General features: G+C 40.3%; 3 protein-coding genes across 5 annotated transcripts; 2 read left to right on the plus strand and 1 right to left on the minus strand.

Moving 5' to 3' along the window:
- Nucleotides 1-1,532: 1,532 nt before the first annotated feature.
- Nucleotides 1,533-9,340, minus strand: RAD51AP1 (RAD51 associated protein 1). The gene is made up of 8 exons (XM_057425987.1): nucleotides 9,216-9,340; nucleotides 8,413-8,462; nucleotides 7,409-7,547; nucleotides 6,476-6,582; nucleotides 5,295-5,447; nucleotides 4,005-4,160; nucleotides 2,974-3,117; nucleotides 1,533-2,140 (listed from the first exon to the last, which is right to left on the minus strand). Exons 1-8 carry the CDS (start codon nucleotides 9,233-9,235, stop codon nucleotides 2,013-2,015), a joined length of 897 nt encoding a protein of 298 aa, XP_057281970.1. The 5' UTR covers nucleotides 9,236-9,340; the 3' UTR covers nucleotides 1,533-2,012.
- CUNH12orf4 (chromosome unknown C12orf4 homolog) lies at nucleotides 9,159-29,917 on the plus strand. 3 transcript variants are annotated; one of them, XM_057425966.1, is made up of 14 exons: nucleotides 9,159-9,275; nucleotides 11,109-11,303; nucleotides 11,575-11,720; nucleotides 13,128-13,309; nucleotides 15,520-15,619; nucleotides 15,717-15,838; nucleotides 16,538-16,644; nucleotides 17,349-17,546; nucleotides 19,552-19,680; nucleotides 20,800-20,868; nucleotides 22,275-22,477; nucleotides 27,374-27,431; nucleotides 28,625-28,692; nucleotides 29,663-29,917. In XM_057425966.1, the coding sequence occupies exons 2-14, from the start codon at nucleotides 11,126-11,128 to the stop codon at nucleotides 29,753-29,755; spliced, it is 1,653 nt and encodes a 550-aa protein (XP_057281949.1). In that variant the 5' UTR covers nucleotides 9,159-9,275; nucleotides 11,109-11,125; the 3' UTR covers nucleotides 29,756-29,917. The 3 variants fall into 3 exon arrangements, with proteins under 3 accessions (XP_057281949.1, XP_057281957.1, XP_057281941.1); XM_057425974.1 differs by lacking the exon at nucleotides 9,159-9,275 and adding an exon at nucleotides 9,719-9,899 and having other exon boundaries at nucleotides 19,552-19,659; XM_057425958.1 differs by lacking the exon at nucleotides 9,159-9,275 and adding an exon at nucleotides 9,721-9,899.
- A 22,290-nt stretch (nucleotides 29,918-52,207) lies between these two features.
- FGF6 (fibroblast growth factor 6) lies at nucleotides 52,208-56,443 on the plus strand. The gene is made up of 3 exons (XM_057424379.1): nucleotides 52,208-53,050; nucleotides 53,928-54,031; nucleotides 56,218-56,443. The coding sequence occupies exons 1-3, from the start codon at nucleotides 52,702-52,704 to the stop codon at nucleotides 56,392-56,394; spliced, it is 630 nt and encodes a 209-aa protein (XP_057280362.1). The 5' UTR covers nucleotides 52,208-52,701; the 3' UTR covers nucleotides 56,395-56,443.
- The last annotated feature ends 15,038 nt before the right edge of the window (nucleotides 56,444-71,481 follow it).

Genomic DNA, 71,481 nt, shown 5'->3' on the forward strand with positions numbered 1-71,481 from the left:
CTGGAAAATCCTCATGAATGGGAAATATACACAACTTAAGGAGGGGCTTAAGGACAGGTGGCAGGCTGAAAATTATGTCAGTTTTGAAAGGGGCCAAGCTGAAAACCAGAGGAACACAAATCTCAAGTGTATTTTTTGTGGAGAGAAAAAAGAAAAAAGGATGAAAGTAGAGTGGGGGGAAAAAACGGTTACTAAAACTTCCAGCTGTAGAAATATTTTCCTGAAGTTGAGAAAATACTTTGCACCATTACATATATTTCCCTGTAGCAAGAAAACATGCAACCACATGAAAACTATCTTTATCCCTGAAAAAAAAACATAAAAGCAAAACAATTCATGACCATTTACTTTCAACAGAATGAGACCTGATGCAGTGAGAGAACTGTTCTTTTGCATGACAACTCCTGTGGAAAGAAAAGGACTGACACATGAATGGGGGCCATGGATGGGGTGCTGCAAAAAACCACCCTGGGCCTGAGGCTCCCATTTTGTAGCAGCCACTTATCCACTGTACACTGCAGAAGAGGGCTGTGCATGTAAGCACAAAGAAAAGGGAGAGGAATAAAGTAACATACATACAACATACTGGTTGTCACAAGCATTGGTTTTGGATACCTACCTTTCCTCCTGTGGGTACTCCTGCATCACCCTTGTTTGGAATCAGTTTCAAGCTCATCTGATGGCAACCTGCTGTCAACTTCTAGTCTACCAATGTGTCACTTTAGCAAGCCAAGGTGACTTGTGACAGAGTCAGACAAGCGCTAGAGACACCAGGGCACTGCCTCCCCTCCTTAACTCACTTAGCCCAGCTCATGGGATCACACTTCACAGGGCTATGTGATTCCATGCCAGGAATCCAAAATGTGGAGATTTTATGTCACAATGCCTACGTTTCCTTTTTTTCTGAGAAACAGATTATCATCCACTGATTTCTTCTCATTCCTTCTATAAGGCAATCCGTACATTGTTCTTAATAAATATAAAAAATATGCATGTATCTTATTTTAATAATGTAAGTACTATACTGTTAAATTTTTTTTTGTTATACCATAATTTTACTGTAGGCAACACCACACTTTTGTCTGTGTAATTACTCTGAATATGGCTATATATTCCTTTGTTAATGCAATTCACTAAGTCATAACCAGATACCTTTAGCAATACAAGGGAAATGCATCTGCTCTGTCATCTGACACAATCATTATGCTTAGGTGGGAAATCATTTACATTGTGAATAACAAGTTTGAAAGCTCAGTTTCATTATTCAGTGCTTTACAAAATCTAACTATGCACAGTATCACGGTCTTCAATGAAAACCAAAGAGGTCAAAGCAAAAGTCTCACTGTCCAAGCCTGGCTAATGCTGTTGACTTCCAGTAACAGTATGCACAGGCAAAAATATCTGCCAGACCGCAGCAAAAATTTAGAAGTCATAAGTGATTTTCAAAATTAATAAAGTCAATTAATATTACTAATTTGGTTATATAAAGAATTTTATTTTATTAAAAAATACAACATTCTAAGAAACCTCCCATTTATAATACATTCAAAATAATTAACATCCACATACAAGATATGCAAACATTAACAGATTTTGAGAGTGGCGACATACTTCCCAAGAAGGGGGTGGAAAGCGGTAACTCTTCCAAGAAATATTTTTTAAACTGTGACTTTCACTGTGTTAAGATATCGCATTCTATAACTGACATAGTGCTGTGTAGACTATTTTAATGCCAAGAGTTTAGATATCAGAGAATTAAAATTACCACAAACCCACATATCAGAATATAATACATGAAAAAGCTGGTGACCCAGATGTCACCTTGATTAAATAGTATTATTATTTAGTAGCGCTTAAGGATACCTAGCATTTTGCAGAATAAAAAATCATTATAAGATACATACATAAACAACAGCCCTCCAATACCGATGATGCCATGAGGCTTTTGCTTATTCATAAGCAAAACACTTTCCAAAGTCTTTTCTGTCACATGTCACCTTGTCACTGACCACTTAACTGCTGGCAGCACTGGGATGCAGTGGTTTGACTCTTGCTAGTCTGGAGAGGCCGAGTCTAAGACACTGAGTAGGTGATTTAAGAGAAACACATCTCATAGAGTTATTACTGCTTCCTGAGGCAGCTGAAAAAAAAACCAACAAAACAAAACAAACCAGAAAGAAAGCTTAAGAGACTTGGGGAGAGGAGGGATATTATACGACTGCTGTCTTTTTATAGTTGTCACAGTAGAACAAAAACAGTATTCTAAAGGTACTGCAAAAAGGTCTGGGAATCAATCTATTTGTGAGCCAATGCAGAAGGTATTGTGTACAATTTAATTAACCAGCACAACACACTGGAGCAGCACTGGACAAGCATATACTGTTTCCAGAATACTATGCGTTTTCAGGTGCTCCACAGAGAATCACACAACTGAACACAAGTCCAAGTGTGAAAAAAAGACTTGAGAGAAAGGAGCCAAACAGAAATAAACATGTACAGGAAAGAAGAGCAAATATGAAGGAAAATCAAAGCAAGAGGCAGGAGTCAGCAGAAGCATGCTCAAAAACCTTAAAAAAATAAAGCATTCGCTTTACTACAGCAGTTAAAACACTCCAGCATTTTGGTAGTATTATTTGTTCAGAACAGGTAAGAATGCAGCACATACCAGAGATAAAGAAAGCTGTTATTAAGAGAGAAATGGCCACAAAACAATCCTGGATTAAGATCTGATCCACACTCTGTATAACATTTAATTAACCACCCCACATGAAGCATTTAAGAATTATGCTGTAAGAGGAAAAAGAAGCAGAGATAGTCTTTTTTTCTTTTCTTTTAAATATAAGTTCAAAAGAATAACTTTCATTGTAAGAGGTCAGTCATTGTTTTGAAATATTGTTTGTTTGCTTTTAGGAGAGACTGCTAAAAACTTAAGTCAACTAACCTATCTGTTTATAATTGCAATCTTAAAGGTACCTGGTGGTATCCATTTAGGCTTATCTGATACAGGACTTGATGTATGTAGAGGCCTTCCAACTGGGCCTGAAGAACTGGACATCATCTTTTGTGTTTGCGCAGATTTTTGTTCTGTTCTCCCAAAAGGAGAAACTACAGACGATACTTCGTTGGAAATAAAAAAAACAACCTTAGAAGAATACTCTTCAGCAGAGAAATTACCACACCGCATAAGATGATTGATCATTGTGCAGCATGAGCTCTCTGTATTGAGTGAAATAATGTTACTACATTGTCACATCTTTATCAGTATATATTTATAAAGTCAGTCTTGTTATACTCTAGAATTTCAAACCTAGTTTGACAATAAGCAGTACAACAACTTCTTCTTCAGGACCTGCCAAATGTTGGATTTCTAAGACAGAAGATTCTTCTGTCAACTACACAAAGCAAACCATTCTTTGTTACACCTAAAAGTAATTTTAAACTAAATTACATGTTTTAAATTTAGGCCTGAAACTAAAACACATTACCAAGTCAGACACAAAATTAACACCATGATTAAGTATTTTCTTAAACTATTTAAAATAAATTGCACTAGTGACACAGTGACCAATTAACTCTGAAGAGCATGACTATTTACTAGTTTTCGCCAAGTGGATAGTAGGACTAGCTTTCTTTAGCTATCCTTGAATTAAACATTCATAAATGCAAATGCAAGAGGAAGATCTGAGATTATAATTTAAAAAAAATAACAATCCTCAGATCACTCACGCCTTTTCTTAAAAGCTAGGTATAGTTACAAAAATAGAAATTAATTGCCTATTCACTTTTGCCTGCTTTTCTTTGTAAGAAGCATTAGTTTACTACAGAATGTTCTTTCTTTCAGGATTTTTTTCTGCTTTCCTCCTTTTATTCTGCATATAGTACTTCATTTTCATCATAACCCTGCACAGTCAGGCTGTCAGCCAAATCTATCTATTTCTTCAGTGAAAAATAAAAGGGACGTTCATTATAAAAAAGTCTATTTCAAATTCATCATGCAAACTTACCTGTAGTATTAATCCTGGATTTGGAAGTTTTCTTCTCTCTTTCCACTGGCATCTTTTGTCTGGTTTCCTTTTTATTTCCTTTGGCTTTTTTCTTTTCCATAGCAAAGTCTTCATCATCATCTTCACTGTAATCTGAATCTTCTTCTGACTCCTCACCTACAGCAAGAAAAAGGGATGTCATCTCTCTACATGAAATACAATCTACTATTATATTACTCCAGGGCCTTCTAATCACACTCTGGACATAAAAACCCAGGTTACCTTAAAGATACAATAAACCAAATTTGAACATATTTATATGCCGAACTGAGAAAGAAATAACCTCCATAAAACATTATGTATTTACAGAATTCTTGCTCTGAACTTTAATAATGGAACACCCTGGTATAAACTGCATACAGTAATAATTTAACAGCAGAATTACCAATATTCCATGTGTGCAAGATGAAAATGTTAAAGTCATTTGGCAGGGATTCTGATTTTTACATATTCTTAGTCATGACTGAAGTGGAAAAACACTATGTCTAATTTCAGCTGCAAGAAAGATTTCACAGATTCACTATTAAAAAAAAAAGGACATTAGCAAATTCTAAAAATAGTTCTCTATCAACAGGAGTATGTGGATGATTTCCCTGATCTATCTTTTGCACTGGCAATTCTGGAAACACATTGCAATAATCCTTAAAGTAATGAATAAAAGAATGGATAGACACGTTAACCACTGGGGAATGAGGTGACTGTCATACTCTGCAGGCATTCAATACTAGACTTCTACCAGAAGCAGAGCATGAGGCTACCCTGACCTCCAGTCAGATGCAGCATTGTCTTCTGAGAGTTGAGGACTGAAGAAAGGAAAGAAGGAAAGCTACTTACTTTTTTTCAATAAGCTTAAACAAAGCAAATACTAGGAGCACTAATACCACATTGTACTCCAGAGTCAATGTTTTGATCCAAACCCCAGACAACAACAGGAAAAATTAACAGAGGCTCTCTAAAGACATGAAACCTTCCTGGACAAAGATGGTAGAAATTTGTTCTGACATACTTCTGCAAATGCAGAGAAGTAGGATAACTTCTGCCAGTTCGGCAAATGTGTTAGAACAAGCTCCAATGTTTAGATTTAGTGCCAAAGGGCAACTGAGATGTCACTAATATTAAAAGATAATGCTTCAGTAAGGGGTCAAGGGGGAATATACAACAGAAGCAGAATGCATTTCACTGAAAATATTAACCGTGTTTAAGGAATCACATTCAAAACACATCTAAGGGTTTTTATAGAGGAGACCTTACTGGGTACACACTCTGGCTCAGAGTCAGTAGCATGCTTTCTGTCATCACTGTCAACAGTCAGTAGCTTCTTTTGATGTGCAGGAACGTTAGATGCTGTTGTCCTTTGTATACCATCAGCCCTAGGTACATCATCATCCATAACTTGATTGAGACCTAGAAAGCAGAGCTTGGTCTAATCCAAATTCACAGTAAAACTATTACTTCTTCTCAAAAAAAAGAAGCAGGTATTTGAGCCCTCAGAATTTATTTTTGTGATTTTGAAGTATACTATATAGAAGTGCATCATTGGCACTTGTTTTCATGTGATTCTCATTTTACTATCTTAAGTGACCAAACTGTAAATTCTGGTTGTGAAAGTTATCAATATTTATTTGTAATGCAGTTAACAAAAGAACAGGAGACCAAAAATAAAACTGGAAAAATTAAAAAGTTTCCAGCGGTATAGCTAATGTTTTAGTTATGTTTAGCTGATGCTTAGCTATTGTGGACCCATTCCAGAGCTGAAGGCAAGTGCAGCTTCTTGAAGAAGTAAATCAACTCAGCATCTAAAACCATCACATGTCTGTTTGTTTTTCCAACAAACTTTTAGTGATCTGTAACAATCTCATTCAGCAATCCACATCTTCCCATTTTAAGATTGGATGAAAAAGTTGCTGCATCTTTCAGTCTTTGTTTAAGATAAAGACTATTTTTTCCATGTAAGTGAAAACAAGACATTAAAATACTTAAATACATCTTGAAATTCTGTATCTGAAAAGACAGAGTTTGAGAATAGCTTACCTAAAAGTTCACTGTCTACACTGCAGTTGGAAAAAAGGGGTCTCCTTTGTACATTTTCCAATTCAAAATCCTTACCTGTTTTAGCATCCAGAAAACAAACAAAAAAGAATATAAAACATAAGTACACAAAAAACACATTGTAAAAGGTTAAGATATTAAGAAAACTATGTTTGGACATTCTTACAGAAAAGTTATTTTTCCACACAAAAAAAAACCCCAACCAAACCAAACCCCCAAAAAAACCCAATCCCCAAAACATAAGAAGAGAGACTACCTAGAAATTCTCATTTCCTAATCATGACATCTTGAAATAAAACATGACTTTCAAACTATTTCACTGTAAAATAGTCATGTTCAAATTCACTACATATAAATAGTGTTGCAGTCAAATGTAAAATAACCTTGTTGTGAATGTTGCACCTCGGCAATATTTGCAGACTTCTGTTTGATGGATAAGGCTAAGGCAACTTCCAAATCTCTTTGATAAAGTTTGTCATCCAAAGATATCCTGAAAAAAAACCCAAACCAAACATGCTAAATAATAAAACAATGGCATGAGTGTTAGATATCTATTTCTGATTCACTGAACTTTGTAAAATTCAAATACTTGAAAAGATATTAATATTTCAGTATGTACAGAGTATTATGAATATTACTTCCTTAAATGATTTAGACAAAGTACACACTAATATTAAAGCACACTATGTATAAAGGTTCTATGATTGCAAAACATTGTATGTACAGATATATATATAAACTAGTAACTGGTATTATTAGAGAAAATGTTATTTTTGCTTGAAAAAACACACTGAAATGTAGTATTTATATACAACTTTACTACCAAAATAATCAGATTTCTTTTTTCGTAGACACTGACTTTTTTATATATATCAAGCTTTAAGTATGTTCTGTTTTAAAGAGTAAATTTTTAAGTGTCTTTATATTTCTCAGTTTTAGGAGTCCTTAAGTAACTAAGAATTGTTACAATTATCATGCGCTGTAGAAATATCAAAACAAGATCAAGACATGCAAACTTGTTTCTGCACCTATACAGGCTGCTTGCTGGAGCTTTTTAGAGCTGTAACAGAACAGACACAGCTCACTACTGAACTCAGGCAACTTTTCCCAACTCTATGCATAATTACATTATCCCTGATTTGCAACTGTATCAATAAAGCTGAAAGTCTTTTATTATGCTAATATGCTATTGTGTATTTTCAGCTGCTTAAAACTCAAGGGGGTTGCTGGGCTTGGGGAGTGGGATGTAACATGACACCAAACTATTACTGAAATCCATCATTACACAGAATTAACCATATTTCAGTGTTTCTTACCTTTTACTAGGTGTCTGCTTTGGCGGTGGAGTCAATTCTTTCTGTGGCTTTTTTTGCTTCTCCTTCTTCTCCTTTGGTTCCTTGAGCTGTGTTCTGGATTTTTTGCTTGAAGGTGCAGCTATACATGCAAAGTCTTCATCTGTTTGGGAAACAGCAACAAGCTTAAATGAGTTTCCTTATATTCTTCTGTATGGCCAGAAGAAGTCATTCAACTTCATCACAGACTGAAAATATACCAAAAGTAACCTTTTTAAAATTAATTCTATTTTTCAAGGATACAACTAGAACTGCAGTATCCTTACATAAATGAATTTTAAATGAAAACTTAACAAGACCTCTTTGGCACATGCTTGTATTCAAGAGATAATGATTTCAATTTTTATTACCAATAAGGCAATAAAGCTTAAATGTCCAACGTTACCTGATTTTCAGTAACTAGAAGTTCACCTTTTGATATGCTGAAGAGTTATCAATTCTAATAGTAATCACTGTCATTAACAGTTTTGTATGTAGATCTAAGCTGCAGCTCTGTCTTGATGGGTTTAGGGTAAGGACATAGGAGTCAAGTTACATTGATAAGAAAAACAGATTGTAGATTATTTGTTTTCAACACTCCTTTGCTTATAAAGCCTAATAGGTATTACACTTGAAAAAAAAAAAAAACAAAACAGAATTTGTTTGTGTTCATTTAAACACCTTTGAACTGGTAATCAGAACATGGAGTAGCAAATTACCACTGAAAACTGAGGCAGGGAGAGAAACTGATTTTCCTGCAACACGACACAGTGTATTCACCAGTTTCCTAACATACTGTTGTTACACTCTGGCTTACAACCATCATACTCTTGTTGAATTAGAATATTCAGCAGCATTCCCAGACCACTTCCAGTGAAAACAGTCACAGCATTCTCAATGAACTAATTCATTAAAGACACTCTCATGACTTTTTGGGTGGCTACATTTTTGTTTGGTATTTTTGTTACGTACAAGAATATGTTACTTACCATCATCTTCTAAATCCCCAAACTGAGAATAATCAACAATTTTCTTGCTCCTGTGGCAAAAAACCCATACACTATTAGACCTTTCAGACTGAGCATCACGACTTGTTAACACTTTATTTTGGGGTAGATTACGTTTTATATGAAAAAAGCAACACACGTTTAAATGTATGTATAACCAATCAGTGTTAGTGTATACAACATTGTTATTGGGAATAGCTTCTAGATTTTTAACAAATCTTAAAATAAAGTGCTTCTCGTTCGTATTGTGGGAGCATTACATTTTGCTTACACCCACACCATCTCAGAGCTGCTACTGTGCAATTACTCCTCTCCCGGGTCACTTTTAGGCATTTCAAATATGTTTTCCGCGCACCTTCCAGCCCGTTTCCGGTGTGGCACTGCCGTCTCTGCAGTGAGGCGCTATTCTCTCCAGCGGGAAGCACAAACGGGGCTCCCAAGCCCACCCCTCAGCCCGGGGTCCGCTGCTCTCCGCGAGACAGATGCTCCTGCTGCCCGTCCCAGGGAGAAGCCCCGCGTTTCCCTCCATCTGGAAGGGAAAACGGCGCAGGCCTGTCCTTAAGCCCCAACGCTAGAAGGGGCCATGAAACGGCTCGGTGTGGAGGCACAGGGCCCCCGTAAGCCCGTGATGACCCGAAACGCCCCCTCATCGAGAAACGGCCGCCAACGGCGGCGCGCGCCCGCCTCACGCTTTCGAGGAAATGTCACTCAGGGCCCCGCGCACTTCGTCGCCGGTCGCACCGCGGTCGGTCCTCGGTCCTCCCCGGCTCCGCCGCAGCCCTCACCTCCTCACCGGCCGCGCCATCCCAGCTCCGGGCCGCCGGGTACACCCGCCGCTAACGGCGGTTCTATCCCGCCCCCTCCGCCTCTCCCTTGGCGCCGGCAACGCGCTCAACTGCGCGGGAGCGGGCGCTCGTCGGCACATTCGCTACAAGCGGGAGGGTGGGCGGCGAATCTGCGGCTCCGGATGCGAAGGGTTCATGGGGAGGCGGGAGCCGCCCGCCGTCGCCTTCCTCAGTGGCGGAAGCTCTTCGCTGCCATTCTCCCCCGGGCGGCGCTGGCCGCCGCGCTCCCTCACCTGCCCGCCTGGCACCCAGGTGAGCGCAGAAGGAGGAAGACATCGGTCCTGCCTTCGGCGGCGGGGGAACCGGCTGTAGTCCCCGCGGGCGCTGCCCCATCCGAGCTGTGGGGCTGTGCTTACTCTGGGGTGTCGGAGCCTTGCCGGCGGGGTAAATGTGGATGGGGTCCTGCAGGCGTTTTCTTCCCGCCGCTGGCTTTATGTTTTCAGCGGTGGGAGCTGATGTCGCCTCCTTTGGCATGAGCAGCAGATCTGGCTCATCAGAGCCCTTGGTGTGGCTGGGGGCACAAGCGCCGGGTTTGGGCCTCTCTGCTGGGGCACATCGGCTGCTGAGCTGCACTTCTCTTCCCTGCTAAGCCTTGTTTTGTCGGGAGGTTGCAGAAAAAAGTTCGTAAGTTTTGCATTCCTAAGTGGTGCCGTTTAAATCCTTCTCTTGTGGGCCAGGAGACCGTTTTGGGTTGCTTTGGGTTCAGAGATTTTGGTGTTACAGTGAAGCAATTTGTAACTCATTTGTTTAATCGCGTTTCCAATATATAGGTTTGTTCACACACGTACAAACCCCAAACAAACAAAAAACCCCAATACAAACGAAAAATGTGAACTGGCCCCATTAATCTTGCCGTCGAAAATACCATGGAAAATAGACTTTTTTCTTTTGTATTATGCTTGGAGAATAGTTTTTAGCATAGGTTTCAGCTGGAATGATGTGTCCTGCTTTGCAGGTGATGTTCTAGAACGAGGAATGTAAATGAGTAGAGGGAAGAATTAGTGACATAGTTACGTTATCCCATCCAGTATTTTCATTCTGTAAGCAGTTATCTTGCTTTTCTCCTGGCTTATTTCCAATGGTATTATTTAGAAATAATGACAATCTATCCTAAAGTAGGTGAAAAAAAAATAAGCTTTTTGTAAAAATGATTGCAAACTTCCACAGCCTCCCCCCTGCCAATTCAAACCTACCAGCTGCAGAAAGGAGGAAGTAAAATCCTAATTTACAGTGAGGGATTTCGGATTTTGAGATGTTCATGGCAGCAGTTACAGTGGTTTAGTTAGTTTGCTGTTTGTTCTGGTTCTGCCTTTAAGTCAGGATGCTTATACTGTAATTGTAACAGTGAGTACCTAAATTATAGAATCATAGAACCACAGAATGGTCAGCATTGGAAAGGACCTTAAGATCACCTAGTTCCAATGCCCTTGCCATGGGCAGGGATGCCTCACCTTGGACCATGCCCCCCAAGGTTCTCCACAGCATGGCCTTGAGCACTGCCAGGGATGGAGTATTCACCAGTTCTTTGGGCAGCCTGTTCCAGTGCCTGATCATCCTCACAGGGAAGAACTTCCTTTTATCTAACTTACATCTTCTTTATATCTAATTCATAAAATGATACACTCAGTTACAGTTTAGAAGCATTCAATGTTTTGTAAACTGCTATTTGTGTTACAGTTCCAACCCATGTATTTGGAAGTCAAGATGAGTATGAAAACTTTGGGGGTTTATTTTTTCTTTCCAGAAGCTGTTAACAAAGCCATGGTTTTAGTTAGCATTTTTACTTACATTTTTACAAGAATTTAGGTCATGTTATTTTTGTTTCTAGCGCAGGAAATCAACTCAAGAAGATGAAGCCTAATAAAGGAAAGATGTGCAGTAGAGAGAGAGACTATATGTACAAATTCAATGCTGGAAATCAACATTTAGTGCTTACCGTGCCTCTCAAATTCCCTGTGCAAGAGAATATTAGTCATTTGCATGGACGTCTAATGCTTCTGCACAATTTGCCATGCTTTATAGAAAATGGTAAGAATTGATTTCTTAAATTAATGTCATATGTCCATGTCCACAAGTGTCTTACAACATCCTTTTAGAAACCCAAAGAAGGGTGTTTGTTAGAACAGTCTTAAAAAATTGTTTTTAAGACAACAAAATATTAAACTATTGTCAGTAGTAGCAAGTAAGGTGCCCAAGTAAAATGTTTTCAGAAAAACTTTATTTGTATGTTTCCCAGATGATTACTGATACTTCTACTGGCATGTTTTGTTGATGCGGCATTCTTTTCTTGTTGTAATAGACCTGAAGCAGTCTCTTAAGAAGTTTGTAGAAGAGGAAACTATAAAAGATTATGATAGAGAAGCTGAAATGGCTCTGGAAGCAGTGAAATCGGGAAAAGTAGACATAAACCAGCTGGCAGATACTTGGGCTAAAGCTTATAAAGAGGTAAGATTAAGGCTGAAAAGTTAATATTCAGGACTTGCTTTGTCAATGTGTGTGTGCATGTACGGACAATGACATCCGTGAAGATGCAAAATTACACTGAAATTTACTGGTCAATTCTTACAATTTTATTTTTTATCTGAAAGTGATCATTAGGTCTTCATCCTGTTAGTTATCAATTAGACTTTTCTTGAATTTAGTAGAAACAGAAAATTGACAGGTAAATAGCTAGTGATAGTCAAACAAAAATAGGCGTAATGGCTATAATGTATTAGAATCGAAGCAAGAGATAGTAAATTAGTACTCCTATCCTGGATCTTAGTAGTGGCAATCAAGTCTCCAGAGGAATAGTATATACTTGGGGGATACTCTTCAGCTCATTTTCTGTGTTCATGTAACTATTTTACATTTTAGCTGGAGTAATGCATCCAGTTTTGCATGTGATCTTCAAAACAAGAATGCAAAAGAACTGGAGGAGTTCTAGCAAAGAGGAAAAAAAAAAAACCAAAATGACAAACTGCAGCATTTGAGGAAAAGTTTATGGGAATTGAATTTGCTTCATGCAGTGTAGAAGAATGTTGTGAAAAAATCCGAAAAATTCTTCTGTTATAAAGATATTTGGAAGCAAATCATCTGCCTTAAAGAATGTCAACAAAACTAAATTAGCTTAACAAAAATCTGTATTGGGTGAGCATAGGAATGTGATAGAACATTTGAAAGAATCTACTGTCTTCTCTGCTAGTGGTCTCTACAAATAGGTCGGCCTGAGTGCAAGGGTTAGGATTAGATCATTCATTGACATTTCTAACCTACACATCAATGATATAATCTCAGTTTGTCATGGTGGAAATGATTACAAATGTAAGGAGTTTTCCAGTAAAAAGGAGCTTAAAAAACTGGAATCTTTGGGCCATTCTTTGTGCAATAAAACCCGTCTTTTCTTAAATCAGTGTTGCTGATCAAATTCTAGTGATGTCAGAGGTTAGTCAGCCTTTCTAGAAAAAACATTTTTGTTTGCACAGCTGGTGTTTTGGACCCTATCTGAAATTCATCAACTGCAAATATTGTTACAGATATTGTTCTTTCCAATTGGGGATGGCTGAAAATTGGCAATTCCTCATTGCAGTCAAAACCTTAATGTTTCCGTTGTTAGTTGCTTTGAAAGAGACTATGGGAAGGGAAAAAAAAGTGAAAACATTTTTTAAATTTGAGCTTTCTATATTCTAAAACAGACTATTAAAATAATATAATATTAAAGCAAAAATTACCTTTTTTTGATAAGATAATTTTCATACGTTTAAGATTGAGCAACAGTGTGAATGCGCAGTTGGTTTTGACCCAACATTGTGAGGGATCCTTGTATGTCCTAAAAGGTACCATATGCTTTAAAATGCCTTTTATCATTTTTAGACAACCTTAGAATATGCAAAACCTGAAGAAACCAGCTGGGATGAAGATTTTGCAGATGTTTATCATGATCTTATACATTCTCCAGCTTCTGAAATGCTGTTAAACCTGGAACACAATTATTTTGTTAGCATCTCAGAATTAATAAGTGAAAGAGATGTGGAACTGAAAAAACTTCGGGAAAGGTATTCCATTATTCTATTTTTTTTCCTCTCTTAATAAATAGGGGTGCATGCCACTGGGTTTATACAACTTGTAGGACAATGTGTGTCAACTTGTATTTGTCTGCGTAGGCCCTATTTAGTTTTAGGTTTCCCTCTTTAAAGTTGTATAATACTTAGCCTTATACCGTTAGGGTCCGCTATATTATGTTCTCCTCAGACACTGAAAATAATAAAAGCTAAGGCCATCAAAGTAATAGAAAGTTTGATGTCCATTGTTCTATCCACGTTTTAAGTGGTATAGCAACATAAAGTGCTTAGGATATCTAGAAAATCCAGGCCAGGTTGGACAGGGCCTTGGGTGACATGGTCAAGTGTGAGGTGGCCAATTGCAGGGGGGTTGATACTAGATGGTCTTAGAGTCCTTTCCAACCCTAATCACTCTATGATTTATGAAAATAAAGTATATGAAAAGACGAGCATAGACTTGAACCAACTTTAAATCAGAAAATTTTGAATTTGCAATTTAGGAAAGTCTTCTGTGGGATCCCGCGTTTCCGAATAAGCTTGCATAACTGCATGTGGCTGCTTTGTCCACAAGAGGGAACACGTACAATACTATAGATGCTAAATACTGTAGATGCTTGTGAAGTGCCAGGATATTCTAAGTAGGTCTGTTTTAGCATTCAGAGTGGCAGTCTGACTCTTGAATTGTGCGTGTTTAAGCTCACATTATACAATGCATACCTGTTTATATAGTTTATTATAGACTGAATTGTACGTATTTCTGATTTGGGTATAGAGGTTGCTGATAACATGTTAGCAGACCATTTTGACTCTTCTCAAGTAGTATATAGAAGAAAGAGCAGTTAATCCTAAGAGCAGTAATGTTGCAGAGCTCTGGTGTGATATAGCTGTGCACTGATTCTGGTGGAATTTGTCATATCCATTTGTCATAATCGAGGAGCACCATATGTTAGTGGCAGCTATCCCAGCTAAGTGTAGGTGTGTTGTTTACACAGGAGCTCTGTAAACAGCGGGAATCCCTGACCCTCAACTCAAATTTATTTTGGGGACATTCATTACTAAATCAGTGCTAGGGTAATTCAGTTCCTTGCTGAAGAAAGAGCTGAATGTGAAAGATTAAGTGAAGCCAGGGATTTAAGAAGACTAAGGAAGGATGAGGTATTGGATGAATTGATGATAGCAGGACAGCCCTTTAACTCCAGGTCCTCATGTTGAATGTAATTTGAGCTGGAAGCTCATCTGACTGTTAAAAATGGTTATGTTTAACCTACTTCCTGGTGTTTACCTGTCTGGATCAACTGTGGTATGGTTGGGCAGGAGGAAGGCAAGGGACTGAATAGGTCTATTTCAAAACCTCTTCTAATGATAAGGGTAGTGAATTAGATGCTGTATTAGAGTATCTGGAGATACTGTTGTACCTTCTTTAGAACATCTGTGAGGGCAGACTTTAAATATATGAATTCCAATTCCAAAATGAGCAGATGGACAAAGTAGCGTATGACATAGCTTTCAGCTGTGCATTCAGTTGTATCTCTGCTTGTGATGAGAATTGACCAGCCGACTGATACAACTGATCATTGTATCAGTGACTTTATGATAGCTGTTCAGCAGTAGCAGTCATTTTTTCTCCTTCTTAGTAGTTGGTGCAGTGCTGTATTTTTGACTTTCAGCCTGGGAACAGCACTGATAACACCGATGTTTTTAATTACTGCTCAAATGTTTAGTCTGACCAAGGACTTTCTGAGTCTCATGCTCTGCCAGGGAGAAGGGGAAGCTGGGAGGAAGCAGAGATGGGACACCTGACCCAAACTAGCCAAAGAGGTATTCCATACCACAGCACGTCATGCCCAGGATGTAAACTGAGAAGTACCCGGAAGGGCTAGTTCACTGCTTGGTTGGGCTGCGTATCGGTCAGTGGGTGGTATTGTATTCTCTCCCCTTGTTATTTCCTTTATCATTATTATTATTGGTGGTAGCAGTAGTGGTTTGTGTTATACCTTACTTACTGGACTGTTCTTATCTCAACCTGTGGGAGTTACATTCTTTTGATTCTCCTCTCCGTCCCTCCGGGAGAGGGGGGAGGAAAGGTAGCGGGGAGTGAGCGAGGACTGCATGGCTGATTTATGACTGAGCTTAAACCACAACAGTGTTGTTTTGCCATTTTTTTTTTTGTTTTAGTTGCAAATCTATTTTTGCTTCTATTTCAGACAAGGAGCTGAAATGGATAAGGTGATGCAGGAGCTAGGGAAATCGCTAACAGACCAAGATGTAAATTCATTAGCAGCTCAGCATTTTGAATCTCAGCAGGTAAACTGACTTCAGTGAAGTAGAATATGCATGTCAAGCAAATACTAGTTTAAAAAGACAACACAAACTACTCAAATTATCACTGTTGTCTTGTTAGGATTTGGAGAACAAGTGGACCAATGAATTAAAACAGTCTACTGCCATCCAGAAGCAGGAATATCAGGAATGGGTGATAAAACTTCATCAGGACCTAAAGAATCCCAACAACAGCACAGTCAGGTGTTTAATTCCTCTGTGATGCTTACTTCCATCTGTAATAGTTCAAAGGACTTGCTCTTACATAATCTTTATTTCAGGTTAGCCATTTAAGTAGGACAGTTGAAGCAAAAGGACTGCTAAAGGTCCAGAGGCAAGGACCTCTAAGAGAGAGTGAGGATGTTTTGGTGTCACAATCTCGGATGCCCATAATAGATGTGAAGTAATAGTGTTTTAATCATTGTACCTGGTATCTGAAATATTTCCAGCTAGTTTAAATACAATGGAGTGTTTTATTTTTATCTTTTTTTTAGCATCCTGTTTTGTATATGGGTCAAAATAGAAATGTTTTGTGTTGTAACTTAATAAATAAGGTTTTGGCTATGATAAATAAGCTGAGAAGAATGTTTTGTTGTGGTTTTTTTTCTTTCTCTGTTATTATCTTATAACTAGGTATTTTGATTAATTTTTATTTCTCAATCTCAAAATGCTTTGTAATTATTTAGGTAAATCTAACGGTGGAGTTAGCTCTTTCTGCCGGTATGCACCTAGAATATTGCATGCCAGAAAGGCAAAAGCTCAGATAAGTGGAGTTCATACCGATAGGTTTAGTCTCTTGACTTCTACAGACTAGCCAAGAAAACTTTGGATAGCTTTCACAAGATATTGTTGAATTGAACAAAAATTAGGGCAAACTTTTCAGTACATTTTTCATTATTTTAGTGATGAAATTAATATTCAGCCCAGCCAACTGAGAGAATCTGTAGAAGGAAACGGAAGAATTTATGAAGAGCAGAGGCTGTTAGAAGAAAGTTTTACTATTCACTTGGGTAAGTAAACTGACGCCAAAATGAAACATCATGACAAATGCTAATAAATAATGTATCTAAACAGTGTATTATTTACAGTATGACTTGTATTATTAACCGTGAATGTGCATAATATATACAAACTGAACTGTATTTGTTCTTTGCATAAGTAAGAGGAGGACTGTATGGTGTAAGCTGTATCAAACAGTATCTAGCTACCTGAGAGATACTTAATGGCAAACTTTCTAGAAGCAAGTTTTTATCCACCCTCGCAAGGTACACTAACAGCAAAACATATAGTGGTTAAAAATTGTATTTTAACTATTCTTATGTTTGGTAAGCAAATGTCAGTATTAGGTTCAATTCCCATGATCAATTAACAGAAAAATAGATACTTAAAGTTTTTGCTTTTTGTTTATGCAGTAGAGACTTCTTATGCTGTTTTGACTGCGTTAGTATTTCATCCATAGCCTTATAATAGCGAACAAGGCCTTGCTTTGTGACAGCATGTGAAAATACTGCATTTTTACTCTTACTTTGTAAATTGCTGGTATGTATGTAAAACAATATATGGTTGAAAACTTTCTTTGAGTATTATTGATTGTATTTCCCTTATAGATCTTTATCAGAAAACTTAGGGAAGCACTTTAATCCCTTGAATTTTAATAACAATCCCAATTTTGCTCTTTCACTGTATGTATTCAAATCGTTGATACTCCCTACAGGAGCTCAGTTGAAGACTATGCATAATTTGAGATTACTGAGAGCTGATATGCTAGATTTCTGTAAACATAAACGCAATCATCGAAGTGGAGTAAAACTTCACAGACTTCAAACTGCAATGTCTCTCTATTCAACTTCTCTCTGTGGCCTGGTTTTGTTGGTAGATAACCGTATCAGTTCATACAGTGGCATCAAAAGAGGTGAGTCCTCTAATGGGGTGTATCGTGTCAGTGAAAACAAATGTCACTCAAACTTGCTGTCACAAAAAATATTTCGTGAATATTTCCTGTAGAATTAAAATTGAATGGAGATCTGAATGTTTTGGACGTGGTATTGCAAAAGGGTGGCAAATGCAAAAAGAGATATGGGTAAGGATGGGGGACAGAATTGTGCTCTGATATGCTGATATCTCTCTTACCTCTTTCCTAGGGTTTGTGTTTGAGTAAGGAACATGTTGGAATGAACACTTCAGGGTTGATTTCCTTGCACTAGCCAGAAACAGTTCCCCTTCCTAAAAGGCTCTTTAAGAAATAAATACATTAAAGGTCTCAAAGGTTCATAAAATTGCTATATAGAAGACTTTTAAATAATGCATTAATGCTGTTGTTTAAATAGAAATGCCACGGCTTGTGCAGTCTAAATTTCTGAATTGCAAAAGCGTAGAAACAATTTTCTGCTTCTGTTTTAAAGCTGGGGAAAAATACAAACCTAATAGCCTTTATTTTATGATGGGCTAGAAGCTCTCTCAGATCTTGACGAGATTTTCAAAGGTCTGGTAAACATTTTGATTCTGCATCTTAGGTAAATCTGTTATCCAAAAATGGTTCCATTTGTATACCATCTGAGGCAAGACTGAAAACCATGACTGCAATGTTTTCTGTATGCCTTACAATGTGTAAATGGCAACTAGCAAAATATACCTTTGTACACATCTCTAGAAAACAGCCTTGAACAGAAAGTTGAACTTAGGTGTGAACTTTCAACATTCTGATTTCATTCAGATTATTTTTTGTAAGCTAGATAAATAGTTTCTTCATAGACTTCATGCATTGCCTCACTCAAGTCTCTTGTATTAGGTCTTTGTAGGGCTACTGTTGCTTGGATTTTGAGTAAGTGTAGCACACTCAGACAAACAATAAACTAAAATGAAAGTTAAATATAAGAGAGATTTCTTTGTTTCAAATAAAATGTCTTGTGACCTTGTTTTATCTCAATAAACGTAGAAGACACAATCTTTTGGAATATGAGCTTCTTTCTCCCTTGGTTTTGAACACCAGAATTTAATAAATCTGTTTTGAAAACAGATTTTTGTGGTGGAGATTTAATGTAAAAAGATAAAATACATTAAGAACTTTAAGGAGGATTAGAACAGGTACCTCAAAACCGGAAGTAGCAGTTACTTCATATAGTCTAGCTCCTTGCTAATAGCTTATTTTGGCTCCATTGACTTGCTTGGAGAGAAGGCTGGGCATTAGGGTAAGGAGCTTAGAATACTAGTTACAGAGGCAGTATTTTATGATCCTCATTATCAGTCCAGTATTTCCAAGTCTGATGTAATGCTCACTTATCAGGAAAATGAACTTGCAGTTGTTTTTGGCTGATGACACTTTTCTTCAGCTTTCAGATCAGTGTTTTGAGAACTAAAATGAAAGAACTGTAATTTCAGCTTTCCAGATACACTGTTTATGAACTTTGTTAATAGCTCTCACTTTTCAAAAAGCACTTGGAATGCTGTTGTTGCTGTTGGAAGTATCTATTATGTATCTTTTAATAAACTACCACAGATTGAAGGACTCCTAGTAATAAGGCATCATATTTACAGCACAGTTACATTTAATGCGCATAATAAGTACATATTATTGCTGGTGTTTTGGGATTGTTTTTTTTTTTTTGTTAGGGTGATTTTGTTTGAATAGCAATAACACTCATGCAACTGTTCTTGGGATTTTGGTGTGCGTATGTTTGGTGCGGAGTTGTTTTTCGTGATTGGCTTTGTTTGCTTCCCAAAGCAATTAATTTCTTTCAAAAAATGTTTTGTCTCTGACATATATATTTTTAGAATTTAAAGAGGAGTATAGCAGGGCTGCTTCTGGTTTTGGAGGGGGTTGTCTTTGTAGCTGGCCTTGCTTGAACAGGAGAGCAGGATTATGTAATGTTACTAAGCACAGCCTTATGACGTGGATTTTAATCTTACTTTTTTCCTAGATTTTGCAACTGTTTGCCAAGAATGCACAGATTTCCATTTTCCTGGAATTCAAGAACAGCTTGAAATTGTCCAGAAGGTTGTACTTAAGGCCAGAGCACAGCGTAGCAGTAAGTCGAAAAGACATCATGGTCAGTAACAACCACAATTACTTTCCTTGAAATAGAATAGCGGTCAGCTGAATGTTTATGTTCCGGGCAAGCTGATTTCCCTTTTTTTCAGTTACCTTATCTGAAAATAATGGAAATGGAATGTTCAAGTTTATTGATAAACTCTGAGAAGTCTGCATGAGATTGTCTTCACAGACACCATGTTCACATGGTGTCTTTTGCTGCCATAACAGAAATACCCTACCAAAAAAACAAGTGTAAATCCTTAGGTTCTGATCATGTGCTCTAACAGCATGGGAAGTGATAGGGACAGGACATTGTGCTGTCATCTGCCGTTTAAACTGCCTGCAGCAACAGAGACTTTATCTGACTTTACATTTAAATAGAAATAAAATTGTAGAAGAGATTTATGACTTCTTTCCCTTCGTTGAAAGTGAGTGCTGAAAACTGAATAATAATTTGACTAAATGTGTATATTTTTTTAGTGCTGACCAAATCCTTGTGAACAGGTTACTTTACAAGTAACCTGTTGCTTTTACAAATGGCTGTGAAATTTTCTGACCATGATCAGTACTTGTACATCATGAAACTTTTGTTTTTTCTTGCAGAGAACTACTTATTTGATTTAAATACATCAGTAACATGAATAGATTTGTAAGAGTACATAGAGAAAAACAAGTTTTCTTTGGAACCTTCATATTGGTGTAGTCTTGAGCAAAATACTGAAAGCTGGTTTTATATTGCTAATTTATGTAAATATCTTTAAATTTATTTCTTGTAATACTAGGAACGAATTTGCTTTAGTTATGTTATTTCAAAAGCAATAGCAAGGTACTATGCAGTTGTGGGACAATTTGGAAAGTTTAGTCTTATGTCTGAGAATACTGTGTTTTCCTTTGTCCAAATGAAGAGGTATTGTAGGATGATTAAGTAAGAAAGCTTATGGTTTGAGATAAGATACAATTCAGTGCCTACTGAAGACATCAAAACCACTTCCTGTCCTTCTCCCTGCTTTTGGGGGACTTTACGGTAACTTTATAGTAAAAATTCAAGCCAGATATTATCTTAGTACGTCAAACTTTCATGGCAGAACGTAACTAATAGATATGTTTAATATTTGTGCTATATATTTATATACAGAAAACAAAAGTAGTGGAAGTGAAGATAAATTAAAGAATATAGAACGAAACCAGTCAAACATTTTGCCGGGTGAGTTCTGTTGCATTTCCCCCCTCTTCTTAAAGCAAATCATGTTTTATAGATGCCCATTTTTAGCTCTAAAGTCAGAACATAAATTATAAACTAAACCCAAGTTGACCTCAATTAGAGGAGAAGGATGTTCTTGTGGCTAAGGCAGAGAACTGGGTGTCAGGACATCTGGTTTCTATTCCCAGCTTTGCCACTGCATCATGTGACTTTTTTAAATAATTATATATATGTCACTGTTGTGATAGAGCAAAACATTTTAGAATGTATTTTTTGAACCTTGAGAAGTATGAATCCATTCCTCGCAGACAAAGTGTCTTCTGTATATACTGTAATTTTTATTAAGGAAAGTTTCTGTGGCATTTGAAGATGAATACACAGTTGGGAGGGGGGAAGGAGTTAAATCCATACAACTCAAGATTGATTAAGAGGGCTTAAAATTGCTTTCATGATTGTTTTGGATCTTCTTGATATAAATGGATTATACATCAACTTGGGTCCTTAACAGGTAAACTAGGGTGACTATTGCTGTAGTGGCTTGTGTATTTCTACTTTTAGATGGGTCATTGCTGGGGATTACTACCTCCTTAGCTATTGTCAGAAAGGAGTACATAGCTGTCTTCAGCTGTCCCAATACAAAGGCAGTATCTTAAATGACCAGTGAGAATAGGTTTGAAGAAAGATGTTTATCTGTTGACTGAAACAGTAGGGGTATTGTATACCTACTTTTTCGATCTCTAGCAGAAGGGTAAGATAGTGACCTGCATTTCACCTCCCCTTACTCTTTCTCTGCCTGTGGTAAATGAATACCAAGTGTAAAAATACCCCAGTGAGATATCTTGGTAACTTTTTTGAAACAAGTCTAACTAATCCTCCCATTCCTATGAATTACTTTGAATTCTAATGGTCACTGATACCTTTGTCTTCTAGGACATATCTCAGATGTTATATAACCTACTATCTTTTTCTGCAGCATCCTTTATTTTAACCCATCCTTTTTTGGTGTTTCCGCCTCCCACATCTGTCTGCAATTCAGTACTTACATTATATATTTTGAGTATTACACCTCCTCTGTGTTTGTTTTTCTGTTTCATACTATATATAGATCATATCCGCCTGTACTGGCACTGTTATGTCTTATTACACCAGGTGTCTGTGATGCCAGTGAAATCTATCAAAGCAGGAAAGTGAGTGTAGGATATGTTATAGAACAATGATATTCCAGGAGATTTTTAGATCAGTGGGTTTCTAACTTTTTTAATTTCCTTATTTATGTGTTATGATCTCTGTTATGTGTTTGCATTTGCCTTTTGTCTTAACTGACCCTATCCATACATTGTCTAACAATTGTATTTCAGTATAGATCACTACCATATCATCTTGCTTTCCTGGTTTGTATTATTCTGCAGGAGAATTCTACATCACACGCCATTCAAACCTTTCTGAAATTCATGTTGCTTTTCACCTCTGTGTGGATGATAATGTAAGATCCAGTAACGTAACTGCTCGGGATCCTGCAATCATGGGACTCAGAAACATTCTCAAAGTCTGCTGCACACACGACATTACTACCATTAGTATTCCTCTCCTTTTGGTGCATGATATGTCAGAAGTAAGTAAATATAAGGATTTAACTTGGCTTTATCTTTTAGGATGCAACAAAAGTGATTTTTGAAAAGGGTATGTTTCATGCCAGTTTAAGCCACATGGGACAGTTTATGCCAGTCACATACTCCTGCCACATCATTATGTTGACACTCATTTTATATGGTGACCCAAATTAAGAACTGAACCAGTTACAAGCACTTCAGCCAGCTGAATGACTTTGGCTTTTTATTCCCACCCCTCATTTTGGACACTTTGCTTTCTTGGTCCAGCTCATTGCACACTTGTACTAGTACTATTGAAGGATGGGACTACTAGAAGTTTCCTGGCAACATCTCTTGCTTAGAAAGTGTACCTCCAGAGTCTTTGATGCAGTAGTGATACCAGCTCCCCAGTTTTAATTGTTGCTAGCTAGAATCCCTTAAAACTAAGTTTTATGAGAAACAGAACTAGCAAAGCTGGGCTTAGAGTTCTAGTATCCCTAAATAGCACTCTTTACCATCTGAGCCTTACGCAGCAGCAGTCGAATTTCACCTTTGCTCTGAACTGTGGTCTTCACTGCCTAATCACTTGCATCCTTAATTTCTGGCCCTGCTTCCTCTTTTAAGTCCCCCAAACATCAGCTGGGCAAGAAGCAGCATATTGTTAACGCTTTTTGTGGATACGAGTGTGCTTCCTTGTTGTGATGACCTTTCGTATTCACTTCTTCAGCGGACACTAATGTACAACATAAGTGTCTCTTACTTAACTGTAACTTTGAACAGTGCATATTACATTAATACCATTGACAGTCTCTGCACTGTCATGTGGCTCACAAGATACTAGCAGAGATGGGAAGGGGATGGAGAGGCAGGGTGAGAAGCAGTAGACAAACACTGCAGCCATATGCCTCACCTCCTCAGGAGGTGGAAAGTCTATGAACTTAAAAAAATGAGAAAAATAGGATAATACTGCCATTACTGTAACCTTGTATGTGTAATTATAGTCTCTTGTGGGTTTTTCTTAAGTAACCCTTTGATTTTTTCCAGTTATAAATTTCAGTACTGCCTTTCCTTCTTTGAAAGTGCCTGGCTCACAGCAAAATAAAGGATCACCATAAAGGATTACCCTTAACAGTGACTTTTTTTATAGGGGAATTTGATTCGAACGCAGTGTAAAAGTGGCCCCCTTTTGCAAGATCTTTTCAGGATCTATTAATGTGACAGTACAAGCAGTGCAAAAGTTAAAAATGTCCAATTATGAAGCTTCTGAAGGATATACTTCCATACATAAAAGTAGACTTTTAGGAACTGATGATACTATTTCTGAAATTTTCATCTCTGAAGTCATATCAAGACTCTTTGAGGGGGCAGGAATGCAAATAATCAACTTGCAGGATGGCAGCCTGGGTTACTCATGGGACCCAGTTACTGTGTTTCATAAATTTATTCACCTTTTTTCTTAATTGTGTTGCCATCTGACTATATTCTTATCTTTTTTTTCTTTTCTTTAAATCTGGTTAGTTTTAGCTTTCATTTGCATAGCTGTATTTTAATGTGCAAATAAAGCACAACACCACCTGTTCAGTGTACTTTGGGAGTGTTTTGTTACTTGGATGTGTGAAACTGAGGAATTAGCTTCATGCCTAGTGCTGGATTCTTGAAGGGTCCTGGCAAAACAGTTTACCTTTTATATTAAGTTTTAAGTCTTTACAGAGTAAGGAGAAAGTGATCTGTATTGTAAGTGTATGCTTAGCCAAAACTGTACTGTGTGAAATGTATTAGCAGCATTGCTTATTACAGTGCTTTGCAGCTGGCTGACCTAATTTGAAACACACATATGTAACATATTGTTGAGGGAAAAGTGAATAATAACAGATTTCTGAAAGTTAACCTGAACTTGATGCCTTCAGCAGCCCTGGTTTTGAATCTGTGTTTACCACCTACATGAAAACATTTTTGTAAAGTGGTTTACCAGGAGCACAGCTGCAGAGATGTTTGCATGCTTCACTGTGACAGGCATTCATCATGAGTTCTCTTTGTGCTTTTCCCAGAGGTTTTCTTCTTTTATGGATGGAACCATAGCGTTTATAACCTCACAGAAGTAATGAAGTCATTAGATTTTGTTATTTCTATGAAGAAAAAAAAAAGGAATTTGTTTTCCTTAGTTTTTCTTACAATGAGAGCAACAAAATCAAATTAATCTGTTCTGATCATTAAGTTAAATGAAAAAAAGAAACTGGGTTTGATACTTGACAAAGGCAAAAGCAGACAAGTTCAAATTCAGGCAAATGGGATGTTACTGTCTGCTCACTGTTCTGAACCCGATATAAACTGATACATAAACTGAGAATAAAATGGCTCTCATAGCATTTTTAGCAATGCCATGCTAGAGCTGGCACACTTCTTTAGTAGTTTCAACATAGGAGCTGTTGCTGTTGTCCTCACAGCAGCACTGTGAGAAACATGTCTTTATTACGATAACAAAAATGTCTGGGGGAAAAAAAGTACAAATTAAGGAAGTATAACTGTTAAATATTTATGAACATGGTTTATGTATATAAAGAAATGATTGATGGGTGTATTAACATCAAATACTTGTCCGAGTTTCCTGCCTTTAACTGTATAGCTGCTTATATAGGATTTGCATGGATGTACTTTGAATAAACATCTTGCTAATTCTTAACTTATTAAATTAAACATTGACATTTGGTTTGAAATCTTCATCCCACATGGCATTTATGGACTTCAACATTTTCATTACCTGGTTATGATGTGATCCGCAAAGGCATGAAACCCTTAGCTTAGTAAAAGTGGCAACGCCATGTAGTAAGTCTGTCATAAATTTGTTTGAATCAGAAGGTTTGCAGCACATCTTCCAGGTTGGTGAAGCTTTCCCTCTTCCTCTTCCGGCCCCTTTTTTTTGTTTGTTTTTTATTAAGTAGAAGAAATCTGATAGAAAATCATTGCATGCTAAGGAGTGATGTGGTTTCTGCTAGTGAGCAAACCCAGGAGGCCCAGGTGTTCTTGTTTTTTTTACTTGCTTGAATGTTATTAACCAAAACTCACTTTAGGAGATGGGGTGTTTGTTCCCCCCACCTTCCCCCCCATCTCCTGCATTGTATGTTGAATTGGTATGTAACTGACGCTTTATCATTTCCACAACTGTTACTTAGTTTGCGTCTAGAGAAGAATCCTGACAGTGTGGCAAAACCCTGAGAACTTAGGTTTTTAAAGATGGATTAGAATTGAATCACTACTGTGTCATTTTCAGTTCTTGTGGCTTGCATGGAGTGTCATTCTGTATTCAACCTGTTATTTCCATAAGTGCCCACAAGACTTATGTTCCTCTGAAATAGTCCAAGGGATAATGTCATATCCTGCTGTTTCAATCAGTCCTTTAAAGGCTTAGTTCCCTTTACTGATTACGGAAGGTACTTCTGAGTTGCCTTCAGAGCAGCAGGACCTTTCTTTTTAGACAGGTTTTTTTTTATCTAAGCCAAAACAGTGATCAGAACTAACAAGGAATGCCTACATTACTTACGACACATAGGCACATAAGTTATAGGAAAGACCAAGGGTCAAGTATTTCTTCAGAAAGCTTAGAAATGAAGGGAAAAAAAAATGTTGTCCAGCAACATTTGTGTGATTACTCTGTTGTATACCCTAAAAACATCAGCTACTGATGCAGTGATTTACATAATAAAAGCAAGATTTCTGGAAAGATATTTCTACTTTATGCTGGTTTTAACATAGGTAGTGCAAGAGGCTGTCCCATCTAAGTAGGAACTTTGTCTTTCAGAGTTTAGTGCAGCCACGTTCAGTGTACTGTTTGGGGGTCATCGGTTGGCATTCCTCGATAATCTTGCTTCTCAAATAACTTTTTAATCCTGAAATTAACCTCTTTGATAATGGCAGACTGCAAAATAAAGGCTGGCTCTACTGAATGGAAAATTATGTAAGGCTTAAATTTGAAAAGGTGCATAGAATGTTACTTTTGTTTCCACGTCTGTGTTCCTGTATTCAGACTAGCAAGTGCTCCTTTTCATGTTGAAGAGTACATCAGAACAAACAGAAGCATTCTTTCATTGTGAAGCATTTACACTGACTTTCTCTGCTTAGCAATATTTATCTTAATATAATTGCCTTTGTAACATTCAGATAAAGAATGTTTTAATAAACTAAAGCATTTAAATTATTACTTAAATTATTTAGACCAGTGCTTGTACTCATATCTTAAGGTATCTTAAAGCACTGTGGTTTTCATATCCCATCTTGGTATTTAACTTAGGTAAGTATTTGCTGTCTGTTTATATCTGAAACTCCACCATGTGATGAAGATGAATTCTGTTTAGTTTGAGTCTTCACATTAATGTATCTTTAGGGGTGAAGGGCTTCTTCCAGTTCTGCTATTAGAGAGGAGTTTTTTGCTGAAGTTAGCAGGTATGCCAGTAAACCTTAAACAGTCATCAAGAAGAGCTAGGAATTATCAGTTACTTCCGCTAAGGTGTGGTCAGGAATCTGTCTTTGGCTGGCTGAGGCATAAATCTGACAATTATCCATTGGATGTTACACAGTTTTCTGAAGCCCCATAGGGGAATTAAATAACCTTATTTCCAATCATGTTATTTGATTGGAAATAAGGTTATTTCAATCAGTATTATGAACAGTATTTTTCTTCAACATCTCAGCTTAAAAAAACATATAGATTGTTCTGACACTGGGCTCTCCTACCAGTAGGCAGTGGCAGTGCTTTTATGGTCACCTATAAGATATATAGGCCTCTTCATGGCTTGTAATGGTGCTTGAATACCTGCTGGGAAAATGGGGTTCTATGGCAAAAATGTGTTATTTTATTGTCTTCACTGCTACTCATGTTGGTTAGATCCATTGAGCACTGAGGCTTTTCATTTATTAATTTTTAGGAAATGACTATTCCATGGTGCTTGAAGAGGGCAGAGCTTGTGTTCAAGTGCGTAAAAGGTATGTTAGTGAATGCTTCACGCTGTTTTGGTTGGTTTTTTTTTGTCTATGCTTCATTTGGTGACATCCAGCCTTAGCTGAGGCTGAGTATTTTCATTAAAAAGTGACTTTCAATAATTACTGATTGTTAAAACAATAAATAATTTTCTCTTAAAATTATTAGCTGTCATACGAGGAAGCAGTCTCGGACACTTAAAGACTAAAAATGTGAAAATATCTGCAACTTAAACACAGACAGTAGAAGAAAAATCCTTTACTACTGCTTTGAGCAGTCTCTAAAGGAGTGCAAAAGCTGGTGATTCTCTGCAGTATAATTTCCAATGGCTTTTGTATTTTGATTGCCTCTATCAATGAGGACTCCCTGCATTTTTCCAAGACTATTCTATAGGCTAATTCATCTCAGTGTTGAAAAGTCCCTGTGACTCAACTTGGTTTCCTGCCTTTCCAAGTGATCTTAGTACTTGCTGCATTCTGTGTGCTGCACTTAAATACTTGAGTCATTTAGAGTATTTAAAATGTTAATAGTGTTAATGTTCTTTCTACACCTACTTGAGGAACCTCTTCCTATTGTGACCTTTAGTAATTCACAATGGAATATCATCCATATAACTATTTTCATTAATCAAGTATTTTTCTAAGTATACCTATTTGCCATGAGTTTGTTCCTTTGGACTTTGTAATTCATACTAGCACAAAAATGCCATATTATAATTTGATCAGTAAATGAGTGCTGAGCTTTTTCCATATAAGTAGGTCCAGATAATCTCTGTTGCTGCCAGATTGCCAGTGTACTTTTGGCAGCAAGCTTGTATTTATTAACGTGGATATGGTCACATCAGAGCTAAAGGAAGTGCTATTTCTTAGTGAAAGCAAGTCATTGTAAGAACTCATAACACACATATTTGGAGAAACCTCACACTTCTTCTGGCTAGTACTGTGCTATACATAGGACTGGTTATTCTGGTCTTCAAGGGTATATTGATTTTCTCCATAATTCCTCATTAGATTTTCCAGTTAAAGCAGATTTCAGTCAGGAGATTGGCTAAGTCTCATTTAAGTGCAATTAATGACATCCCCAGTTAAGGCAGTAAAAATCCTAATTATATGTGAATTATATGTGAAAAATCCCTCATGGCTTGATAATGGTGTAATTGATGGGAAAGACTGCACATAGTATGAATATTGTTTTATAGGTTTCATGATGGAAATGGCCTCATGGGATGGAGGAATTTCTCGGACTGTACAGTTCTTGGTACCACAGGTAGTTTAAATCAAGTTCCTAACCAACCTAGGAGATTGTTGTCAGAAGTTGTTAAATTTCAGCAGATCTAGTTTTGATTTCTTTGCTATCCCCTGCTCTTTTTCTGTGAGCTTATATTAACCACTATGGGTTTGATTCCTTGCCAGTAAAACAAGAATAAGAGGGATTCATGTTTTTTGATATCTTATAGTATCTTCTAAGGATGTTAAATTTTCAAACTGGGAAGTTCACCTTTATAAATCATGAATATATCACCTTTGAAAAAGATATCTTTTTGCTGTTATTTACTCTGAAGAGATGGCTAAACTAACTTGCATTAGGTAAGTTTAGGTGTTTGTTAGTCTTACTGCCTTGGAAAGCTGCAGTGCACCGAGTTCACTCAGGCTTCCCCGAAGTCATTGTTAACTCCAGGTTTTTGAAGGCAGTTGAAATTAAGATTCTGAATTGATTTAATTTGATGTTCTGGCTGATCTTCAGAAACAGGAAGTTTTCCGAAGGTGGCCAGCACCAACTTGTATTTGTTCTAGAAAGTAGTATTGCAGTATAAAAATCAATTATATTAGGAAAGAAATAGCATGTATTTCTTGATGAAGTAGTAAACTGTTGAGCAGGGAGGAAGCCAAGAATAAACTTAAGTACTGAAGTTGAATCTAATCCTGGAATTCAGAGAGCAGGAGTCCTGTAGATAATAAACAGCACTGTCCTGCTTATGCTGGGCAGAAATAATCAATTACTGGAACAAGAAATCTACTGGAAACAGGTATATCCCAGAAATACATAAACAGTATTTGTAGGTCAGTGTTTTCCTTTTGATTGAATTAAATAGAATTATAACACATAACACACAATTATAGTCTTCTGAAAAACAGCAAATCTCTTAAGTATCAAAAACCAAAGAGACTTAATTCTTCCAAACTACAGCAAAAATGCCAAAGCTTACTGGTGTGTTTTTTTTAATATTGTTTTCCAGACAATTTCTGAGGAAATGTTTTACCAACTGAGTAATATGCTTCCACAAATCTTCAGAGTATCCTCTACATTGACTCTGACCTCTAAGCACTGAATGTTGTGCAGCAGGCAGTAAGACGTATCATGTTGCCACAGGATGAGATTGCAGAGATTCTGGACTGGAATGTCTCTCCTTTGAGGGATGATGACCCTGAAGTGGTATTTGTTGCAACTTTAAAAATCATGACATCATAATAAAAGATAAATACTGTCTGTACTTGGGTGATAGCAGTTGATTTTTGCCTCTTGCTTTGTTGCAGCACAGTGTTAATGCTGAATTCCTCACCTTTATCTGAGAGGATTCAATGTAACTTCTTGGATGTAAACAGCAGAAATACATAGGTGATGCTCATACTTAAGCAGTAGGAACGAAGAGCTTATGGTAGGAACAGGATCTTTTGGATGGACTTCAGGTGGCTGAGTTTTGAAAACATTTTCTGAATTTGCTCAGTGACGTTTAAGAAAATATGAATGATGTCAGGTGACTCCTTAGAATAACTTTGACATAATTTGTCACCATTGTCTTTCCAGCATCAGTGACCACAAAATAGAATCTATTACAGCCTTATTTCACTGTTACAAAATGTAAGACATGAAACAAGTATTTAACCTGTAGTTTGTAAATCACAGAAGTGTTCTTTTGAAAAAATTCAAAATAATACACCTGTGACAATAATTAGATTTTTAAATTATTTCTTCCCTTTTTTAGTATGTTAACATTTTGCTTCGCATTGACAAGCTTGTTTCATCAACAACTTAATAGGAGCACTACTGCGTTCTAGACTCCTGTGCTGGGAGGCTGAAAGCAATCCTGCAGTGCAGAGGTTGGGCATCCAGAAAGCCCTGTCTGAAATTAAGTCAGGCTCACTGTTAAGCACCTAGGGTGTGAAGGTCCCAGGTAGCTTTCTGAAGTCCATAGTTCTGTTAGACAGGAAGCACAGGGATCCTCTCAGAGCTGGCTTTGAATCTGAAATCTCTTTCCATGTATTGCTGAAATTCCCTTGAAAACTGGAGATCCAGGAAGCCAACTAAAAAGCTAATTATTTTCTTGGGCCACAACACCCCCATGCAACGCTCCAGGCTTGGGGAAGAGTGGCTAGAACGTTGCTTGGTGGATAAAGGACCTGGGTGCTGATGGGCAGAGCCAGCTTGTGCCCAGGCAGCCAAGAAGGCTGATGGCATTCTGGCCTGTATCAGCGCCTGTGCGGCAGCAGGGCCAGTGCAGTGCATGCCCTGGTACTCGTCACTGGTGAGGCCACACTGAATCCTATGTTCAGTTCTGGGCCCCTCACTGCAAGAGAGACATTGAGGTGGTGGATTAGGTCCAAAGAAGGGCAATGAATCTGGTGAAGGGCCTGGAGCACAAGTGTGATGAGGAACAGCTGAGGGAACTGGGGTTGTTTTGTCTGGAGAAGAGAAGGCTCAGGGGAATCTTACCGCTCTCTACAACTGCCTGAAAGGAGGATGTAGTGAGGTGGGGGCAGTCTCTTCTACCAGGTTGCAAGTGATAGGACAAGAGGTAATGGCCTCAAGCTGTGCCAGGGAGGTTAGGTTGGATATTAGGAACAATTTCTTCACCAAAAGGGTCGTCAGGCATTGGAACAGGTTGCCCAGGGGAGTGGTGGAATCACCATCCCTGGAAGTGTTCAAGAACCATGTAGATGAGGCCCTCAGTGATATGATTTAGTGGTGGACTTGGCAGTCCTGGGGTGATGGTTGGACTTGATGGTCTTAAAGTTCTTTTCCAACCTAGCTGATTCTATGGTTCTGTGATTCTATTATATCTTCATTGCAACACCCCCCATTCCCCCCCTCCCCCCCAGTTCTCATTATAATTTAGTTTGATAAATGTGAAAATGGCAAAGGTCTGCTCTGGTGAAGCTGCATGACTTAAAATTCTCACAGAGGATCAAAGGAATATAAATCAGTTTATGGTGTTTATGAAGTCACTGTGTAATGAGCAAACTCTTAGTATTTTTATCGAGTCCTGCATGATGTACAGAAGCCATGTAAGTGACCCAGCAAACATCCATTGCTGGACTGTCACATGCTTTTTTTTTCTTCTGCCAGCAACTTCTAAAGAAGAATCATGCAAGTAATGTGGTCTAATTTGGTGTTCTAGAAAAGAAGGATGTAAATTAATCTAGAAGGAGCTTGATTAATCCCGCTAGAGCTCATTTTACATTGGTTGCCTTAAGCTAAAATCGAACTCTGGTATGAGAAAAGTAAGTTCTCTAACCACTATTCTGTTTGTGAAAGGTGTGGTAGCAGAAGTGTTCCTTTTTATAAGTTGTAAGACTTATCTGTGTTAGGGAAAAGGTCTGTGTTACATATTTGGTACTTTCAGTCCTTCAGTCAGTCCATCTACCAACAAGTAGCCTGTGGAACACCAGAAGTTCTTGAACAGATCATCTTGCTTATACAGGCTCTTTGTTGATAAATATTATGACCAGATTCTCTTAAACTTTGCCAAAACAAAGACTCCATGTCATTTAGTACCAGTTCTGTAAAACTGACACTGAGTTCTAAGAAAATAACTGAACTTTTTACTTTTCATTTTTTGAATCTGTATGTCTTCAGTGGATTACATATAAACTTTTCAGTGTAATAACCAATTGGTCTTTGATTCTAAAATGGACAAGCAAGCTCTAGTGGTGAGGTTTTGAGAAATCAGTGGTAGGAATGGTACTGGAAAACTATTAGTTCTACTTAAAATTGTACTGAAGCCTGACCCTTGTAAATGCTGAATTGGACAGCCAAAATGAATCTTTGTCTAAAGAGTTCTTGATACAACATCTTTTATTTCCATTTTTCTTATCTGTTCAGAAGGAAGTAGTGCTAAAAAACAGACTGTAGAGATGGGATGACCTAAAGTGTACTTTCTGTTTGATCTCTACCTGGCAACCATACAGAACAGTAGCATGCAGACTGCAATTTATGGGGTAAAGCCACGTGAGAAATCCTGTTTGGGTCATGAGAAGCTATTTGAGATTAAGAGGAAAATGACTCAAGAGGCATGAGGTTTTCTATTTGTATACGCAGTGTAGCATTCCTTGGAAGGATGACAATATTTAATGCCTTGAAAATGTTGCATAAAATTGTATAAATGGCTCTTGCCCCCAAGAGAGATGAGGAGCAAATAACATTGTTTAACTTCTTTAACCTTCTCATGGTGATCAGTATAAACTGCAGTTGCCCTTTACAGAGTCCAAACTGAGGTTATTACAAGAAAAAAAAACATTTTAGAGAGTCTGAATTTGTCAAGGCCATCAGTAAGTGACCTTCAATCTTCAGCTATAGGATCTGTGTCCATTTGCTTACATGGTGACTGATGACAAACAGGAGGGGAAGAATGCAGACAGCTGAAAACTAGGTTTACAGACCTTGTCCTGACCAGACTGCTTTTATCCTGTTGCAATTCCAGAAATTTCACTTTTAGTAGATGTCACTGCCTGGAGAAGAAAGAATTGCATCTGAGCTCTTTCCTTTGCAATAGCTCAGCCTGGATTCTAAGTTAATGAAGCACAGCTGAAAGATGTTATTTTATAATTTCCCACTGTATGAGATAAGTGAAGCTACGGAAGGTGATTATGAAGTGGGGATATAATTTAAAGGAGGAAATCATGAATAAGTTTGTGTTCTAACCCAGTTCTGTTATTTCTGTGAGCTTAAAAGTTTATCTTTTTTTCATCTGTACTTCATTTTCCCCTCATTAGAGCAAAGTTTTGTTTATGCTTGTGTAATATTTTGGGCATTAATCTTACATGCCACATTTACTCTTCTTTTTTGCCTGTACTATATCCAAAAGTACAGTACCATTCCCTGGTATTCACACCAGGTCAGAAGGATAGAGAGATGCTTATGCTCTATTTGTATCTTTGCCTTGTTGAGGTATCAGGTCAGTGCTGCATAAAAATAAATTTATTACTTCATACTTGTATACTGGATGTGGTAAAAGCCAGTAGTAACCACGGAATTGGGGACCACAGAATTAGAATAATGTAGTATTATGCACAAGTATAAACAACCTTATTTCTGGTTTTGTAAGTTGAAGGGCTTGACTTTATGCTATAATCACATTTAAACACTAAGTTGTAATCTTACCCCAACATTTAGAAGCGAGTGGAACAAAGCAACCAAGAGTGTTGCTACAGAGGAATAGAAGAATACAGCAGATGTGACCCACCCATCAGCTCAGACAGATATATTGGTGCACCCTGGTAAGGAAAAAGATACTGAGTGCGTTGCCTGTGTCCCACTGAATAAGTATGAGGAAGGGCTGCTCTCTGGAGGAGGAGAGAACCTCTACCAGCCTCCTGGGAGACAGTCCCTGTCACTAGGCCCATATCAAGGCTGGGAAAGTGGATAACCTGCAGAGGTAATGGCAATTTGTACAGTGACAGGCATCATACCTGAAATAGCTGGGCTGAGTGGACAAGAAATGGAGGGCACCCACAAATCCTATCTATTACTGGTATTAAGGAGAAAAGCATAAGGAAATGGAAGAGTGCAGTGTAAAACAGCCCAGAGAAACTTGTCAGTGAACAGCTAGCTCTTCTTTTGCTAAGTTTAATAATGCCTTTCAAGGAAAAACATTGTCTGCATTAACAGTCTTTAATGTGGCTGTGACAGAAGAGTTATAATACAAGGAAGTCAGCTGGAACGGCAACAGTTTAGACAAGGCCAAAGGACATGGCTAGGAAATAACTGATGTAATTTTGCAGATTGTGAAACATTCATTCGATGTTCAGTAGATTGTGGCAGAATGAACTGAGCAGGCCACAGAAAGACTTCAGAGGTGGTAGAAGATAGTGTAAAGTGAGGTGGCAAGCACAGCTTGGGGAAAATAGCTTTGGTAAGCAAAGCTTTTTGGGGGCTCTTTCTTCCCACATGAAGTTTTATTCATTGGAAAATGCACTATAGACTTAAGCATATGGTACATAGCTCTTGTCTCACTGACCAGTTTCTCTGCTTTCAGAACTGACATGGGACAGTGCTTTCAACCAGCCCTACTCAGGGCCAGGAAGAGGCAGAGACATTTTCTCAGGTGGAGTCACAGAACAAAACAATGTTGTTGTGTCATGTTTTTCACAGACATAAAAATATGAAGTATGTAGTAGCAAATATTCTATACAGCACATTAAAAAAAAAAAACAAAACAACAAAATCTAGCAGTGTTAAATCATGAAAGAATTCAGCACAAAGTGCTCTACCTGCATTTCTCAGAAGAGCCATGGTAGATACTGACATCTTTCAGGTGGCTGTTACGGTTCAGAATGTATTGTAAATTTTCAGTCACTGTGAATGCAGCAAAAGATACCCTGATAGAAAATCCACCAACCCTGTGCGGTCCAGGGCCTGCAGGGTGTGATGTTAGTTTTGATTGTCTTCCTAGTTTTAGTTGGCATTCATTTTTATTTAAGAGTCACCTTTTGATCTACATTTTGCTGGTGTAAATTCAAGTCTACTGAAGTTCACTTACTCCAAAATTACACAGATGTAACTGAGAGCATAATTTGGCCTCGAGTGCCCTTCCAAGGGTGCTAAGTTTGAAGACATATACAGCAACACTGGGTAAGTGACAACTGAAGGGGAATATGAAAACCATCTGTAAATATTTAAAGAGTGCAAAGATTGAAGAGGAGGCGGGTTTGTACTGCATGTTTTCCAAGAAGGTTTTCAACTTAACTAACATGGATAAAGGTAAGTGAAGAAAAATATGTAAGAATTAGAGAAGCAGTATTTCTAAATTTTAGAAATCCTATCATAATGTACAAAAATTTCTCTGAGAATGGAGAGATATCCACTGCGTAACTTACAAAATGACAGGAGGATACAACTATGCCTGTGTGTTATAAAGTACTCTTAAACTGCCTGGGAGATGTTAAGATAGGGCTTACCTTGGGAAGTGTCTGCCTTCCCAATTGCCCAGCTGAAACGGATTGATTTCTCTTTCCTGTTCCAGCTTTGGGAAGCACATGCATGACCATCTGGGTTCAGACAGACATGGTTTGTCCCTGGCTGACTTAATATGTTGACCGGTTTTAAATCTGCACACAGGAGCAGAGAGAAAAGCTCTCTGTTTCTTCAAGACGTACTTTCTGTGAAAGACAAAACCTTGGGGGAAGAAGTCCTTAAGTTGAATTAATTCAGGTTTGGATAAGGGGTATAAGATAGTCATATGCTACATGGCACTGCCAGTGTTTCCTAATGGGTTTTGGTTCATTGGTAACAGTGCCAAATACCAGAGCATCTTTGAGACCTAGTGGTTTCAATAAGAGTTCAAAGCCCTTGGCCCTGTGTAGTAAGAAACCCTGTCCATACAAATTTAGGAGTGTCTTGAACTGGGAAGTTACCAGAGTTGAGGCTGGTTTGATTGTGTCCCAAAAGTCTTATTTTAAGCTGCTTTAAGATGAACCATAACAGCTCCTGCCCGGCATAAATTATAATCCTCCAAACTGCTCTGTACTCACTCATGCAAGTCATTTATAGTCACTTTTCAACTTTGTTCCAAACAACCCTTTTAAATCCCAGCAGAAATAGCATCGCTCCACAAACAGGGGCCTGCTTCCTTCCGCCACTCCTTGTGTGCAGCATCCACGTTATCAGTCTTGCGTGTGCCTATTTCTGCAGCGGAAATCCAACCAGCACAAGGCAGCCAAGCCTCCTTTTTTGAGAAATGAATCTTTGCTTGCTCACCAATAAAAAGTGGAAATTGCAGTGGGCCCATGACAGGAGCTTGGCCTCAAGTTTGACCAGCTACACAAGAGGATGCGAGTGCTTCTGTTGAGTAGTTGTTTGGAAACCGCGGCCTGACCACCAGTTGTTATCTTGGATATGTTTTTAGCCATTTTGGAAAATTCTTCCTGCCCATGGAAGTGGTTCTTTCTTTCAAGCAGTACATAAATTATGGACAAGTCTTACAAGCTACATGCGAAATGGTACACACCACCCTTGTGTTGATAGCTAGTGCCTCTCAGCTCTTTTTATGGAGTCTTCCTGTTGAGAAATATGAACTCCAGATAAAAATACATCATTGGCATCTTTCTGAGATTTGCCTGATTTCTAAACCTACAGAATAATTCAGGGAACCTGCCTGACTGTGAGGGATATTGTGCTTTCCTTGGCGCAGATGTTTTTACTAGCACCAGTTCCTGCCATTTCAGTAGATGGAATTGGTTGTGCAGATTCACTGCTTCTTCAGTTCTGCCTTTGTTAATGGATGTGCTCTGCAGTCCTCAGGGAAGGCAGAGTTTTCCCATAACACGTTTTCTACTTGTGTTTCTGAATCACATGGTATCTGACAGTTCTCATGGAGCCCAACAGAGGTGACTGTAGAGGCAAAGCTAAGTGATGGATGCAGCATTCAACATCAGTAGCATAAAAACTCTGGACATCCAGTCCGTGGCACACGGAGCATGGCAAAGCTTTACATTCCGGTTATCATAGCCTTAATGGGAATTAGCTGCTTCACTGTGAAGTACCCAATACCCAGCAAAGTCAAACTCTGCATGTTTCAAACTATATAGTCCTTTTAAATTGCCTGCCATTGCATCAAACAATTTTTTCTACTAAGTTGATTTAAAACTGGAAAGACTCAAATAGTTGAATGATATATAGCTGACAGTTGCACAGAAGATGGGCAGCAAACTTGAAGAATTTTTGTTGTTAGCACTGAAAAGAGATTTTATTGCTCTCTACAGCTACCTGAAAGGAGGTTGTAACATGGCTGGTGTCAGTTTCTTCTCCCAGGTAACAAGTGATAGGGCAAGAGGAAATGGCCTCAAGCTGCGCCAGGGGAGATTTGGACTGGATATTGGGAACAATTTCCTCACCAGAAGGGCTGTCAAGCATCAGAACAGGCTGCCCCGGGAAATGGTGGAGTCACCATAGAATCATAGAATCATGGAATAGTTAAGGCTGGAAAGGACCTTCAGATCATGTAGTTCCAAACCCCTGCCATGAGCAGGGGTGCTTCACACTAGACCATGTTGCCCAAGGCTCTGTCCAGCCTGACCTTGAACACTGCCAGGGGCCCTTGAAGGTCTTTAAAAGAAATGTAGGTGTAGCAGCTAGGGACATAGTTTAGTGGTGGACTTGGCTGTGGTAGTTTAACAGTTGGACTGAATGAACTTAGAAGTCTTTTCTAACCTAAATGATTCTGATTCTCTATTCTATGATTCTCTGTTCTATGATTCTATGAAGCTACAAACTGGGCTAGATAATGGTAGGATAAAATATGAAGCAGTAAACTGTAGTTTATCAGGAAAACTTTACTGACTGGGAACATTATCACGCTATAAGAAAGTTAAAATAACTTTAAATCACCTGGGCATTAGAAATCACCTGGACGATGGACAGGATGTTCTATCACGCAGAGATGGGAGCAGCTTTCCTCTGTGAAATGCAGAGGCCACCCCTCATTCCCATAGCTTTCTCTCCAGCCTTAGGTTCATGTCAACCCTGCCACAGGCACCCTGAGTGGAAAGGAAGCTTGCTTGTTGCTTTTGTGTTTGTTGGTTAGTTGTTTTTAACATTTAATTCACTATTTGTAGGACACAAAGTTCTGTGAGATCAGAGTCCTTTACGTACTTCATGATACTGAAGTCCTAACTCAAAGGCTACTGGAATTAGTGAAAATTAAAAAAAACAGTGACTCAAGAGCACTGGAGATCTCCAGATCAAATCCAGAGAGATTTGATCACTTTATTATTAAAGTGTGGCCAGACTTTCCTCACAACCTTGGCTTTTTATGCCTCTGTAGCCAAACACTCCAGCAACCATGGCTGTTCAGAACATTGTGGTCTGTAGTGGGGTAAGTAACATGCCCAAGCTCTGATAAGGCCTCAGAGGAAAATACTAGCACCCACAGGTCAATTGAAGCTAATTACTTATAACTGCAGTCCTGTACCATTAAGAGGATCTTCCAGCCAGACCAATGTCCTTCAACAGCTACATTCTCTTGCCTTGAAAAAACAGCAGGATGAGAACTGTAATGGCTCAGTTGTTCTTCCATGACTGTTATCTCTCTGAGTTTTCAGATTAAGTACAGTTCAGTTCATGAGCCTGTCTTAATTCTCACACACATAAAATACTACCTAGGAGAGCTGAGCAGGATTTTCCACTTCAAAAATATAGAAAAACATAGTGAAAACAAGAAAATTCTCTGCTGATCAACTGAATAATGCAGGTAAAAACAAAAGACTTGTGTTCAAGAGGATGACTCCAACTGACACTAAAAGAAGGCTTTCAAGTAACTGTCAAGTATTTAATACGAGATGCGAGTGAGGAAACCAGAGGTGAATCTTTCCACACATTTCCTATAAAATCTCTGCCCATCTGTTTAAACTTCTTTGCTCTCTGAAGAGCAGCATCAAGGCTCTTTACACTGAAACTATGTAATTTGATAAGCTAAAGCCCAAAACCTTCATGTGGTGAATCTTTGCTGGATACCGTTATATTGGCTGACTTTATAGTCAGTCTTCTCCATTCAGTTGCGTGCCTAAACCAAATTCAGGGCTTTTTACAGCAAAGCAGTGTTAACTATTGGCTCTTCTGAACTTTGTGTGAGTTTTGCTACTGGCTGCAGTGGGCTCAAGATTTCACTTCCCAGTTTATTTCTAGCAGCATGTAATGGTTAAATAAGAAGATGAATGTGTTCAAAACTTCAAATCTTTGCAGCTCTTCTAAATGAAAGATAACCTGGCAGCCAGATGTAAAGGCTTAAAATCCTTACTGGGTCTCAAAGAACAAGACTCACTTCCTTGGCGTCACCAATGCTTCACAGCATCTTTAGCCCCTTTTATCCCCTTTCAGCTTCTTCATTTGAAAACCATTGGTTATGAAACTCACCCTTGCAGAACTGAGATACAGAGTACAAGAGGGCTGGATAAGTGTCATAATATGCATAAACCACCAGTGGGCAGATGGTTTTCTGGTAATAATATATACAGCTCCTCACCATTCAAATATACAAAGCCTCCTTGTTAGCAATGTATCAGTGTAGGTAGTGTGTATCTCAGGAAAAAGGAACAAATTAATAGACCCTTACATGTTTAATTCATATCAGTAATGTTACTCAGGTGCTTATGTTTTCAAAAGATCTGGTCCCTTGCAGTGAAAGAGAAAGCTCTGAACATTTAACTTGCAGTTAGAAAAAAAGAGAGAAAAAATCCATTGCAAAAGTCTATGCAATAAATGGGATTAGATACCATCCAGTGTATTCAAAAGATCACCCTAGTCAGGAAATTATTCTTAGCTCTATAGTAATCATCATGTGTGAGGTTAGATGGCTATCTCTCTGTGTCTAGAAATATGGCATGAAGGTCAGCCATGGCTTGACTTTTCTAGAGCTGGCAAGAGTCCCACTTCAAGTGGGAGGTTAGACTAGATGACTTCCAGAGGTTTCTTCCAACGCACATTTCTATGACAGCATGATCTTACACCCATATTGCAATTAAAGGGGCCATGTTCATATTTAAAAAAATCTTTGGGGTGCGCAGACCTCATCCAGGGTATTCATAAACAAAGAGTTTAAAGGAAGGGAATTCAGTCCTGTTGATTCTTTATCTGTGTGCACCACACTTCAGACAACAGTTTTTATCTTACTTTTGCTTACAGTGGCAAATAATTTGCTGAAAGCGGATAACATTTCACAGTTCTCCTTCTCTCCACATTTATTTTACAGTCAATAGAGGTATTTCTTGATGAAGACTATCAGCCCCCTTGTCTGGGTATGAGACTCACCAGGCTCTCTCCATGTCCCTTTACAGGATGAGGTGGGTTGCTGCCTATAGGGGTGTGGGACTCATTGGGGCATGCAGGGGAAACAGCATTTTGGGATAGCACCAGACATATTATGGTATGTTTAGAGAAAGGACCAGAGGTGGGGAGGGAGGAATCAAAGTAGACTAGGGAGGATCAAGCATAGAAAAACAGAGGGATAAGAGGTTTCACATAACAGGTTGCTGGTCAGCACACTTGTCTAGCCTTGCCTTGCTCCTGGTCACGACAGTCTCTTCTTACTAAGCTCTTGTTCCTAACCATTGTTCCTGGGTGAGGGGCTCTCTGTTCTGGGTGCACATGTGTGTATGGAGGTCTGAATGCCAGTCACTGGCAAGGGCCCCATGAGTCATAAAAGGTCAATGAGACTAAGAAGCCTGCAACTGGGGAGACTGGAGACCATGCCTATTGTGTCGGTGTGGGTGTCAGTGTGCGTACTTGCTAGTGAATATCACGCTGAACTACCCACAGGTAGGATAAGAGGCCTGTAAACTTGGTTTCCTGCTTCAAAGAGATTGACTGTAGTCTTATGTACTAGAAAAAAATGCATACAAATGCAGGGCATCCCTGCCATGGCAGAAAAGAGCAGGTTGACTGTCGTTCGTCTTTGGTGCCTAACCTCAAAAAAGGGTTTGGGGCTACAAATACAGACCTCAGAGAAGGACCTGAATCCAGCGGCCTTTGCAGACACCCGTTAGTATTCTCTTATAGTCACAGTAGATGGTGCTTCCATAGTCCGCTGGCTGTTGTCATTCAGGGTGACTAGTGTTCTCTGCTGCTAATTAGCCTGAGGGGGCTCTGGATTCAGCATGCAGTAAGCAAAGTGCTACAGTGCTGAGCATGTCTGTGGGAGCAAACACACCAGGACTGGGAAGGGAACTTTACCAAGGGAGGTTGGAAAACTGCTGGAGCTCTGAACCCTACTTGTTCTCTGGCTGCAGCTCTGCCCATGGAGAGGGTGACTGCCTGCAGCTGGTCACCCCAGCTGCCTTCCTCTCTGCTGAAGGGTGCCATAGGGTGAAACGCTCCCCTAGATGCTCCCTGAGCCTCTGCAGGCAAAATGAGGTGGGTCAGAAGAGCTCTTCTGCTGCCCTGTATAAACTGACCCACCATTGTTTGACTGAAAGGCAGCAGCAATGAGCAGCTGCTCATTTGATAATCTTTCAGCTGATGTCATGACACTGAGAAGAAGGTGTGATCAAGGCTAGAATATTAATTTGAGCAAGGCAGTGGAGAGATCACCCAAATTCCTATGAGAGGATTAAGAAAAAAACAAAAAAGAGAGAGTCTTTGGATCTCTCCTGACTTCCCATTCACCAGGGCTTTTCAGCTTCCACACCTAAAAAGGCACCAAGAATGTGACAGTGCAGGCTGTACACAGTACACACTAGATCGAGTCATTGTGTATTTTCTGCCTTTTTATGGGAAAAGATGCATCCATTTATGACTATTGAGAAGCATTTCCATGCACATAAAGGAAAGCTCTCTCCTGTCTGTCCAGACTCCAAGCCATGTCTTCATATTCAAGAAACCAAACTAAGGCAGCCTAAGCATGTTGGCTTTCAGATGGGGGATGCTCAGTGCTTTCTGAAACCCAGGCCCACATTTCTGAGGTTGAATGCATCTCATAAATAGGGGTACTTGGAATCACAGGCCATCTGGGAAAGCCTTGGTCTGTGCGCAATGTGATGACACTGTATAGGGGCACAGTCTGGCTGTTGCCCTGTGGTCTGCTCACACGGAGGGTGTTGCTTGCAGTCATGAATAGCTCTGTAAAGAACCATTCTACCCAGTAAGAACTGCCTGCTCGATCACCTACTTCTTGCATAAACCATCTTAATTTTTACAATGGAGTCATAATGGTCCAGACCTGCCAGACACTTAGTAAAACAAAACTAGAGCAAAGGTGGCAAACACAAAGCAACCAAAGAGAAGAAAGGATGCATCAAACTTGTGAGAGCAACAAGATTCAGCAGCAGATGAAGAGGCTTTAACTTCCTGTGTTTACGTCAAACAGACAGTAATAAAGTACAACAACCTAGGACCTATTAACATGCACTCCTGTGGCCAGTTCCTAAACTGGTTTCTTAAGGTGGATTTTATTGTGCCATGAGCACAATTAATTTTCACAACATTATTTTCATGATAGATTATTACACATTACATTACAGCATTCCCATGCCTCAGGCTTTTTGTAACACTAGGAGAAATGGTGGGCTGGAGAAGACAGCTGGGTTTGCACGTGGTATATGTCAGTTTACTTAAGCAGAACCATTTTACTACTGCTGGAGGAATGCAGCAAAAGGTCAGTGCTGAAACTCCACTAAAGTAAGTTGAGCACACATTCCAGCTGCGAACATATGCTCAATACTTGCTTGATCAAAAAGGAAATTTCAGAGCTCTGCTACATGCTTGCCTTGACCCTGCTCCATACCGCCTGTCTAGTGTGCATCAAACTATTCTTTAATCCTGCATAGAACACGCATTCTGGTTAAAGGATGCTTGGAATAGTTGCATATCATCATTAGCAGCGTAATCTTAAACTGGGCCTGTGCATATGGAAAAGTGCATGATAGTATGGAAAGGGATGTCAAGAGGAGAAGTGTCACATGAATGCATGAAATGTGTGGGTTTATTTCTTAGTCTGGTGCATCCGTCACAACCTGACCCTGTCCAAATGAGACTCATCTTTGCAGGGAAAAAATAAACTCAACATTGTTATTCTGCTCTTGCGTTTCCCTTGCCTGTGTCTTCTTCAAATGTTTAATCTTCTAGAGTCTGCCTGATCTGCTTAGTGTCAGGGGAAGAATTCCGTGCTATCAAAATGCACAGAGAAGCCACACCGACTTAATTGGGCTGTTAAAAATTGCAGGAGTGAAGCTGTTATAGCTACAAGAGCTTTCGGCTGATTTAGAACATGCCCTCATAACATCATTTGATAAAAATAAGACTCAGACTTTTTAATAGCACAAATTACTTAGGTCTCATATTTAACTACAGTCACTGTTAAAGCTATAACTGGTTTTTAGAATATTTTAGGAATCTGATCTTGATCTTCCATATGTTAAAAGCCATCACAATAAATGCCTTATACTGTGGTTCCTGACGAAGAAATAACAAGGTGGCTGCAGCCTTAAGGACAAAGTGTTTATTCTGTGCTCAGATTTGCTACTGTCACAGCAGAGTAAGTATCAAAAATTATAATTTCAAGGCAAAGAAGGAGGCAGTCATGAAACCTACATGATACCTGGAGAGAGGGCACTGATGTTCTAGTTACTTAACGCCAGCTTTTCAACAGCTCCCAGACTCCAGTGTGAAAAATGGCAGTAGTATTGAGGAGCCCATGGTGCACTGGGAACAGAGGATGTTTTGACACAGAGAGGTGGGTTCCTTTCTGAAAATGGGACTTGAAGGCTTTCAAAATATTACTCAATGGCCATTGTAATCAATGAGGTTAAAACTGATTTCACCTCGTCTTTGGGTCGTGCCTCAGGAGGAAGAAGCTTCAGTCAGTTTAACCGTATTGCACAGTCAGGGATTAGAAGCAAAACATCTAAAACAATACACAGATTAAAAGAGGGTGTTAAAAATATGAGGTTAAAGAATGAGCTCTTTTCTGGCAGAAACCCAACCACTTCTTTTCATACTGCTTTTTACTATGGGTACTCTGTGGGATAACCACATAGTACAAAATCATGTTGAATGACAATTTGGGAGTGGAAACAACATGATACATAAATGCAGTAGGCATTTCAGGAAGATTCCATCACTAGCACCAGGTTAGTTTATATTCACAGACTCATCAAGTTTGCACCTCACAGCAACAAACTGAAGGAAAAGCTGATACAGTGAGCATAGGGCTGACATCCATCTGGACCCTGAAAAGCCGGAGGAATGGGGTGATAGGACTTTTATGTAGCCTGGCATTAACAAATGCAAAGACATTACTCCCACCAATAGTACAGGCTGTGCCCTGACTGGTGTGGGAGCAGCTTTACTTTTAGACGAGGCTCGGAATCCTGGTGCAGAATGAGCCAAACCTAAACCAGTAGCTGTGGTGAGGAAGACCAAACACATACTGAGCTGCATTAGCAAGAACGCGACCAGGCAGTCAAGGGTTGACAGAAGTTATTATTTCCCGTACATCTGGTGTGCTATGTCCTGTTTAGGGCATCCCAGCACAAGAGAGGTCAACAGATTGGAGGAAGTCAGTGGAGAGCTGTAAGGATGCACAGGGAGCATGCTGAAGATGTTCAAAGAGAGGCTGAAGGTGCTCTCAGCGACTCACCAAGGTTCAAAGTGCTCCTAAGCTGTTTGTAGCATTTATTTTTTTTTTTTTTTGAAAGAAAGAATGTTTGTCTTGGAAAAATGCCTTTCAAACAAAGTCCTGAGTATCATCAGGGAAGTCATTCTGTCATCCTTCTGTGGAGAATTCACGGTATTTGAACACCACAAGTGTGTCATAAATGTATCCCTTCTTCAAGCACAGAAGATGCTAACAGGGGGCATCTCAGCTCTCTGCAAGAACTGTACAGGTCTAATAGAAAGAGCAGAGCCATATTATGGCTCAGTTCCACTTTTTAAATGCCATATTTTACCTTTTTCCATGTTTCTTTTTATAATTTCTTTATTAATCTTGTTATGCTACTGGGATACAGGCCATCTCATCTATTTCACCTCTTCTCTAATACTGATACCAAAAGAGGTTCATATCTGTTTATTTTGCACCATCTGCCCCTTAATGCTCTGATATTAAAACACTTCTACTTTGTGCCCATCTTTACTGCTGTAAGTCAGGCCAGTTCAACAATCTGCAGCAGCATGTGCCTAATTTTAAGTGTGTGAAAACTCCCAGATTCCATAGGAGCCAACAACCACATACTCCAAAAGTACGACTTGCTAAGAGTTAGGTACTGGGTGATCCCAGCCACCTGCCAAGTATCTTTGGTCCTTGATGGTGTAAGCCACAATACTTACTAGCTACCTATTCTCCATAGGTTTTTTTAGTGTTTGCTCTGTAGTTTTCTGTTTTCTCCTGTATGGCCCTCAGATCTGGTGTGCTCCTCACAATTTCCCAGGTAAATTTCCACACATGAGCCTGAATACCACATCGCCACCTTTATGTTTCAAAAAGATGTGGTTTTGATATTCTTCTTCCTTTTTCTCCATTTCCTAGACAGACTTCTCCCCTTAATCTTTCTTTGCAGAGCTAAGTCTTATCAGTTATGTTACTTAAACAGCTCACCTGTCTTGCATTCCTGGTCCCTTGCAAGGTCTATACAAATCCGGACCTCCTTGATAAGCTATGGCATAGCTTGAGCCCCTCTGCTGTATTACTTGTCCTGCTATTGAGGAGTGAAAAATTATCCTATTCTCTTTCCCCTGTTCAGAAAAGGAGCTATAGGAACAAAAGCTGAATTGCTGTATTTGGTATGAAAACTTATCCTGTTTTCTTTAGCCTGCAAATCTGACCAGAATGTAAGATCACTTCTGAAATGGCTCAATTTCTTCACTTAACCAATGAACTTTCCCTTTGGATGAATATCTGGTGGCTGAACATTTAGCCACCCATCTAGATAACTTTCTGATAATGCGTTTTGTAACTTTACTAGACCTTTGGTGATGAGAACAGGATACAGTTTTATGTGCACATTTTCAAAGAGAGAATATCTACTGTTACTCCTATAGACCCAGTTTAACCACTCACCCTTGTGTTGCTGGGAATATGCAAATGCTCCAGGACAAAACAAAGGAACATGGTCTTTGAAACACCCTGAAAACATCCAGGGTACTGCAGCCAGGATACTGAGGCACTTGCCCATTGCAAACATGTATGAAGATTTTGTGGGGCTTTGGATTATGGATTTGAGATTGTTTTTTCAGACTCTAATTGGGAAACATGTCAGTGCCATTGGGAGAGAGGTTTCCAAACTGACACTGCCACTGAAGATGCTGCTGGGTCCAACACCAGCTCACACACTTTTACCTACAGTCTGTTTGCTGCTCCGTTCCCACACAGGCTGCTGGGTGCCAGGGAAGTGATTCATCTCCAGAGTAAAAGACTTCTCTTTAGGTGTCTTCATGTGCTTTATCTCCCGTGGAACACAGACCTTGTCAGTGAAGGCAGTGTAGCCTCTGGAATGGTTCAGCTTATCCTGAAGAAGACACCTTCTGGGTGGTGAGCTGTGTGAGTTATGGGCTCCTTGACTGTATGAAGTAGATCACACTGACTGTACTGCATGCTGAGCCCCTCAGTACACACGGACCCACACACAGGGGCCTGAACACAAAGCACCCCCCCCCCCCCCCCCCCCCCCCCCCCCCCCACTCCAAGTGGCCTAAGGACTTTTTTCCTAGGACCAGGCTCTCCTCTTGTGAGACCCCTTCTTCTCACTCTCCAGTAATTCATTCAGACTTCCACTGTGGAAAGCAACACAACAACAAGGGTTACACACCTGTCTGCCTTGTGCCATTTTGGATGCTTCAGATGCTGTGAGTGCAGCAAAAACATGAAGTAGTGTTGTGTTTCCTCACCTCTATCCGTCCATCATCTTCCTATCTTCTCTTCCTTCGCCAGTACAGCAGGGGCAATTGGAAGAGGGTGAGGGCAAAGGACAGGAGGAGATGTGAAAGATAGGATCCTTTCCATGAAAGTTGAACAACAAATCACAATTGCTATTGAAGATGGATTACAAGCTATAGATCTTCAAGTGTTGCCCACCTTGTAGGAGCAAAGCTTGACAAAAGCAAGAAAGAGTTCAGATGACTGCACAAAAGGTCCAGGATTCAGAACTTTCCCCTGAAATATGAGGAGGAATCCAGACCAACAGATGAAGAATTAGCATGCAAGAGAAAGTCTTCAACTGAGGTAACTGTACACAACACAAAGAAGACAGAGTTATCTGGCAAATGGCATAAATTGCCTTCAAATTTCTATTCTGGATTACAGCATATCATCTGAATAGTTTCCGTGGTCAGGAATCATCCACCTGGGCTCTTGGACAAAATGTCATCACCACCACTACAACAAAACCAAGTTACTTTTGCTTTCCTGTTAATAATGTTACCTAAGTGGGACATTTAGCAGTCCCTGTTCATGTAATGTCCCTGTTCCTGATGTAATGAGAAAACCATACGTGTAACAAACTGAAACCAAATTAAACATGTCCCATGTCGTTCCACCCTTCTAATAAATAACACCAAGCAGATCCCTGGGGGGGCTGGCGGCTGTCACTCCTTTTCAGCTCAGCATTTTGCCCTTGGGCTGCCTGTCCTTGGGGAGCGGGAACAGCTGAGGAGGTGATGAGAGAAGCAGTGTGGGCTGGCGTGCAGAACACCAGGATGGGAACCCACACGTTCACCGGGGAGTCACCACTCTGTCTTATAACAGCCATTTCAACCTCAGTAAGATATGGAGAGGCAGATGCTGCCATCTCAGAACTGTTCAGGGCGGGATTTTCTTGTGCCCATGAATGGAGCAGGACCAGAAAGCCGGGTACCCTGAAACACACCTCCGGCTGACAGCACCTCAGAAGGCTTTTTATGCACCTCCAGAGAGCTCCAAATCTTCAAGTCTCCTTCAGCCTGCACTGGCGAGAGCTCCACAGGGGAGTCAACACAATCACCAGCAGCTTTGGCTGTTCCCCCTCCGCCTCCTCGCCAACTGCTTCTGCAGGCCGTCGGTGACTTTCACCCACACCCTAGAATAGAAGTTGAGGCAATTTCCTTTCATGGAGGGCTTCCTGCCTTTGGGTTTCTATGCCAAGCTTTACACAAGCAAAAGCCTAGGGACAGATCTTGTGCAGAAAACAGTGATGATAAAAGATGCAAGTTCTGCTCTGATGTATCATGGCACATGGAGAACAACTCTGCCGCAAGAAGGAATTTGTGGTTGTGTCATAAAGAGCAAGATTTGCCCATAAACCAGTCTGTGTGCAAGCACAGCAAAGCTACTCTGTGTACCTATGAACTAGCTTCTGCGGTTCAGATGGAATGAAAATGGTGGGTATGTTTGACTGTATCTGTGCTTGACATACCCTCTTCGCAATATGAATTTAGCAAAAATAAGCAGCAAATCAAGATTCTTTTTCCAAGTAAGCTCGCAATCTAGTCCTAAATCCTCCATGGTTTCCTTCAGGAGTGGATCCTTTTTCCCTCTTCCCCCCACAAAATAACAGGAAGCTGTTCTGTCATTTGTGCCTGCTTGTAGGAAATCAGCAAGTGAAAACTCAGGGAGAGCCCTGGCTGAGAAATGGGAGGATAACTGTTTCTACATTGTTTAACTTACTTTCTGACCCAAGTACTCACTTGCACCAAAACGCATGTGTCCCAGTGGCCTAGCCAGGATTGCTCTGTGTCTGACTTGAAGGGCAAGGTAGATCCTCTGGTAAGTCTTCACTGTGTATCTTGAGCTCCTTTTGACTGGTGATGACAGACTGGGTTTGAGCAGGTCTTTTATCTGCTTTAGGAGTCAGCACTTGTAATGAGGTGATACTTTTGTTGCAGTAGCTTTGCTTACTTCAGCCTCCAAGGGCCTCAGGCAAGGCTGCTGTCTGTTGTCTTGTTTATTCATTTTGGGTATCTGTATGGCTAACATACACATCTCTGCATACTGGCCAACAAAATCCCTTAGCTGAATGATGGTCTGATGGGACTCCATGGTCATACTTGGTCAAACAGGGTTTCACGCATGTTACCTAGAGCCTGCAATACTTCCCCTGCCCCAACAGCCAGATTTGTCACCTGGAGATCTCCCTTCTCCTCTGTTCCACCAGCAGCCTGTGTCTTCAGCACAGGCGAGGTGAATAATTTTAGTCTGTCCTTATGTGTTTGAGTGAGGGATTGCTCTTTTCAGGCCTTAGAATAGTGAGAGATTTTTAGAGATTTGAAAATGGAACTTGGGATCCTAAGTCATCATTCATTTTTGAAAGACGTGCTCTGAATCCATATCATGTTACTGCTCAGCTGCATGGCTTTTCCTAGACTATCTGAAAGTGGATCTCTACTGCTGTGTTCCAAAGGGGGGTTATTTTAATATTGTACTAAAATACTGACAATGAATACTTGTTACTTTGATTAGGCAGTAAGCACTGTCATCCTGGGTCTTGAGATTTTGAGTAAGCGGAGGTTGATTGCCAAAGTAGATTTTTACCATTTTGGAGTTCACTGGATTTATTTTACTGGCAATGCTATTGGTGTCTCCCATGACACCTTCCAAATTTTACTGGGTGCATGAAGTCAAGACAACATGCGATCTCAAAATCAAAACGTAACTGGAACCAGTTACTTCATGGGCCGAGAAGACAAGTTTAACCTCAATGAGACATCTTTTAGAAGAGACACGGCTTGCCTAATTGAATCAGAAGCTCCAGGATCTACATGGCAGTTCATCTTGAGACCACTTTGCTAATACACAGAAACTCAGCAATCTGCCAGACACAGATCAGACTACAGAATGGTTCAAGACTCATTTCAGCTCCACTGAAGAATAGCTGAGCATTACAAGACTACAGCATGCACTTCATCTCCCACCTGTACACCATTTGTTCTTAGACCAGATACCAGGACTCTTGGTCTTATGAGGGCCAGATGTCCCAATGAAATCACGATTTTTAGCTGTTTGTTTTGGTTTCTGGATCAAGCCAGATAAGTTCCGATTTTTGCAAGCAAGCTGTTTGGCCACCTTTTCCATACAAGTATGCTGTCATCTCTACTTGATCACGTGAAACCACAGGTGAGAGGCTGTCCCCAGCTACCCTGGGCCAGCTACTTTGGTCCACCACAGCTCTCAGCAGTCGCTTTCCAGATGCGCTGACAAAGCCAAAGCCAAAGCGGTGCATCCCATAGACTTGGCAGAGCTTGTCCCATGTATTTTATGCGGCCATCTAGTATTCATCCTAGGACCAAGGGTACCAGGATGCAACAGGGTGCATCCCACCAAGGGTTCCTTTGACATGGGCCACTTGTTGGGAATCTGCAGTACCAGATGTGCCAGCACAGGTTAGAGAAGCTCTTTTAGCCCATACCTTGGCTTTGCTGTGAGGAGCCTGAAAGATGAGACACAAAGATAGTGTACATAATTGGCTTTGATCAAAAGCCAGTGATAGAAAGACAGCTCTGCACTTTTGTCTCTCAACCCAAATGTTATTTTGCCTGCTGATTGGCAGCTGTATTCTAATTTCCCTCTTGGGACACTGATTATAAGCATACTCCAAAATTACACTTGAAACAACCTGGGGAAAACTAAAAATCTTTGGAAAAAAATATTAGAATGCATATTTTACAGACAGTGATGGCTGTGACATCAGGCAATAGTTTTAGGAGTCACATGCATTGGGAATGGGCAGGTCTTCAGAATGTAGCATAAGACAGCTTAGGAAATCATCCTTGTAACAGTGACCCTGGGCTTGGTTTCAACCTGACCCTGGCCTCTCACAAGGACTGCACCTACGCTGAGGCGGGGGTGTGTAGAATACTAGCATTATTCCATGCTAAAAATTATCGATGCGCTTTGCATAGCTGATAAATCATGAAATTAAATAGAAGGCAGGAGAGGAAAGGGCCTGAAGATTCTCATTGCAAGCAAAAAACAGACGATATTCCTAGTGCTGCTTCAACAAATGCAGAGAGGCTTTGAAACAACACCTGGTGCAAGCCAGGGTCTAGTCCAGTGGTTCCCGATCTCTTTATAGCTGAGCTTCTCCCAGGAGAATAATCAGTATTTCCTATGTCACTGAATCTAACTGCTCACCTGCCTCAGGGCTGCCATCTCCCCCTGTTTGCTCAGGGTGCTCCTGCTTGAGAGCCTGCGGTTTCCAAGGCCTCGTATTACACCCCTGTTAATGTGAAACTGGCTGTCATTCCGGGTGCGCTCAGTTCAATCACACTTCCAGGTACTCTCCTTATTAAGATGCAGGGTTCTCAAATGACATAGACAACGCAAGTGCTGTGCTGTGAAAAGCTTACAGGCATATTGGAAAAACTTATTTGCGTAAATCTCAGACTTTTTTCTCCCATTAAATTCTTAATGAGTCCTGTGAAAATAATGAAGTTGGAAGCCTAATCTGTCCAGCTCCGAAGAAGCCGAGACAGCAAAATGAGGGGAAACAAGAGCAAATGTAAGGAGAGTAAAATTAAGACTCTCATAAACTACTACATAAAAAGAGTATTTGGGCTTAAGGAAAAGAGACAGTGAAACAGTGGGAGGTGTGGCCCATTTCCCTTTTTCTTCTTCTTTAACACATTACCTTGACTTGGAAACACAAATACAGTTGCAGCTATGCAAGAGGCACACACCCTCCCAAAAGAAATGTGATCATTTGGAAGGCACCTCAGTGAAAAACATGAACACATCCATGTCCCCAGCTATGTGTAACTCAAATCAGTGCTCCAGCCTGTGCACCCTGCTCAGCAGAATCGCTGCTGCAAGCAGCAGAAACGTGCTTGCATTAAGAACAGTGGGAGGAAGCACCTCTTTTTAACATAACTTACCTCTCTGTTAGCCAGCCAGGAGCACTCCTTTTAGAGGTACAGACCAGATTTTAGCACGTGGGCCACTACAGTGAAAAGGGCCTTGGATTTGCTGGGTATGCATAAACAGAGTAAGCAATGGCCACTTCGAGCCAATTCTCCCCAGATATTGAGCTGCCCTGATGTACACCCAGTGACCGTGCCACCAAGGAAGTGACTGCAAAGTTTTCATTGCTCACTGATGAGGTCCGTGACTGTTTTTACACCTTCTTCTCTAAATAAGGAAGCCGCCTGTTTGGCCTCCGACAGCCCAACCAATTTGACCCCTTTGCTTTCACCAGCCAATGAAACCCCACTCCTGCCTCCGGTCTTGGGTGACAGCATTCGTCAAACCTCAGCCAGCCCGGGAGGACGGCAGGTTAGTGTTACAGCCATGGCAGGCTTACCTCTGGCAAGCTGTTGATGTCAGAGTGATGATGCGGGGAGGGACAGACTCTGCACTATAAAGATGGGTCAATCAAATATAACTGAGGCTGCCCACGGGAGAGCAGGATCTACAAAACATGGTCCCTACCAGTTCGAGTCCTGCCGGCCTGTCTCTGCTTCCAACTCAACTGCGATCGGGCTTTAGTTTCATGTCAGCAATCTCTATTTGCTTTCCAAAAATAAGCCTCTGCCACCATGCTGAAGGGAGAAAACCAAGAAGGGCGGTATTTTTAGGGCCATTAATTCTGACCACGTGCCCAGGAGATGAACCGGATGGCCACTGCACAAAGACTTCTCATCACTATGTCCTGCGAAGCCAGCATTCACCGGTCGTTGCCTGCTTTCGTTCTCCTGGGTTTTCTAACTGGGATTGCTTCAACACATCCAGTTGTAAGCAGAACTAATGGCACATTGCTGGAAAGAGGATGGCAATCTCTGTTGTCCAGGTCCATTGCTGGGATGTCAGGGGAGAAGTCAGATGGCAACTGGGAGAGTGACTATTTGCTAGGAATCAAGAGGCAGCGGAGGCTTTACTGCAACGTGGGCATCGGGTTTCACCTTCAAATCCTCCCAGATGGAAGGATAAGCGGAGTTCACAATGAAAACCAATACAGTGAGTTGCATCCAGAAATGAAATAGAATAGATGTCACTTAATTGCTGTGAACTCTAGTAATTACCCTTCACAGAATGCAAATGTTATTACTTGATATTATTAATCTGTGCTGCATCTGTTGCCTTTTAAAAGTCTCTGGGATCAATAAACATTAGGACCCTCCAGGCTGAAACATATCACAAATGCTTAGACAAATTTGGGTACATTTTATTTTTACTCTGCTTTACTGCCCAGATGAGAAAAGACAAACCAGGTTGAAAACGGTCTCTCTGCTGCATTTCCTCACTCCTCCCTTCTCATTTGCCTTTTGAATGTGAGAGGCTGTCACGGAGCTCAGAGTGCCAAAGTGTGGTTTCTGAATCCTAGATGACTAGTACTTCTGGGACACCTGGGGCTTGCTGTTCCTGGTTTGCTTGTTCTTATGAGGGCTCCTCTGCTACCATAAGATTAAAGAAAAGCATTATCCCTATGGATTTGAAGTTTCTGTAGAGAGCAGTTGCTAAAATCCTTTGCAGCTAAGATAGCACAGGAGACTTCAAAATACAAGAAATGCTTCTCTGAATCTTAGTAGCTAACACTTTGTAATTATAGCATATTAGCTACAAATGATTAGCTTACTGGAAGACCTAAGAGTTTGACAGATCAAGATAGTTTCATGGAGCAAAAGAATTATGCAGAATGTGACTGCAATTCCAAACTAATTATTTTAAAATCCTGCAGCATGTAGTAAAAAACCTAGAAGCTTCTCTGTGTATTTCTAGGGAGATAATTCTAATAAGTGAATATAGAGTTCATTAGGGTTTTTAAATAAGTAAATTACAGCTAAGTTGCCTTTGATTAGCTCTAAATTCTATGATAACTTTTCTTATTTTTTAGGTCTCTTTGAAATATCCACTGTAGAGAGAGGTGTTGTTAGCCTGTTTGGTGTGAAAAGTGCTCTCTTCATCGCAATGAACAACAAAGGGAAGTTGTATGGAACGGTGAGTACAAGTGCAGATAGTTTTCTGAGGCTTAAACAAGGCTGCAAAGGTTTTTTTGGGCTTTTTTTCCTTGTGGAAATCTCTGATTACAAGCAGAGAAAATAGCCTTTAAATTAGAGGGAACCTGCCCAACCTGGTGTCATCAGTGTTATTCAGTCCAACTGGCAGCATGGCTATCAGAGGCCTGTTTTAAAGCTTTCCAATAAGATTGTAGAGGGAGCACACTAGGAAAGTGAATGTATTCTGCAAATAGTATGCATTAATTAGATTGCTCAGCACTGCAAGACTGACCTTTGTTGATTCCCTTTGTCTATAAAGCAAAAGGGTGTGCTCTGCAAAACCACCCCTGAGATCAACTGTGCATGTCCATGAGTGTGTGTGTGTGTATGTGATTGCATGTGTGTGTGTGTGTGCGCATACAGGCTTGTGTAGGAGAGGCACAATCAGAGCCATCTATACTAGCTACTGTTAGTAAAATCATGTCCACATGCTTCCCCCTACCAAAACCAAGCACATAATGAAGAATAAATAGTAAGTCTACCCTACAAAGTCGACACATGCACTTGCGGTTATTTTAGTGACCAGTTTTGTGAGATCAATCCAAAAGGGTGAGAAAACAATAATAGCTCTTAACAGTGGTATGCAGGTCATACTGAAATACCATCACCATCACCCTCATCTAGAAAGTGCTAGCTGTGATATCTAAATGCAATTTAATCTCTGAGGCATGAGCAAGGCATCTCCAATCTCAACATTCAGCAGAAAAAATACTTGTTAGGAAGCAGGTTTGCAAGAGGCTGGGTTTGGGCAATAGGCAAAAGCAGTCCATCTCCAAATAATGAATAGCACTGACTGCATTCATCTCTTTTGCCAAGAAACAACAAAGCCATTTCCTTTGAAACAGCTGTACTTTCAACAAAGCATTTCACTTGCTTAATAAAGCACCAAATGTTGCAAAGGACGCATAGCCATTCTTAACCTGACTGATTCCTTCTCACACAGATAATGACAATGGGGCATTTTAAGGTTCCACTTTAGGAATATTATTTTAATCATGCCTGATTTCAGGCACCTAAAAAGAGCCACAAGTCCAACCGCTTTGCTTGGCTAGGTCTTCCTAAAGAAATGCATGGTCTGTCTTCAGAGCTCCCTTTGATATTTCCCCCTAGTTTCAATCCAGTCTTCTTTATTTTCCTGGCAGTGTTCAAGGCCAGGTTGGACAGCCTTGGATGACACAGACTAGGGTGAGATGTCCCTGCCCATGGCAGGGCGTTTGGAACTAGATGATCTTAAAGTCCTTTCCAATCCAAACCATTCTGTGACTCTGTGATTTTCAAAGATATTTTTAAAAGCTTTAAGAGATGAGCATTTTCCCTCGCAGAATGCAATGCCCTAAGTTAAACTCTTACAAGCTTTGAATGGTGTTTTTAAGAAGTCCAAATAGAGCAGCACTGGTGGTGTCTCGTGTGCCAAATGTTTAATGTCAGATGATTATTCTGCTTTCTCTTTAAATTTCCTTGGTGCTCTGTGTATGTCTCCTGCTAGTCCTTGCACCTCCTCTGTCAGATAACTCCCTCTCTTTGGATTTATGTGATGTGACATGAAGAAAAATAAAACTGTTTTCCCGGTTTAGAACCTGCCACGTATCTTACTAGCAGCTAAATATAATAACACTAATGATTTAAAGAAAAGATTTAGTGCAGATCTGAGGTCTTACTCAAATGTCTTATTCAAGCAAATAGTAATATTCAAGCAAAAAGTTCTCCCTGGATGAGAATTGAAGGTTTTGACACCTAGCATGTCATTCTTTTATAGATTAAAGGACCCGTTGCAGGGGGGAGATATGAAATAAAGCCGCATCATTTGGACAAAAGAATATGATGCTGGCAGAAACTATTGTTTTTATTGCTTACAAATAAAATGAAGAATTCTATGATTTATGATGAATTAACTTGATCTATCACAGGAAGTGCACAGTCCATTATCTGGACAGGTGGCATCTGGGTTCATCTGACACCAAATTAGCACTGAGGAGGGAGATTTATTGTTGGATGCAGTCGCTGCGGCACCACCTGTTGCACACTGCAACAGGCTCTTCTGTACTAGCGCTAGTAAGAGAAATTACTTGAGTCTTCTTGAGATATTTACTGTACCTGCTTTGTTCTTCCCCACCTCCTATTCTTTAGGCTGTTTTCCAAGATGAGTGCAAATTCAAAGAAACCTTGCTGCCTAATAACTACAACTCATATGAATCAGATGCTTACTGTGGTGCCTACATAGCTCTCAGCAAACATGGGAGAGTGAAGAGAGGAAACAAGGTTTCTCCTGCTATGACAGTGACCCACTTTTTACCAAGAATATGAACATGGGCAAAGCTGAAGATTAAATCCCAGGAAAAACTGTTTGATTTTGCACATGGGAATAATCTCCCAGGTAAAGTATTTATACTGTTCATTGAAAAAAAAAATACATCTATGTGTATATTTGGATAAAAATATTTGTACTAGATTCATCACATCGTAGCATATGTAATACAATGCTACTTCTCTTCTACTCTGTGCAAATTTTACATGGCTGTGTGCCTCCTTTGGTGCTGAACAGAGAAAAATGCAAGCTGAATTGCAAAGGAAGTATTCAGAAGACAAAGTGGCTGTAGGTAATCATCTGATTGATCATAGATTATCTACTAAATAATACTAATTACCTCAGAAAATAACCTTTCATAGTGAGCTGTTTACATATCATGGGCCAAATCATCAAAGGACTTTGCTTCATCAGAGCTTCAAGCAGTTCACTCCATCTGAATATCTGCCTGCACCTCCCCTTCTACACACTGTGTCCTGTCTTCTAAAGTCCTCAATCTATTATATTGATCATTAGGATGCCAATTCCACACCCGTTTCTGCACAAGCAAACTGCCTACTCCCATAGTCCCTCTGTGAAGGGATTCTCCATGGTCTTCTCGCATGGACTTGTTGGCAAAATGAAGATCTGCAATCAATTTCCCTTAGGAAGGGCCACAGGATAAATGACAGATGGGCCTCAAATGCAAAATATATTTGAAGCTGGGGATTTTGAATGACATTTTGTGAGCCTATTTTCGATTCACCTCAAATACAAAAGTGTACATCTTTACTATAAATACATATGTATACATATAGACATGGGATGTGTGTGTACCTGTGTAATTACATACTTTTAATGAACCAAACATCCCAACCTCTAGATGCTCAGGTGCCTTTATATGCATACGTACATAAAAGAACATAAATATTTAAGGGCACTGTATTCCATTTAGGCTGAACCTTGTCAATCTCTGAGAATTAGAGCTGGTCTGCAGGATCCATTTTATAAAATGTATGAAATTCATGAAAGCTTCCAGCAGAGGGTTATTTTAGAAAACTTCTGTGCTTTGAATTTTCTTGTATTTACTGCTTTAAGTGTATTTGATTCTTCTCTGTCATATCTCACTGAAGTATGAATAACAGAGGAAGAAGGAGGCTATAAAAGTATGTCTTCCTGTGTTGCGGTAAAGGAATTTGTGCTGTAATTCCAATTTCTGTCACTTGCAAAGCATCCTTTTCAAAGACAACACAGCAAGGTGTATGAAATACTCTCCAAAGCTCTCCTAGAAGCCATACAAACGGTGCATGACATTGCCTTACTACTCTGACAACCTTTTTCCAGATCACCAACGAAGCTACATTCTCTGTGCCTTTGAAGGAGTATTTTAAGAGGTCCTAAGTCAATAGTCACTATAAATGTCAGTTACCAGAAGCCTTGGAATTCCTGCACTGATGGCGTGCTCCTAAATTTGAAACTAGATTCAATGCAATGTCAGAGCATGAGCATTTTCAGCATAGATGGACCATGTTGCTGTAGAAGTGAACATCTGAGTGCAAGATAATCTCCCACGTCCAGCCAAAATGTGGCTATGTCCAGCCTTGACATGCCATTCTATTTGCAGGAGGTGTCTATTCATGATGAATTTGAGCCTTCTGACATGCATGACAAACACTGTCAAGGCTAGGTCCTCAGCTGGAGTAAACCAACCTAGTAAGACTACAGTTTATAGTTGCAGAAGATTATGCCCAAAGAGCACACCTACAAGAATGCATCTACAGCCACGCTTTCTGAAAAGTTATCAAAACAATTGTTTTGTGAAGAGGATACAGTTTTCCAGCTCCTTTTGTGTAATTTATACTTGAATTTGTTTTGCTCAAGTGTAAGTGGTGATCACAGTGTAAACGATGAGAAAAGAAGAATGGAATACTGTTTACAGTACATGAACGGGACACTTTGGATATGGTGAAGGAAAGGAGTTACTCTTCATTTTCTGGTCTTGCCGTAAGCAGAGAGAAACCAAGTTGGCACACTTTGTTCATCCACAATGTGTGCAGCAGTTTGTTTTGGAAAGACGTGCATTTTTAAGAGAAAAGGCAGAATGGTTTGAGTAGGGAGAAAGAGTGAGAGAAAAGTTTGGAGGATATCAGACACCAACCTAGAGTCTCCAGATGTACAGATTGGAAGACTACAGCTGTGCTCAAATACATTAGCTGGTAACCTGTATCCTTGTGTTATATTCCTAATTGTCTTTGAAATTAAGTTTGAAGAAGGACTGAAAAGTACATGGATGTAGAAGAAATCATAGTTTAAATGCTGACACACAAGTTTGTTTCTGATTACAGCTTAAACCAGTGCCCTTAGGATAGGATGAAGTCTGTTCCCTCTTAAACCAGTGCAGTCAAGATTAATTTATTGTTGCCAGTACTGACAAATAATGGGATAGCTGGCATAAAAGGTGAGAATTAGACTCACTGGTTCCATTTTGCACACACTGGTCAACAGCAAGAACAAACTGTAGACCATGTCACAGGAAGTCTGTTTGGACACAGCCTGTCGGGAAGAACTTGTTCTTAAGAATTGCAGACCCTCGCGGATGCAGTTTTGGTGGGCATTTGGAAAGCCCCACCAGTCACTCTGCTGAGTTACTCTTTACACCACTTTCCTTTTCCTTATTGCTTATCAGTGCCAGCCAGACCAACACTGAAGTCAACACTGAAATCGAAACAGATCTTCCAGTGCTAGGAATCTGACTAATATGAGAGTGAATCATGTCATTATCAGAAGTGACAATGAAAGATGCCATTGCCAGGAGTGATAGCTGTGTCAGTAAATCCCTCCAGCACAAATAGCACAGTATGGGAGTGTTCTGGAGTTTTAGACTAGTTGGGTACGGTACTTTGACAGAGGTGAATGCATAGCTACTTTCAGGAGAGTGTTAAGGCACATATGGACACATTAATGGGGATATGCAAGCAGTCTAGTAGCAGCTCACAGTAGCAGAATGCACTGTGGCAGTGTTCAAGAAGTGATGCAACTTGCCAGGGAAATGGCCTGATCCTGTTCTGCCTCAATCTTGAGTAGCTAAATTCCACTTCCTCCTTCTCAGGCCATTATCGCCTGCATGGGAGTAGAAGGATTTAGGAAGACCGCCAAATATTTTACACACCTCAGGATAAATTTGTTGAGCTGGCACAGAAGAAAAAAAAAAACCTAAGCAAACTATTTGTAAGCTGTATGTACATGATACAGGGGCTATGGAGACAATATGGGCATAGCCTGGCAAACTCTCAAGCAAAGCTTTCTTTGAAAGAATAGCTCAATGGATATGTAAAAGAAAACTCATGAAAGTAAAGGAGCTTCTCAAATCAGAGCCAAATTAGGAACCTGCTATTGACAGTTCTTGGGTGGTCCCTTTCAGAGCATATATAATCTCAGTGTGCATTAATGCAGAGTTATGATATGGAATACAAGCTTTGAAAGCATTGCTGTTGAATGCCCCACACCAGCCTATCTCACCCATATTTTGCACATGGGTTTCTGCGTTGAGTTGATGATACCTGTTTTCAAGTTTTCTTCTTCTTAGGCAAATCCCATAATAATTTAAGACCTAATCCACCTCCATTAGAAAACAGTCTTGGCTGGCACTGAATTAAATAATGTAATTTTCCCAAAACATGCAGAGATGCAGACACACACAGTGGGAAAGCAGAGTAATTTTTGTATACCTCACTAACTATTTCAATTCCAAGATTTTATTTTGCACAGTAAAATGGTGCCAAAGTTCTCACAGAATTTTTTTTCACTAAAATATACCTCATATTCTGACTCAATATGGACTCGCAATTGAGACTGTAAATTTGCAAGAAACACAAAACTGTCCAATCGTTTGTGAAATTACTTCTATTTTTATATGTATGTGCTGCGCACAATAGTTCAATGTATTCGTAAAATAAACTTTTATACATTGTTGGTAGTGTTTTGACTCCAAATCCCTCTTAACATCTGTTTTTCTCCTTGCTTCAGAGTTGCTGTGGTAAATCCCACACAGAAACACACACAGTTTTTGTTCATCCCTAGAACTAGAGGATGTATTGGTACACTCAGAATTGTGGTAGACTTTTGTGTTCTTCAGACTCCTTGCCTAGGAAGTCATAAGGGAGTTGTGCTTGTTGTAGCAATCTGGGAGTTTCACAGAGGAGAAGGAAAATAAAAATGCAATCTGATTAAAGACAATCTGTTGTAGTCACCTGTCTAAATTCCAGTGATTTTACCTGGGAATGTTCTAGTGCATCTCTCCTGTTGATAGTGCTCTTCAGTGTGGAGCTGCCCTTACATATCCCTTACTTCATTAAATAAGAAAGGCCTTTTTTTGATAAATGGCTTTTCTTGTTGCAGCTTGGGAAAGCAGCTTCTTGCAGCCATCTCTGACAGTTTTTGCCTCACTATGGCTCAAAGTTGGGTATTTTGGTAACACTGCTACATTTCAGTGATTTGGTAAGTTTTGCCCTCCGTTTCTCCATTCACAAGTTGTCATTTAATCAGTCCTTCAGTTAGTTAAATGATTACGAACCTCTCCCAGAGGAGACAGATTAAGGTATTAGAAACCAATAGCTGGGAATCTGCTACATGTTTTTTGGTTCAAGTACGCTGTTTAATCCATACCAGCATGATATCACAGAGCGCACAAGTCTCCAAAGCTCTGATTGCTGGTGGCCCTTCTCAGGAGCAAAATAACATCAGCACCACTAAACTGGCTAAAAAACATTCTCTGCATTTGTGTTTTGCCTTTCTATGCTACCGCTTTGCTTACATGTTGTCAGAAATTCTTGCATGTCATTGCTCTCTGCATGTGCCACATTTCACCAAAGAGAGGACTACGTTTTGCTGGTGGGTTAAGCAATGCTTCTGTCTGCTATAGAAGTACCATGTTTACAGCTCTGAAGGCTGGTTGCTGTAGGTGGAAGTGGGAGTAGGAGAAGATACACAGCTCACATGCAGAGACTGGAAAGGACAGGACAAACTGGCAGCTGATGTAAACCAACCTACCCCCAGCAAAAGAGAAACATCAGTGTTCCCATATGGATTCATCTGCAGGGGCTGGGAAAAGGCTACAGGTGTCCAGCTCACAGGACACCCCCTCAGACACAGGATAGTCTCTTCTCCCTGCATCACAGTTTGAAAGAGGATGCTGCAGACACACCTAGGCAAGTGCCCAGGTGCCCGGTGAGGCACAGAGAGTGCCCATGCTCCATTCCCACCCAGTGCTTTCAGCTTAGAGAATGAAAAGTCTTCAAGGAATTCGGAGGACAAGGGATAGTAAATAAGACCATTGCTTGGTTTCTATAATTTCCTGCCTCCTCCCAGGTAATTTGAAACTTACTGATGTACCTGTTCCTACAGGTACACGTGTGTCACAGTAACCTTCTCCTTCTCTTTGATTTTGGTTTCTGCTCCATCAACTCTCCACTGCTCAGCCTGGACAAGCTGTGGGATGCTTATCAGGGAGAGAGAAACTTTAATACACAGGAGCAAAAACAATTTAAACAAAAATAATAGTCAAATGGCTTTAAAGGGCACCTCTGATAACTTACCGTGCCAATCCCATTCTGGTCTCTTCATTCCTCTCAAGTCTTTTTGTCTGACCTGTCACTGACAACATAACTGCTCTTATGAAAAGTCTCTCCTTGCACCCGGAGCAGAGCAGGAGTATCCCAGCATGTCCCTTCCCTCCCCCTTCCCCCAAATCGTGCTGCCCTCTGTGTTCCCTGGCCTGAAGCCATTGGCAGAGAGCCAGAATCCATTCACTTACTCAGGCTCTCTGGTGACCCACCATCTATATGAGGCAGCAGGTGCTGTTTTGATTAGCACGATGAGCCTGGGTTGTCAACAGCTCCTCATAGACATGCCAGCCCTGAGCTGGCCAGAGGTGACACTGTGAGGAGGAGCACAGGTGAAAGCAGACAGCACTCCATCTTCCTGAAGCCAGCAAAGGCTGCTCAGCAAGGGTAGCGAGGTGAGAATAAAGCAAAGGGCTAAAGAGGTATTGGGAACAGCCTGGTCATGGTACCAGAGACTGCTGGAGAGCTTGAACCCAAACTCTAGCTCGGTGAAGGGGAGGTTACATCAGGTAGAATCTCCCCTATCCAGCCCCTGTGATAGCCTCATGATTCATTAAGCTCTGGATGAAACTCTGTATAGCAATTCAAAAAGGGTCAATCACCACAACAAACAGATGTCTTAGAGGGGTCACCAGCACAGCTTGTGCCTTGCTGGAAGGCAATCTAAGAGCTGGTGGCATCTTCCTATCCAGCCTTGACAGGAGCCACATCTGTCCTGTGCACTGAGCAGAAACTGTCCTTCCTACTGGAACTCACCCCTACCAACACAAATGGCTGCAGAAATCACCTGAAGGATTCGTTCCCCTGAACAGAAAGGAATGAAAGGGCACAGGTAGAAAGAGTCTGACCTCCTGAGGCTGATGACTGCAGTTTTTTATTGGCTGTTATTATTATTGCCCTCTGGTGGCTATTTTGTTATTTCGCAGCTACATGTCGGAGCCCAAGTGTGGGTTCTGTACCACGGGCCTGGGCACAAGGGGGAAAGGAGACGATCACCTCATGGCTGCGATTGGATATAGGCTTCAGGTCCCTCGGCTGCAGCCTTATATAGGAAAGTGACAACTGCAACTGGGAAGCCACAGAACGCAGTATTTGGGATACAGGTATTTTCTTGACGAGCAGCTTTGCATAACAGTAGGCAGGTAAATTGATGATGAAAACTACTTTGCTTTTGCCCCTAATTTTCCAACCCGAAGATGTGCCCAGTTTTTTGCAAACAGAGAGGCTGAGCCTAGGCATCAAAGGCAGTGCTACACATAATACCTTAAAGGACATAGACACGGATATGTTTTGAGAGGGTCCAGAGGAGGGCCACAAAAATTATCAGAGGGCTGGAGCACTCCTCCTGTGAAGAACGGCTGAGAGAGTTGTGGTTGTTCAGCCTGGAGAAGAGAAGGCACCAGGGAGACCTTATTGTGCCCTTTCAGTACTTAAAGGGCTTATAAGAAAGAAGGGGACAGGCTTTTTAGTAGGGTCTGTTGTGACAGGACAAAGGATGATGGTTTTAAATAAAAGAGGGGAGATTCAGACTAGATAAAGGTAAGAACTTTTTTACAGTGAGGGCAATGGAACAAGTTGCTGTGAGAGGCAGAAGATGTCCCAACCCTGGAAACTTTCAATTTCAGGCTTGATGGGGCTCTGAGCAACCTGATGTAGTTGAAGATGTCTCTGCTCATTGCTGGGGGAGGTTGGACTAGATGACCTTGATGGACCATTCCAGGCCAAAATATGATTCTGCGGTTCTATGACATAAAATGACAGGGCTCATTGAATCCCCCTGCTATTGCTCATACCTGCGGCAGGAAATCCTAGTTAGCAGCATGGAGCACCCTGAGTGGGAAAGCAGAAAGCAGCACCTTTTCCAAATTATACTGAAGACAGCAACTTTAAAACATGTTAAGAAATCCCTCCCCCCCCTTACCTCACCCAGCGCATTGTTACAGATGGTGCTGTGGGACCGTTTGCAAGCGATCACAGCCAATAACAGTCTCCACCGCTCAGCAGAGGTGCTCTTTGCAGAATCAGGAGCCCCGGGGAAGATGCTGGTGCTCTGGCTGCCAGGGGGCAGTGTGTCACCTGCAGAAATGACTGCTCGGGGGGAGGTGGAAAGAAACACAGCAGGGAAAAACCACAGGAGGGTCATCCTCACTGGGAAAAACGCATATGAAGAAATTCACCAGGCAGAGATTTAACTCACCTGGAAAATCCAGAGCATCTTATAAAGCTATGGACACCTCTCCATCAGTTACTGCACTAGCACAGCTTTTCTAGAAAAGTGGCAGGTGTGACGCTAGTTTGACATAAAGATGCAGTCAGAGCTTTCTTTCCTCAAAGGAAGAAAACCCTAGGCTTTCAATTCAGTAAAAAACCCCAACACTTTCAGAAGTGTTGTTTACGTGTGTAACTGCAGCTCACATGCTAGAATATGCACACAGCTATGTCAGAAAAGTGACATCTGAAAGCATTCAGCATTTTTCACCCTTTTCTTTTTTAGATCAGTCACTGGGGCTGGTCAGCCCCTGAGCCCTAAGTCATTCTGTCATATGCCTTCCCACTTTGCTATTCTGGCTCTGCACCCCATAAAATCCCACTAGTGCCCCACAGCATGTAGTCACTCAGGAGCAAGTACCTCCTGATCCCAGACCAGTGTATGTGCCTGGCTGGACAGAGAGGCTGCTGCTAGGGCCCTGTGGACACTAATTGGCCTTGATGGCCCCTACCGGCCTCACCTGGTCTGAAATACATGGATTGAGATACATCATCATAACCCTGGAGATGAACAACACAGTTGTCTGGGAATTGGCAGCATTAGCGTGGATTTTCAATATTCCATACAAACTTTCTGATTCTGGAGTTGGAGGAGAAAGACGCCTCTGGGACAAAGTTCACAACGGGGCTCTGTAGTTGCCGAGGAAGCAGGGAACAGTTTACAGGATGCTCGACTAGCATTTGGGAGTCCCAAAACTCAGTTCCCAGCTCTGCCACAGGGCTCGTACTTAACCCTGGATTGTGAACTGAAATTCACTGCACTGCCTCCCGTATGCAGGCAGGGGACGCTGCAAAAGTGATAAAGTGGGAAACTAAATCAGCCGTACAGGCTGGACTGGGGCAACTCTGGTAAGGAGGGAGCACACAAATACTTCAGCAATGTATTTTCCACGTGCTAATAATAATCACTCTCCTCTTCTGTATGCTGTCCTTCATGTAGAATAACTGCAGCCAGATCTGCCCCCTCATGTTCCCCAGGCTGAGCAAACGCTGCTCCAACAGCCTTTCCTTGTACATCATGTGCTTCAGTCTGCACACACCTTAGTCCCCCTTCTCTAGACTTGCTCCAGCTTAACATCTCTCTTGCAATGTGTACAAAGGGTTCAAAACTAGACACATTGTCAGATGTGACCTCAGAAAAGGGAAACAAACACTTCCTTCAATCTGTTGGCTATGCTTTTGCTAATGCAACCCAATATGCCATTGTTTTTTTATTGGTTGCATTGATAGTGTTCCTTATACTGGAGTCTCAGAGGGCAAGGAGCGGCAAAGGCAGAGAGTCTATAAACCGGGGATTCCCCCTCCAGCCTCTCGAGGGAACTGCCAGACATTCATTTAAGACAGTTTTGTGTAAGAGCATGACAATGGGGTGAGGCTGTTGTCTGGATTTCATTAAGTGATTTGCAAACAAATTAAAATGTTGTGAAACAGTCTGGTCCCTATGGAGCTTAGCAATGCTCAGTTCCATTCTCACTGTTGCTAAGGAAAGCAGAGGATATTTAGCATCTTTGACAGACATTTACAGGGCATGATCTAAAGGTGTCTCAGTGACATCAGAGTGCTGGTCAGTATCAGCTGTGTAACTTAAGATATGCTCATAAAAGGAAATAACCCCAAATTGTTTTTGCATTCTGGTTTGGGGGTTTTACTTTTGGCATTTACTGAGGCCACCCTGCTCTGCGTCAGTTTAAGCAGTAGAGGACAGATTTAGGTCCCAGGTACTTAACTACAGATGACTTTGTTCCTTGGAAAAATGACCCTACCGCAAGCTCTTGTGCCTCACATTTGGAATTACAAATGACTCAGCAGAAACCAGGAGGACATTTGATTTCCTTGTCAGAATGCAAGATTGAAGGAGGAGGTAAGAATCTCTTCCAGCAGTTGGGTAACAGGGGGAGACTGAGGCTAAGACAAGCAGTGTGTGAATATCTCTATGTTTAATATACATAATGCAAACTGGAATTACAGTTAAGTGCAGTGACCGATCCTGGCTGATGAAATAGCTGTCACTGCAAAAAGGTCCTAAAACCAAACAACCAAGTATGCAGCCACAAGCGGAGATGTCTTTTTTCTCCCCAGCCAAGCTCTGCATCCAGCTCAACCCAAAAGCATGTTTGTTTTGGAAGCTGTAGTCTGCTGAAAAGTGTTTGGCTAAAATCCAAGGGGCCAACAAGTCCAGATGAGCTGAACAAGCTGTGTCCTTGGATCATGAGATGTGAACGTATTATTCAATCCTGGATTGCATGCATGCATGCATGTTGCTGTTGGTTATTTTTTGTTACAGGGTGGGGACCAAAATGCCTTGACTGGGACTAAATTTCTGTCCCCTAAATTAACTGTTTACGATTCACAATTTTATTGTGCGCTTATGATTTCATGGGCCAGAGCTTGCAGCCCTAGAATAGCTCCTCAAAGAGCAACACAACCGTACCAACTTATGTCAAATGAACAATCACCAGCGACAGTGTACAAACCAACAGAGTCATTTGCAATTATCTTTGTTTCAGGGCTGTCTGTAGAAGAATAACTATTTTTTTCTTAAGTATTTGTGATGAGAACTGAGTTGTTCCAGGTGATCAGAGCCTGTTTCTTTTTCCTGGGGTTACTCTGTCTGTGACCTGGGCCCAGGATTCACTGGGCCAACACAAATCTTCCAGTTTATTGAAGAGGCTGCCAAAACATAAGGAAGGTAGCTATGATAGCTTGCATAGGTGTCATTCAGTGAGATCATCATCGGTTTTCAACAGCACTTTAACTGCCTCAGTTATCCACGAAGGCGCAAACAGCTTGTATTTGCCACAAGGTCAAAACACAAGCAGTTACTGCAAAATAGTTGACGCATGACAAATCCTTACCATACCTTGACTCTTGGCAGTGCTTCCATGAAGCTGGGCCTTCAGATCTCAGGCTGAATTGATGGGAACAAGCAGCTTATTTGACTCTAACTTCATGATCTTGCCTAGCTTGATCCACAGTCCCTTAGTGAAAATACTTGAAGTACTTAGCCACGTAGCTAGCCCTACGCAAAAGCACTAAATTCCAGTGCTAGACTAACAGCAATCTTGGGAAACAGGAAACTTTACATAAAACAGTTTTACCAAAATAAAACAGTCTCTCAGCCTACTTTTAGTCACCTTCCAGTATACTACAACAGGAGATAGATGCATGAGCTGATTTTCTTGTGGAGGCCTGATTCTCAGTATTCCTAATGACCTGGAAGCAAGCACAACAGGAGGAAGAATACATCTTGAGCTTACCTGTAGACATCATGTTGCAGATTTTCGAGGGAAAGTTGCAGCTTTCAAAAGAAGACAAGGATAATCTCAAATAGGATTTATTTTCTACACCTCTGTAACAATCAACATGCAGGAGTACAGGCCACTTGGGTGACTGGGAAATTTCTTATGCGGGAAATTTCTTATGCCTGTTTGTGTTCTGCACAACCTCACATTATGCTGAGCTGTTCATCAGCTGCCATGAAGGTGTTAACTTGAATTAATTTCCACTCTTTCCCCAGAAGTGGAGCCTGAGGGGTGAATGAATCATGGAGGGGTCTTGAAGTGACACCAGTGTTAAAGAGCCATGTACGGGCTAGGCAGCCTCCGGCATGTAAAAAGGTCAATTAGGGCTATGGAAATGTTAAAAGGATTATTTTTTTTATTATTATTAAAAAAAAAGTGTTAAGTTGCATTTTCAAGTTTTAAAGAAAATGTCAGCCAGCAAATCTTTGTTTTTGGAAAACTGAGCAGTTGGATGAGAGTCCAAAGCTTCCATAAAGATGACAAAACCAGCCTACTTGTCTTCTTTGAAAGAGAATGCATTTCCCAACCAGCCCTAGCATGACACCAGCTTGTGCCAGCTGTGAAACAGCCAAAGATCAGTAGGGCCCAGGTGCAGGATCAGTGTCCCAGCAGCTGATGAACCTGTGCATGCGGGGTCCAGTGTGTCACTCAAGTTCCTCCTTGCCAGCAGCATGACAGGCCAAGGAAGCATCATGAAGAGCTATTGTGTCTGTAATACTCAGAAACAGTGTAGCTGCAAATCTACCTGAAAATCCATTCTGTGATGGAAAACATGAACTGGGGGCAGAGTCCAAGACGTATCTTTGCCAGATTTCCATTCAGCCTAATAAACTCTTCCCTATACACTCCAGGTGCCTCTTCACAGAAACACCTCGCAACCAGACCCCAGCTTCTGACCAAAGATGAGCTAACCCAGTTTTAGGTGAAAAAATGAAGTCACTGTTACTTATCTTGCCCTACCATTTACAAAGTTTGAGCTCCGTGTTGCTTTAGCGTCCAGAATCACATGTTAAGTCTTGCAGTAGCTTAGGAAATCTTTGTACTTTCCTTGCATTAGAAGTACTGGGTATAAGAGTAATGCTTGTTTCAGACATCGGCTTCTTCATTCACTGTTTAGGTTTTCGCGTTAAAAAATTGCTCTTAAAACTTAGAGAGCAAACGTTTCTTGAATCAAGTTTTAGTCTCAAAGATCTTATTTAAAAGTAATTCTCAGAGCTAAAGAGCAACATGCACTTGTACTGAAGTAATTCTAACCATATCAGTCACATGCTGTTATTACTGTCCCACAGAAAAAGGGCTCTTGGCTGATGATGAGGTTGTCTGCATATTTTGTCTTCTGACAGTTTCACTGCATTCCCCCCTCCCTCTTCACATTTTCCATTCTTCATTTCTTTAACTTAAGCCTTTTTGTCTCTTCTTCCAGGACAGAATCAAGTGAAACATGTGAACTCAAGATACAGGAGTAAGTTTACATCTAAGTTAGAACAAAGTTTATTATCTATTCTCCTCTCTAGCAGGAAACCGTCCTATCAGTTTATTGCAAACTGTCAATGGCACTCATTAGCATAGAATCAGAGAAAGATTTAGGTGGGAAGGGGGCCCTGGGGGCTTCTAGTCTGAGCTGAGCTAACAGCAGCACCAACTCCAGAGCTAGATGAGCTCACTCAGGACCTTGCTCTGAATATTTCCAAGGCTACGGGCTACAGCTGCTCTGGGCATATGCTTGATCACTCCCAGGAGAAGAACTTGTAACTTCTCTCCAACCAAAATTGCCTTTGTTGCAACTTGTGACCATTGTGTATTTTACCCTAAATTACTAATGCTTACTTTTGGTCTTAATAAATTTTAACATATGGGTTTTGTACAGAAAGTGTACATTACAAAGGACTGTTTGAAACAAAAGACTGTTTGAAACAAAGCACTATCCACAGAGCTGGAGATGCCTGGGAACCAATTCACTCACTTTTTTACTTTTTTCATTTTTCTAACTAAGGCAAAAGGTATGTTGTGACTTCTGCTCCTGTTTTATTACTTTGAATTCCTCCTTTTTTCAGTGCCCTTCGTTAACCTAACATCACACTGTTCGGTTTGCAAACGTGCAGAAATACTTTATAGTTGCATTTCAAATGTGTTTGTTAGAATCTTGTGTAATATCAGTGTATCTTTAATATCTTGTAAGGCTGTTCTTTGTTTCTTTACATCTGAAACCAAACTGATGCTACAGAGGCCCATTTTAAATCTATCATCTCTTCTTCAGAAAAGAATTCAGAACTTGCCTATCCGCTAAAACTCAGGTGCAAAGCTGTGGATGTGAGACTAGACTGGCTAGACATTATCTTCACTTCTGTCTAGATCAAATACCATTCCTGAAAAGTTGAAAACTTAAGAGTTCTGGATAGTGTTCTGAATTTTTCCTCCCCAAAACAGATTGGGAAACATAAAATAAGAAAACTATCGTGAAAGGAGAAGTGCCTTTTAAAACCTTTTGCTTCTGCTTATAAGGCTTCCACCTCCATCCCTACTAACCCCTGTGTAAGGGCATGCATTTCTCAAGAGTAAAATCACATTGCAGCTGAAAAACCAAACACCCTCAAAGGTTGCAAGTAGTTTGCCATGCTAGCAAACTACATTTTACAACATTGGACTCCAAACTGAGTGCTGCCAACTGCTACATGGTTTTATGAGAAAAGGAGTTCACACATCTATAAAAGTATCTGTAAAACTGAGTTCTCTACTTTGTGTGTGTTGATGTGCAGGAGAAAAAAATTTCCTTTACCAGTTCAATACCAACACTATTTCAACAGCATTTGGCTTTGAGGGTTTGGATTCAGTATAGTGGCCATAAGCAAACACCAAAGATTACAAAAGCATCAAGACATTTAAGTTCCCCTCAACCCTGAACACCCAAACGTTTCAATTCCAAGTCTGAAAAACAGCGCAGGAAAAGAAAACTTCCCCAAAGGCACATTTCTGTTTATACTTGCATTATGGGATATAGGAAACAATGGAGATGTGTTCAGGGAAGAAAGAAGGTTCTTGTAATGAAACAAGGTATGGACAAGTGCTGCAGGTTCTTACTGTTACGCATGTGGATTTTATTTTACAGAAGGTGGACTGAAGCAAATCAAGGTCTTCAGTATGGGACCTGAGCAGCAAGAACAACAACCAAAGGATGCTCAGAGAAAGCATGCAGAGACCTCCATGTGAGAGCTCAGATTGAGCTGAGCTGTCTAGTTTTGAGGAGAAAAAAAACCTGAGAGATGATACAAGTATGTGTGTAGGGCCAGAATTAACTTAAAACTCTTTCATTCTTATGGCACCTTAGATGCAATTGTGAGCTGCACACCGAGAGGTAGAATTATGTGTTTTAAAATATATATACATATTTTAAGTCAGATTTAGATTATCAGGAGAACTTGATACCACAAGACACTGAGAAAGGCCATTTAGTTCAACCACCTGCATCACTCTAACAGATTACCTCAGAGTTTGCTCCTATACAAAAAAGCAGCAGCTACCACAGCCAAATGTGAAAAGATGTCTCTGTGCACTCTTCCTCCATTTTTTGGTGTACTCACTCACTCCCATCTTGACCACTTATCACCCATTTAATCGTATGCTGGGACCCACCCTCAGATCCCCACCGACATTCCTCATTTGGGCAAGGACATTCTCTCATGTACCTACTACCAAGCACATTAGATAATCTATGGCATTGGTTGCGTCCAGATGCTGACCTAAGCTGCAGGAGAAGCATGTCTCCATTGGAAAGGGGCTTCCCATTCACAGAGAAATGGGTCCCACATCCTGGGACACTCCATTTCAATAAACTGAAAGCAGCTCTTTGGAAATGGAGGGTATCAGCAGCTCTAGTCTACAATACCTAAGAAAATTCAGACCCTTTAAAATGACAGAA

The sequence above is a fragment of the Pezoporus wallicus genome, unplaced genomic scaffold (assembly GCF_028554395.1).
Source record: "Pezoporus wallicus isolate ANWC-B61680 ecotype Strahan unplaced genomic scaffold, APGP_CSIRO_Pwel_v1 scaffold_3294, whole genome shotgun sequence".
Taxonomy (NCBI): domain Eukaryota; kingdom Metazoa; phylum Chordata; class Aves; order Psittaciformes; family Psittacidae; genus Pezoporus; species Pezoporus wallicus.

Coding starts and splice junctions, on each gene's coding strand:
- CUNH12orf4 (XM_057425966.1), top strand. CDS start 11,126: ATGAAGCCTAATAAAGGAAAGATGTGCAGTAGAGAGAGAGACTATATG. Junction 11,721..13,127: donor GGGCTAAAGCTTATAAAGAG/GTAAGATTAAGG, acceptor TATCATTTTTAG/ACAACCTTAGAATATGCAAA. Junction 20,869..22,274: donor CCAGTCAAACATTTTGCCGG/GTGAGTTCTGTT, acceptor ATTATTCTGCAG/GAGAATTCTACATCACACGC.
- FGF6 (XM_057424379.1), top strand. CDS start 52,702: ATGAACCGGATGGCCACTGCACAAAGACTTCTCATCACTATGTCCTGC. Junction 53,051..53,927: donor TCACAATGAAAACCAATACA/GTGAGTTGCATC, acceptor CTTATTTTTTAG/GTCTCTTTGAAATATCCACT. Junction 54,032..56,217: donor AAGGGAAGTTGTATGGAACG/GTGAGTACAAGT, acceptor CCTATTCTTTAG/GCTGTTTTCCAAGATGAGTG.
- RAD51AP1 (XM_057425987.1), bottom strand. CDS start 9,235: ATGGCGCGGCCGGTGAGGAG. Junction 7,548..8,412: donor TGGGGATTTAGAAGATGATG/GTAAGTAACATA, acceptor TTTCCCAAACAG/ATGAAGACTTTGCATGTATA. Junction 6,583..7,408: donor AAGCAGACACCTAGTAAAAG/GTAAGAAACACT, acceptor GTTTTTTTTCAG/GATATCTTTGGATGACAAAC.